Genomic DNA, 72089 nt, shown 5'->3' with positions numbered 1-72089 from the left:
ACATGGATGGAACTGGAGAGTGTGATGCTAAGTGAAATAAGCCATACAGAGAAAGACAGATACCATATGGTTTCCCTCTAGTGTGGATCCTGAGAAACTTAACAGAAACCCATGGGGGAGGGGAAGGAAAAAAAAAAGAGGTTAGAGTAGGAGAGAGCCAAAGCATAAGAGACTCTTAAAAACAGAACAAACTGAGGGTTGATGGGAGGTGGGAGGGAGGGGACGGTGGGTGATGGGTATTGAGGAGTGCATCTTTTGGGATGAGCAGTGGGTGTTGTATGGAAACCAATTTGACAATAAACTTCATATATTGAAAAAAAAATAAAACAGAGGTTATCATTACTCATCCTGCAAACATCAAAAGGATAACAAAAGAATACTATTAACAACCTTATACACATAAATTTGATAAATAAAATTTATCAATTCCTCAAAAAACACAAACTACTACAATTCAGTATAAAATAATTTGAACATCCTTATACTATTAAGTGAATTAAATTCATATTCGAAATATTCTAAGAAAAGAAACTCTCAGACCCAGAAGTCTTCATTTGAGAATTTAATCAAACTTTAAAGAAGAATTAATACCAATCCTACACAATCTCTTACAGAAAATAGAACAGAAATGAACACTTTCCAATCCATTCCATGAAGCCAGTATACCTGTAAGGAAAAACACACTTTGTATATCTCTCCTTTATACTCACACTATTACTACCTGCACACTTTTGATACCAGGTGTGTGGGTTTTCCACACATTATGCAATTCTCTGACACAAGCTGGGTGCCCTCCAATTTAACTAAATTCTGACACTATCTACCTAGAGATAATGTCAGATCATACAGTTTAAGGATTCCATTAAACAAGACACCCACCCCTGCACACACACACACACACACACACACACACACATGTACCATTTCAGATGACAATTGCAAGTCTCAGGTTGTCCCCTGACACTAACTCCCCTAACACCCCTCAACACTAACAGCAAATAACCCACAAACCATGAGATCATGACCTGAAGTCAGATGCTTAACTGACTTACCAGCTAAACATCAGGGTTCCCATCACCCCCTCCTTGAGCTTGATAATTTGAATGGCTCATGGAATTCAGGGCAACACTTTCATTTACTGGTTTATTATACAAAATATGGTAAAGAATGCATATGAACATCAAGATGGAATAGATGAATAGGGAAAGTATGAGGGAAGGGGCACAGAGCATCCATGCCCTTGCCAGGAATGTTACCCACCCAGTACCTTTATGTGTTCAACAACCTAGAAGTTCTTAAACCCTGTACTCTGAGATTGTTATGGAGGCTTCATCATATAAGCATGATTAACTATTAACTCCATTTCTACTTTACAGAGAATGGGTGATGAGACTGAAAATTCCGTTTCTGGTCATGGCTTGGTCTTTCTGGTGACAAGTTCCTGTCTAGGAGCTCACCAAGAGTCACCTCAAGTGAAAAAAGATATTCCTATCAACCAGGAAATTCCAAGGGATCTAAATGCTCTGTTTCAGGAACTGGAATCAAATACCAAATGTTAGAACAAAAGATGCTCCCAGTGCTCTTACCACTTAGAAAATTTTAAGAATTTCAGAAGATCTCTGCTAGGAACTGGAGGCAGAGACCAATAAATCTTTCCTGTTATTAGACAAAGATAGTACAAAAAGAGAAACTCATAGACCAGTATCATTCTTGAATATAGACATGAATATCCTTTAAAAATAGTAGAATTCAGCAATATATAAAAATAACTATATACCATGCCCAAATAGGGTTTATTTCAGATATTCAAGTCTGGTTCAATATTCATAAGTGAATCAATGCAATCCACATTAACAGGTTGAAGGAAAAAATAACCCATATGATTGTATTAATTGATGTAGAAAAAGTATTTGAAAAAATTCAACATCATTTGTGATAAAGTCTCTCAACATGTTAAGAATAGAAGGAGTATCATCAAACTGATAAAGAACCTGTAGCTGACATCGTCCTTAGTGGTGAAAGACTTAGTGGTTCCCCCAAGACTGAAGATAAGGCAAGGATGCTCATTCTCATCTCTGTGATTTAATATAGTCATTGAAGCTCTAGCCATTGCAATAAGGCAACAAAAAGAAATACAAGACACACAAATCAGAAAGGAAGAAGTAAAACTGCCCCTCTTCTCAAATGATATGATTGTCTATGTAGACAATCCCAAGAAATTTACACAGCAAAATCTCCTAAAACTGATAAGTGAATTCAGCAACATGGTAGGTTTCAAGATCTACATACAAAATAAATCACACTTCTATTGTAATGAATACATGGAACTGAAAATTAGTAATAAAATACCACGCACAAATGCTTTAAAGAAAAGATATGCTTAAGTGCAAATCTGACAAAATATATACAGGACTTATATGCTAAAAACTGAAAAAATGCTAATGGGAGAAATCAAAGAAGACCTAAATAGTGGCGAGACATACCCTATTCACAGATTGGAAGACTCAGCATAGTAAAGATGTCAATTTCTATCAAAATCCTAGCAAGGCTTTATTGAGGATATAGATAAATTTATTGTAAAATTTATATGAAAAGTCACAGGCTCTACAATATCTAAAATGCTTCTGAAAAAGAAAAATATAGTGGGTGAAATCACTCTACCTGATTTCAATACTTACATAACTACAGTATTTATGACTGTGTGGTATTGGAGAAGTTAGACACTTAGATCAACACCTAAAATAGAATGGAAGGCCTAAAATGAAAAATGAAAAATTTTAAATCAAAATTTGGAAGACATAGGATGTGGTGAAGAATTGTTAGACTGTACATCAAAAGTATAATCAATAAAAGAAAAATTGATAAATAGTACTGATTAAAAACTTTGATCCATGAGAGACCCTGTTAAAAGGGTAAATAACAAAACATAGACTAGAAGAAAATATTTGCAAACCATTTATTTAACAGAAAATTGGTATCTAGAATATAAAACGACCTCTCAACACTAACAGCAAATAAGTGAAACAATTCAATTAGAAAATGGGAAAAATAGAGGTTTTGAGGGGGGAGTTAAGATGGCAGAACAGCATGGAAACCCTGAGCTTATCTTGTCCCTGAAACACAGATAGATCAGCACCAAAACATTTTGAACACCTAGGAAGTTGATATCAGTATTAATACAACAACCTGAATAACTTGAACCACAGAACCCAACAGGTACAAGGTGTAGAGAGGTGAATCAGAGGACAGAAAAGCTGTGGAGGATAGGGAGTTGTTTTTGCAGAGAGAAGACAGAGAGAGAAAGGGGAGAGTGTGGCAAATCGGGACTGTGCAAGAAAAGCACTGCCCCAAAAGTAGCTGTAGAGAAAGAGAGAGAAAGAGTGAAAACACTCGCAAGGGACTGAATAACAAATCTGTTCCCCAAAACCATTGATGGGAAGAAAGGAGAGGGTTTCTTTCTTTTTCTTTTTTTTAATGTTTATTCATTTTTGAGAGAGACAGAGCGTGAGTGAGGGAGAGGGAGAGAGAGAGAGAGAGAGAGAGATGCAGAATCTGAAGTCGACTCTAGGCTCTGAGCTGTCAGCACAGAGCCCAATGAGGGGCTTGAACCCACAAACCATGAGATCATGACCTGAAGTCAGATGCTTAACTGACTGAGCCACCTGGAGCCCCTGAAAGGAGAGGGTTTCAATACCAACATGATTCTATAAACAGTGGAGTGCAGAGTCTGAAGTTCTGGATCTCAGTGCATGGTGGTGCTCCCATGAGGAAACAGAGAGAATCCTTAGGAGCTGGCAGTGGGGTCTGAGGGGTCCACGTGCCACATGGGGAGAAATGGTTCCCTTGCTTAGAGAGCATTTGGTAGAGTCATATGGCCTCCCCACAGGCAGAGGTCCCAGTGATCCCTGGAGAGCAGCCACATTTGCTGGTATTGGGGCAAAGTACATTGAAACTTGGTGCCAGCTGTGTGTTGTGATTTGCCATAATCTCTGAACCTGTGTTGCTGTGTGATAGCATGAATGTTTTCTGGGGCAAGTGAGCACCCAGCCACTGCTCAGCAAGTCTATCACCCAGAGAGATGGCATGGGTCCAAGCCTCAGAGGTCTCTGAAGAGTGAGGTTTTGAAACACAACCCCATTGGAGATAAAATTCTGGAGGGAGGTACTGCTTGGCAGGTGGACAGTTTGGACACGAACATGGTAGAGACAGGGTATGGATAGAGGCATGAGACAAAGGATGGGTGCTTGATTGCAGGTCAGTGAGAACATGAAATCCTGTACCAGAGACTAAGGAGCTGGGTGAAGCCATTTCAACCACTCCCATGCACACACATGCACATGTGAGCCACAGTGATCCACCCCAATAAGGTAAGCAGCACCAGCTAGTGAAGAACAGAGCCATTACAACAAGCTATGCCCAACTGCACCCTCCAAACACATCCCCTAGAAGACCAGCACAAGGAACTCCATCTGCTTAATGCATGTACTGACTATAGAAGGCTTCATAGTTTCAGATCTAGGGGAAACTGGATGTAACTTCATTCAGGTTTCATTCCGTTTGCTGGCTCATTTATTTCTTCATTTTCTTCATTTATGTTTTTGCTTAATTTTTCTTTTTTTTTTTTCCTTTCTTTCCTTCCTCATTCTTGGATACAGAAAGAAAAAAATTGTTTTTATTTTTTTACTTTATTTTTTATTAAAAAAATTTTTTTCTATTTCATTTTCTTCACTTTATTTTCTTCTACTTTATTATTTAATCTTTCTTAATTTTAAGTTTTTTCTTACCATTTTTTTCTTTTCTTTCCCTTTTTTCTCTATTCTTTCAAACTTCTTTCAGCAGGCAGACCGAGCACACCTAGGATCTACCTTCCTTTATTTGATTATTTGTGCTGTTTTTAATTTTTTAATTTTATTTTTTTATTAAATTTTTTCTTCCTTCTAATGACAAAACAAAGGCATTCACCCCAAAAGACAGAATAGGAAGAAATGAGTGCCAGGGGGTTCATAAACAGATATAAGCAAGATGTCTGAATTAGAATTTAGAACTAAAAAAGCATAGAATCCCCTTCTGTAGAGATTAAAGAAATAAAATCTAGTCAGGATGAAATTTAAAATGCTATAACTCAGAAGCAAACTTGAATGGTGCCACGAGGGCAAGGATGAATGAAGCAGAGCAGCAAATCAGCAATTTAGAATATAAAATTATAGAGAATAATGAAGCAGGAAAAAAAGAGGAAAACAAAGGCAAAAGATCACAACACAAGACTTAGAGAACTCAGTGACTTATTAAAAGGGAATAACATCCAAATCATAGGAGTGCCAGAAGATGAAGAGAGAGAAAAGGGGGCAGAAGATTTATGTGAGCAAATTACAGTGGAAAACTTTTTTTTTAAATTTTTTTTTTTTCAACGTTTATTTATTTTTGAGACAGAGAGAGACAGAGCATGAACGGGGGAGGGGCAGAGAGAGAGGGAGACACAGAATCGGAAACAGGCTCCAGGCTCCGAGCCATCAGCCCAGAGCCTGACGCGGGGCTCGAACTCACGGACCGCGAGATCGTGACCTGGCTGAAGTCGGACGCTTAACCGACTGCGCCACCCAGGCGCCCCGAAAACTTTTTTAATCTGTTGAAGGACACAGACATCAAAATCCATTAGATAAAAAAAAAAAAAAAAACAAAAACAAAAACCTGACCATCACCAAGGCATATCATAAACAAATTCACAAAATGCACAGACAAGGAAATAATTATGAAAGCAGAAAGGGGAAAAAAGTCCTTAACATATCAGGGAAGACAGATCAGGTCGCAGTAGACCTATCCACAAAAATTTGGCAGGCTAGAAAGGAGTGGCAGGATATATTTAATGTGCTGAATTGGAAAAATATGCAGCCAAGAATTCTTTATCCAGCAAGGCTGTCATTCAAAGTAGAAGGAGAGATAGAGTTTCCCAGGAAAATAAAAACTAAAGGAGTTTGTTACTACTAAACCAGCCCTGTAAGAAATTATAAAGGGGACCCTTTGAGTGTAGAAGAGACAAAAGAAAAAAGACCAAAAGCAACAAAGATTAGAAAGGACCAGAAAATATCATCAGAAACACCAACTCAACAGGCAACACAATGGCATTAAATTCATATATTTTAGTATTAATTCTAAATGTTAATGGACTAAATGCTCCAATAAAAAGACATAGGGTATCAGAATGGATGAAAAAACAAGACCCATCTATATGCTGTTTACAAGAGACTTATTTTAGACATAAAGACACATGCAGATTGAAAGTAAGGGGATGGAGAACCATCTATCATGCTAATGTTCATCAAAAGAAAGCTGGAATAGCCATACTTACATCAGACAAACCAAATTTTAAAATAATTACTGTAACAAGAGATAAAGAAAGGTACTATATCAAAATTATCTACCAAGAAGCTCTAACAACCGTAAATATTTATGTCTCCCATGTGGAGGCATCCAAATATATAAATAAATTAATCACAAATATAAAGGAAACTCATTGATAATAATACCATAATAGTAAGGGACATCAATACCTCACTTAAAGGAATGGACAGATCATCTAAGCAGAAAATCAACAAGGAAACGATGGCTTTGAATGACACACTGGGCCAGATGGATTTAACATATATATTCAGAACATTTCATCCCAAAGCAGCAGAATACACATTCTTCTTGAGTGCTCATGGAACATTTTCCAGAATAGATCACATACTGGGTCACAAATCAGTCCTCAATAAGTACCAAAGGATTGAAATCATATCTTGCATATTTTCAGACCACAACTCTATGAAACTTGAAATCAATCACAGAAAAAAATTTGGAAAGACCATGAATACTTGGAGATTAGAGAACATCCTACTTAAGAATGAATTCGTTAACCAAAACATTAAGGAGGAAATTAAAAATTACACGGAAGCCAATCAAAATGAAAACACAACAGCCAAAACCTCTGGATGCAGCAAAGGTTGTCATAAAAGGGAATTATATAGCAATATAGGACTTCCTAAAGAAGGAAGAAAGAACTCAAATGCACAACCTAAACTTACACCGAAAAGAATTGGGGAAAAAAATGGCAAAAAAGTGCAAAACCAGCAGAAGAAGGAAAATAATTAAGCAGAAATAAATGATATAGAATCCAAAAAAAAACCAGTACAACAGATAAATGAAACCAGGAACTGGTTATTTGAAAAAATTAACAAAATTGATAGACCCCTAGCAAGTTTGAACAAAAAGAAAAAGGAAAGGATCCAAATAAATAAAATCACAAATGAAAGAAGAGAGATCCCAACCAATACCACAGGAATAAAAACAATAAAAAAAGAATATTATGAGCAATTATATGCCAACAAATTGGCCAATCTGAAAGAAATGGATAAATTCCTAGAAATATATAAACTACAAAAACTGAAACAGGAAGAAATAGAAAATTTGAACAGACTCCTAACCAGTAAAGAAATTGAAGCAATAATCAAAAATCTCCCAACAAACAAGAATCAAGGGCTGCATGGCTTTCTTTTTTTTTTTTTTTCAATATATGAAATTTATTGTCAAAATGGTTTCCATACAACACCCACTGCTCATCCCAAAAGGTGCCCTCCTCAATACCCATCACCCACCCTCCCTCCCTCCCACCCCCCATCAACCCTCAGTTTGTTCTCAGTTTTTAAGAGTCTCTTATGCTTTGGCTCTCTCCCACTCTAACCTCTTTTTTTTTTTCCTTCCCCTCCCCCATGGGTTTCTGTTAAGTTTCTCAGGATCCACATAAGAGTGAGAACATATGGTATCTGTCTTTCTCTGTATGGCTTATTTCACTTAGCATCACACTCTCCAGTTCCATCCATGTTGCTACAAAGGGCCATATTTCATTCTTTCTCATTGCCACATAGTACTCCATTGTGTATATAAACCACAATTTCTTTATCCATTCATCAGTTGATGGACATTTAGGCTCTTTCCATAATTTGGCTATTGTTGAGAATGCTGCTATAAACATTGGGGTACAAGTGCCCCTATGCATCAGTACTCCTGTATCCCTTGGGTAAATTCCTAGCAGTGCTACTGCTGGGTCATAGGGTAGGTCTATTTTTAATTTTCTGAGGAACCTCCACACTGTTTTCCAGAGTGGCTGCACCAATTTGCATTCCCACCAACAGTGCAAGAGGGTTCCCGTTTCTCCACATCCTCTCCAGCATCTATAGTCTCCTGATTTGTTCATGTTGGCGACTCTCACTGGCGTGAGGTGATATCTGAGTGTGGTTTTGATTTGTATTTCCCCGATGAGGAGCGACGTTGAGCATCTTTTCATGTGCCTGTTGGCCATGCGGATGTCTTCTTTAGAGAAGTGTCTATTCATGTTTTCTGCCCATTTCTTCACTGGGTTATTTGTTTTTCGGGTGTGGAGTTTGGTGAGCTCTTTATAGATTTTGGATACTAGAAGGGCTGCATGGCTTTCTATGGAAACTCTACCAAACATTTAAAGAAGAGTTGACACCTATTTTTTTGAAGGTGTCTAAAAAATACAAATGGAAGGAAAACTTCCAAACTCATTTTATGAGGCCAGCATTACCTTGATTCCAAAACCAAAGACCCCACTAAAAAGAACTACAGACCAATTTCTCTGATGAACATGGATGCAACAATTATCAACAATATACTAGAAAACTGGATCCAATAGTATATTAAAAGAATTATTCACCACGATCAAGTGGGATTTATTCCTGGGATGCAAGGCTTGTTCAATATCAGCAAATCAATCAGTGTGATACATCACATTAATAAAAGAAGGATAAGAACCACATGATCCTCTCAATAGATGCACAAAAGGCATTTGAGAAAATACAGCATCCTTTCTTGATAAAAATCTCAAAATACTAGGGATAGAAGGATCATACCTCACGTCATAAAGGCCACATATAAAAGACCCACCGCTAATATCATCCTCAATGGGGAAAAACTGAGAGCTTTCCCCCTAAGGTCAGGAATACTACAAGGATGTCTACTCTCACCACTGCTCTTCAAGATAGTACTGGAAGTCCTAGCCTCAGCAATCAGGGAACAAAAGAAATAAAAGGCATCCAAATCATCAAGGAAGAAGTCACTCACTCCTTTCAGATGGCATGATACTCTGCGTGAAAAACCCAAAAGACTCTACCAAAAAACTGCCAGAAATGATACATGAATTCAGCAAAGTCACAGGATATAAAATCAAAGTATAGAAATAGGTTTCCTTTATATACACCAATAATGAAGCAGAAGAAAGAGAAATCAAGGAATTGATCCCATTTACAATTGCACCCAAACCCATAGAATACCTAGGAATAAACCTAATGAAAGAGGTGAAAAATCTATACACTGAATACCATAGAAAGCTTATGAAAGAAATTGAAGAAGACACACACAAAAAAATGGAAAAACATTCCATGCTCATGGATTAGAAGAACTAATATTGTTAAAATGTCAGTATTACCCAAAGCAATCTACATATTCAATGCAATCCCTATCAAAATAACACCAGCATTCTTGACAGAGCTAGAATAAACAATCGTAACATTTGTACAAAACCAGAAAAGACCCTGAATGGCCAAAGTAATGTTGAAAAAGAAAACCAAAACCAGACCTTAAACTGTATTACAAAGCTGTAATCATCACAACAGTGTGGTACTGGCACAAAAACAGACACATAGATCAATGGAACAGAATAAAAAGTGTATGGCCAACTAATCTTTTACAAAGAAGGAAAGAATATCTAGTGGAAAAAACAGTCTCTTCAGCAAATGGTGTTGGGAAAAAGTGGACAGCAATATGCAGAAGGAAGAACCTGGACCACTTTCTTACACTATACACAAAAAATAAACTCAAAATTGATGAAATACCTAAATGTAAGACAGGAAGCCACCAAAATCCTAGAGGAGAAAATAGGCAGCAGCCTCTTTAACCTCAGCTGCAGCAACTTCTTATTTGTCATATCTCCAGAGGCAAGGGAAACAAAAGCAAAACTGAACTATTGGGACCTCATGAAGATAAAAACCTTTTGCATGGTGAAGGACAGGAAATCTAAAAGGTAACCAATGGAATGGGAGAAGATGTTTGCAAATGACCTATCAGATAAAGGGATAGTATCTAAAATCTATAAAGAACTTACCAGACTCAACACCTAAAAAACAAATAATCCAGTGAAGAAATGGGCAAAGGACCTGCATAGACACTTTTCCCAAGAAGACATCCAGATGGCTAACAGACACATGAAAAAGGGCTCAACATCACTCATCATCAGGGAAATACAAATCAAAGCCATAATGGGATGTCATCTCATACTTGTCAGAATGGATAACATTAACAACTCAGGCAACAGATGTTGGTGAGGATGCAAAGAAAGGAACTCTTTAGCACTGCTGGTGGGAATGCAAACTGGTGTAGCCACTCTGGAAAACAGTATGGAGGTTCCTCAAAAAATTAAAAATAGAACTAACCTACTACCCAGCAATTTTACTACTAGGAATTTGTCCAAAGGATAAAGCAATGCTGATAGAGGGGACACATGCACCCCAATGTCTACAGCAGCACTATTAACAATAGTTAAAGTATGGAAAGAGCCCAAATGTCCATTTTAAAAAATAAATATGAAAAAAGAAAGACAATGGGCAAAATACATGAAAAACTATTTCTCTGAAGAAAATACTGGGATAGCAAATAAGCCCACGGGAAGATGCTAATCATTAACTATCAGGAAAATGCAAGTTAGGGATGAAGGAAATATCACTGCACACTTATTAGAACATATATAAAAAACAATGACAATGCCAAATGCTGGTAAGGATGTGGAAAAATTGAATCTCTCATATGTCGCTATGGCTAATGTAAAATGGTACACTTTGGAAAGGAATTTGACAATTTCTTTCAAACCTAACTATATAAATCATAGACCCAACCACCAAATTTCTTGGCATTTCCCAGAGAAATAAAAATATTCGTTCACATAAAAACCTGTACATGATTCTTCATAGCAGCTCTATTTTTAATAGAGCTGGAAACAACCAAAATGTCCTCGTCTCCATGAATGGTTAAACAAACCCTGGTCCATTATCAGCAATAAAAAAGGAATAAGTATCGGTATACCTATCAACTTGGGTGGATCTGAATGGCACTATGCTGAGTGGAAAAAATCAGTATCAAAAGGTATAATTTGTGATTCAATTTGCACAATCTTATGTCAAAAGCATAGAGATGGAAAAAAAAAAAGCATAGAGATGGAGAACAGCTTAGTAATTGCCAGGGGTTCAGGGCTGCGGGGGGAGGCGAGGGGGACTTGGTATGACTACAAACATGTAGCAGGAGGGAGATCGTTTTGGTCATAGTTTTGTATCTTGATTTTGGTGATGGTTACGGGAATCTACACTCGGGATAAAGACGGACTTTACACACACACTGTAGCTATGTCAAATTCCTGGTTTTGTATTGTACCTTAATTAACTAAGATGTAATCACGGGAGAAAGTAGATGAAGGATGCTTGGGACCTCTCTGTATTATCCTTGCAATTTTCTGTGTGCTGTAATTATTTTTGAAAATATAGGGAAAAAATTAAAAATCCCATTTTGCCTCCGGTAGCTGTGGCCTACATTATTTAGTCAAAGGAGAAACCGTGAGACGGTACAAACCCCAATTCCGGGTTTTACACAGAAGCATGACCTGGGGCAGAAGAAAGGCTCAGGGCTGCAGAAGGCGGGGAGCCAGAGAGAGGTTTCCCTCTCCCTGAGGGTGTGGGAGGCGGCGTCTGAGCGCCTGAAGCAGGGAGGTGAGTGGCGCACCGCCCAGTCCCAGCCCCACCCTCCGCGGGCTCCTGGAGCCCGTGCGATCCCTGCAGCAGAAGGCCGGGGAGCCAGAGGCGCGAGGACTCTGGAACGACACTCCTGCATTCCCGACACCGCGGCTCCAAACCTTGAGAGGACCAAGAGAACTTTCTTTGAACTGCGAACAGTTTTGGTCAACGGGATAGCCTCCCATGCTTTGGCTTCCCGCCTCTTCATTGTGGTTCTGATCCCTCGCTGCTTTCCTTCTCGAACCTGCTGGGGTGCAATCGGGAGCCCGTCAGCGCGCCAGACGGCTGTCTGGACCTGCGAGGGTGGGAGGCGGCGGCCAGCCCTGTCCCCTCGCAGCCCCCGCCCCGCCGCGCAGCGGTGCTCGCCCGGGGTAGCTGGCTGTGCCTGGCGCTCGGGCAGCGCGCGGCATGCAGTCTCTCAACATCACCCGAGAGCAGTTCTCCAGGCTGCTACGGGACCATAACCTGACGCGCGAGCAGTTCATCGCGCGCTACGGGCTGCGGCCGCTTGTCTACACCCCGGAGCTGCCGGGGCGCGCCAAGCTGGCCTTCGTGCTCACCAGCGTGCTCATATTTGCCCTAGCGCTCTTTGGCAACGCGCTGGTGGTCTATGTGGTGACCCGCAGCAAGGCAATGCGCACCGTCACGAACATCTTCATCTGCTCCTTGGCGCTCAGCGACCTGCTCATCGCCTTCTTCTGCATCCCGGTCACCATGCTACAGAACATCTCTGACACCTGGCTGGGGGGTGAGTCCGCGAGCGCACCTTCTTCTCTAAACCCCAGTCTGCCAAGGGACTCTTCCCGCCCCCTCTATTCCTTACATTTCTGTCTCTACCAAATGAATCCAGTGCTCCTTCTTAGAACTTCCTCACTTGTGCTCACTTGGAGAGAAGTTTTTTGCCACTTTTAATTCAGCCCAACGTTTCTTTTCCTTGTCGCTTAAAGACATAGTTAGGAAAATGCCTAGGAAACGTACAAGGCAGTGAGGTGGAGAGTTGCACCTGTCTCCTGTTATTTCAACTCCTTTTTCCATAATTACCAGGATTTTCCCTATTTCCAATAAAAGTAAGATAAAAATATTTCACATAATAAAAGTCTCGATATCCGTTCTTCCTGCATACCTCTAGGCTCACTCCACAGTTGCCTCTGTGGCTTCCAAAGAGTGTTTTTGTAGATCTAACTCTTATATGAGGATTTAAACTATATATATATATATATATATATATATATATATATATATATATATCTCGTAGGTATTTGTAGATCTAACTCTTATATGAGGATTTAAACTATATATATATATATATATATATATATATATATATATATATCTTGGAATAGTCCTTCTTTTTAAAGATTGTATTAACAGTCAAGCAGGGAGAAAGAACACAGAAAACATAACATACCCCCTGCTGACTGATAATGAAGGAGACACCGATTTGTCCTCCTTCCTTAAAAGGGGAGTGGAAATGGCAGAAAAGCCATTCAGAGTCATTGAACTGGGAGCAGTATGTTGAGGTTGAGAAAAAAATAGACACTTCACTTCCCTAAATGATTCAGTCTTTCCAGAGACACAGCTTTAGAGCATCCTTGTAATCCGTAAGTAATATTGTCTTCTATTGTCACCAGTGTTCTTGGTGTGCCTTGGGGAGGAAGCACAGGTTGTGTTGTACCCCATTGTCATGGATGGGTGCATCCTTGAGGCCTCATCAAAATTCTTAGAAAGTGGTTGGAAATACAGAAAGAATGTGAGAGAAATGGATCATTATGCCTTTAAACCCTGTCATTTCCACTCCTTTGCTACTTCCTTTAAATCTCATTGCGGGTGTTCATTTCATCCTACATTAACAATTTGAGATTTTCTTTCCCTGGCATAGCTTTTTTCCCCCATTAATTTGCATTGGATTTTATCATTAGTGGGTCAAGAGGCTAAAATCTTTGATTCCCACGTCATCTGTAATGTAAATATTCCCAAAACTAAATTAAACATTAGAGAACATAGCATCCACTTGAGGGTGACACAGTGCAGGAATTTGCAAACTGACTTATGGGTTATAGCCTTTCTTATGCACTCTGATGAAATCATCGTCCTTGGGCATTTTAAAGTTGCCTGGTGCAACTAACTCTGCCAAATTAATGGATAAACTTTTGGTCATCATATATAACTTATTTTTTGAGGCAATGGTACAGGAGTTTTCATTTCTGCATGTTTGTGAAGACAGATTTATGAAGCATATATGTATTGCTGGATGATTATAGCTCTGTTTGTAAAGGTAAACATAGTTAAGAAAAGTGGGATGTTATACTGGGAATTCAAAGACCTGGATTACTACTTTGGCTCTGATACATGTTGATTCAACACATCTGAGCCTCAGTTTCTCAATAAAATATTAGGAATTCTGGGAGCTTGGAAGTGGAATAAAGCAGATGTTTAGCCCCTAGCCATCCTAGGAAATCAAGCCTGGGAAAGATTATAGGGTGGATCTTCCTTTCAGAGGACTTAGGTGGGCGCTGCAAAGATTTTTCTTAAACTTTCTGTTTTCCTTGCTTCCCCGTTCGTGAAGGACATTTCACTTTAGCTTCTAAATGCTGAAAAAGAGTAATACATTGGGTATGTATTTTACAGGTTAGTGTGAGGATAAATGTGTTAGTAAAAGTGCTTTGAAGCAATTTATTATTCCATGAAAGTATAAGGTATTAATTCTATTAAGGATTGTTTGATTTTAGGTGGCTTATGTTTATCTGAGACAAGATTTATAGAATAAATATTCTTATAAATCAAGTAAGTAACACCAAAATTGAAGTTCAGGGGAAAGAAGAGAGCTTGCAGAGTTTCTGGAGAAAGTGATGCAAACATATTTAACCTGTCCTTTATGGGATAGGATAATAATTGCAACACTCCTTTGATAAATTAACAGAAGAGCTTTCAAGGGAATGTAATCTAATAGTTCAAAGTTAATTCACAGTCTATTATTCCATAAAGCTATTGAGGATCTTTATGGCAAAGCATTTTACCTTGGTAATACAAAAAATGAACAAAGCTTATCTAATGACTTTTGGGGCCTCAGAGAATATGAAATATCCCAGAATAAGCAAATATAGGATTTAATAGAAGAGGATCCATTCTGCTGCAAGAGCACAGAAGTCAGGAAGGCTTTACCAAGGACTTTTGAGCTAGATATTGAGGAATGATTCAGATTGTTCCTAGCAGAGGAAGAAGGTTGGAGTGTGTTCTAGGAACAGGGGTCAATCCAAAGTTTGGAGGAAAGGAAAAGGTGATGAATTCCAGGAATGCTGTGTAAGCCATTTCAAGAATATAGTTAATATGTGAGCAATGGTGAGAAATGAGACAGAAGAGTAGGCTAGTGCAAATGGGGAAGAAAAGGTATATTATCAGTTATACTACACCTAAAATATGAATACCCCTCAAATTCCTTCAGAAGTGAAATAGGAAACATAAATGGAACAGCAGAGACCACTAGGAGGAAACAGTGGAGAAGGAAGTCTGCTACCTCACCTAAAGCGGGCAGGATCCCTGCAGGCAGGGGTGTCAGATCTTCTTTGGTGGTTGTTGTAGTTACTGCCTTTTTTTTTTTTTTTCAGAGAAGCTGGGAATATGGAATGTTATGATCTTGGCATATAATTCAAATTTAAAAGTAGAATTGTGTAAAAGAAAACCTCTCTGTGGGTTTGGCCACGAATAATTCATGAACCTCCAGTTTGTGACTTTTCTCAAAGCCTCCCTCTCAAACATTTCTGACAAAGGTAGAGCTATAAATGACTGTTTTTTTCTTCTTTAGTCCACTTATCTCCCTTGCTAGGGACCAGTGTTACCTACTGAGTCAAAGCCTGCATTTGGACAAGATCTCCAGGTGATTCATAAGCACATGAAAATTTGAGAAGCACCACTATAAGTAATGATTTTCAGACTTGGCTGCCTAGAGAACCTCCTAAGAGACTTTAAAAATGATCTGTGCAGGCCCCAGTCCAAACTAATTACATCTGACTCTCTGGAGCCAGCTTGCGCTGACTTACAGAGTCCATTGTGTTCATCTTTACTCAGTTCCCCATTCAGGGACATCATATTGTTGGCTTGAAATCAACCATGGTGGAGCTCATGGATGGCTCAGTCGGTTAAGCATCCAACTTCAGCTCAGGTCATGATCTCACCACAGTTCATGGGTTTGAGCCCCATGTTGGGCTCTGTTCTGACAGCACAGAGCCTGGAGCCTGCTTCTGTGGCTTTCTCTCTGCCCCTCCCCTGTTCACGCTCTGTCTCTCTCTCTCAAAAATAAATAAACATTAAAAAAAAAAGAAGTCAGTCATGGTAGGAGTATTTACACTGTGGACATCAGCAGCTGCAGATCAGTTTATTTTTTAAAGAAAAAACCCCAAAACTCAAAACCATACAGTTGTCTTCCAGCATACCACTGAGCAAAACTTTGAGTTTCCATTTGTACAGTGGTGACACCATAAATGACAGGTGCAACAAATTATATCCATAAATATTTAGTTTATTTATATGATTTACACTCAATTTAGAAGATCTTAATTCAGCATCTGAGTTTGCTCAGCATTGAGGAAAGTGTATGTTCAATCCTTCTGTATATCTGGCATTACCATCCGAATGCCAACTCTCTGTGATCAACAGTTGATTTGCTCCCACACTACTCCCCAGAACTTCCAACATGGAGCTGGTAGGAGTAGAGATTCACTTCCCCCAAGAATAGTAAGTAGCATTTGCTTATGATTTTTTTTAATCACTAATGTGAGGATGGGGTTTTATTGTCTTAGCAATTAGGAGTCAGGCCTTGGAAGTTCTGTGTGCATTCTAGTCACCAATCTGTTTGGTTCAACTTCAGCAGTGAACTTGCCTTTTGTGTTCTTGGCACCACAGAATTTACCTATCCTTATCTGCTGGCTGTTTTTCCTCATTTTGTCTCTTTTTTTCATTCTTTAATATATTTCTTCGAAATATCTAAATGTTCCTCCAAATTTACTGACAGTATGGGGAAATTTTTTTCAACTAAATTCAGTACAATAGATTTTGCTTCTGAACAATGCTCCAGAACACTTTTCTCTCTTCTCTAGGTGTCCATAAGCTTCTCTTTTTCCTTCTTACTTTGTTTTCTATATATCAGTCTTTTTCTCTATATTCTTTCCTTCAGTGATTCTCATACTTTCTCTCATTTTTTGAGTGTGTGTCACCTGAAGCCTGGTACGCAATCTCTTTTCTTCCATTGTTCATTTCTGCATAGAGGCTACAATCAGGACTCTCCTTTTGTTGGTGATAATTCTGAAACCAGTATCTAATTATCTAATCATTGTAAGACATAATCTCTCTTATCTGTAAAGTAAGCATTTACACATGGATATCTAATTAGCATCCACCATTCTCTCACCTTACTTTGTCTCTCTGCCCAGGGTCTAAATTATTATTAATAGTACTATGAGTCATTCTTGTATTCAGCATCCTGTGAATATCTGCTGTGTGCACTGGAATATTGTAAGTGTAGAGAAAGCTGTGTCCTTGTGGAACTGCCAGGTTTCAGTTAGAGCAAGAAGGGGAAGGTGCCATTCAAAGAAAACATGGGCGAGGCAGGAGATTTCGTTGATATCAGAGATCCAGAGTGCACTATGGAGAAAGCGGGGGGGGGGGGGGTGTTAGGGAATGGGACCTTGGGTCATAATGGGGATATCAAGAGCCTAGATTGGGTCCAGGGGCAAGGGATGGTCTAGGAGAATAGGACTCATGGTGACTGAGATAAAAGTGAACTTAAAACATGAAGGGATTAATTCTAAAGTCTTTCCAGAAGGAGTTGGAAAATCAGTTCTAATCTTAGCCTCCTTTATGGCTCTCAGCATTAATAAATTGAGATGGGGAGGCCTTGATGGCCTTGCCAGGAGCCCACAGGTCTCTCTGCTGGCTTTCATCCTGCTGGGGGTGTAGTCACAGCCAGGGGAAGTGTGCACCCAGAGCTCTATGTATCTCCCTGCAATCCTGTTGTGGGCACTGAAAAGAATTTTCTAATGATGACTGGCAAATTGACTAAAAGCAATTACAAAAAAGGAGTTCCAAAAATACCCTAAGTAATGGCAGCCTCACTGGGAGAAGTGTACTTTCACATACACTTACTACATTTGAAGACTACTTGCTTAGGTAAAAAAAAAAAAAAAAAAAATGTGAAAATTAATTTTTTCAGTAGCTGATAGGAAAATTCCTATTAGAGCAGTGATTCTCAATCTTGCCAACAGATGGAATCACTTGGGGGAGTTCTTAAAATGATGACTGTTCCTACCCCTTAGAGATTCTGATTTAATTGGGCTGAATGTGATACCTAGGTACTGGATTTTCAGAAGTTCCTGAATCATATAATTTGTAGCCAAGGTTGAGAACCACTGATGTAGGGTAAATGTTGACAGCACCAAGGCTTGGGCTATTGTGAAGGTGAAAAGAAATAATGGATGTAAAGTGCTTAAATAGCACAGTGCCTGCCACCTATGCTGTATAAAAAAAGCAATCGGAATTAGAATGCTTGGAAAATGCAAAAGTAAGCTGCCTAAAATGGAATCCAACATGGAACTCTGAGACAGTTCTCCCATTGTACCCAGCCACGTCTTTACTAAAGCCATACACTTTTTTGGAGTCTTAATGGTGGATTTAGAAAGAAGTCAAAAATGATTAAAATGTTGGGCTGATGTAAGATGAAAGACAAAAAGAATTATTCTCTCACTTGGAGAATGAAACTCTAATTTAACATTTTTAAATTAAAAAATTTTTTTTCAATGTCTATTTTATTTTTTTTTTTTTTTTTTTTTTTTTTTTTTAATTTTTTTTTTTTTTCAACGTTTATTTATTTTTGGGACAGAGAGAGACAGAGCATGAACGGGGGAGGGGCAGAGAGAGAGGGAGACACAGAATCGGAAACAGGCTCCAGGCTCTGAGCCATCAGCCCAGAGCCCGACACGGGGCTCGAACTCACGGACCGCGAGATCGTGACCTGGCTGAAGTCGGACGCTTAACCGACTGCGCCACCCAGGCGCCCCTCAATGTCTATTTTAGAGAGACTGGCCGACTGTGAGCAGGGGAGGGGCAGAGAAAGAGAGGGGGAGAGAGAGAGAAAGAGAGAGAGAGAGAGACATGGAATCTGAAGTAGTCTCCAGGCTCCTCGCTGTCAGCACAGAGCCCAAGGCAGGGCTTGAACTCACAAACTATGAGATCATAATGGGGGCAAAACTCGGACGCTTAACTGACTGAGCCCCCGGGTGCCCCTGAAACTTAGCATACCCCACAGCAAGGTTTTCAGTGCATGTTACCCAGAGCCATGGTGGCTGGTGTCAGTGTGTATGGAACAGGCGGGTTCCCAGGCTTTATCAAAATAGCCCCCTTCTCTCTTGTTAATAAATGGGGTTTTGCATAACATTTCATATTTGTAAAAAAGGATTTTACTGGAAGAAAGAACTGGAAGGAGGGAGGGTGAGAAAAAAACGAACACTCACTGTACACAACACAGAAATTCAGGTGAGTTTTTAGAGATTTCAGCTTGATAAATCGTGAAATAGGTTATTAAAGGAAATTGTTGAACATTATGTGGTGAAAAGATCTTAATTAGGGGGGCCAGCTCAGAGCAGAGGGATTAGACTGGAACTATTTCATTATTTGATTGGTGATTAGAAAACATCACTTACACATGTTATAATAATTTTCTCTTTTCCTATAGCATTTCAGAAACTTCAGAGTTTCGGGGGGAAATTTAAATATGGTGAAACTGATGTAAAATCAACAGTATTATGGGGCTTTTTAAAAACCTTTTAATGGGAATGATGAAAGCTCTTGACGAAGAATAGACTCACTGAAAAAATAAAAGGAAGAAATCAAAGAGAGACCCAATGGTGGTTTGGAACTCAAATGAAAAAATGTGCCAAGGCTAACCTCTGGGTGATCTTCTCTAAAATCAATTATGGGCACACTTTAAGAAGAAAAGATACCATGGTCAAGAAATTCACTAAGTTTTCTTGGAAGGCTGCAGGGTGGTAGTAAAAGCAGTGGGATTTGTATGCGTCTCTACGTAGAGACAACAGCATTTCATGGTTAAAATAAGGACACAGAAGGGATGCCTGGGTGGCCCAGTCGGTTAATCATCTGACTCTTGACTTCAGCTCAGGTCATGATCTTGCAATTTGTGAGATTGAGCCCTGTCGTGGGGCTCTGCGCTGACAGTGCAGATCCTGCTTGGGATTCTCTTTCTCCCTCTCTCTCTGCCCCTCCCCCCATTCACGTGCTCAAAATCAATAAATAAACTTTTTTAAAAAAGGGACACAAAAGGATTTGGCAATGACAAAACTTGGAAAAATTCATTGGGCACTTAAGAGGCATAAAAAAAAATCCCTTTTTCATTTGCTTTTCTAAAATAGAGCTTAGCATGTTCTTTGGCCAGTGGTTGGTTTATTATGAATTCTTGTTTGCAACTAGAGAAGCCCATCTTAAACTAACTTAAGAAAAGGAGCGGGCGGCGGGGGGTGGGGGGGAGGGGGGAGGAGGTATTCTGTCTCATGGAACTGAAAAACTCAGGATTAGGGTTAGCTTCTGGCACAGCTGGATCTAGGTCCTCTGACAGTGACTCCGGAGGCCCCCCCACCCTTCCTCTCTGTGCCCAGCCTCACTTCCTTCTGTTTTGCAGCTTCATTCTTGGACTATCTTTTTCAGGTAGTATGAAAGATGGTCCTGGACCATCTGGCTCACATTTTCTTTAAAACTCCCTATCTCAACTCAAATGTGTATCCACAGATAATTTTGTTGTTTTGATTCCTGCTTTAAAATTAAGTATTGATTTCATTTTTTTTTTAAGTTTATTTATTTTGAGAAAGTGTGAGCGAGGGAGGGGCAGAGAGTAAGGGAGAGAGAGAATCTGAAACAGGCTCTGTGAGCTGTTAGCAAGGAGCGAGAGGGGTCGATCTCATGAAAGGTGAGATCATGACCTGAGCTGAAATCAGGAGTCGGAAACTTAGACGCTTAACCAACTGAGCCGCCTAGGCACCCCTGAAGATTGATTTCTAATTATTAATTTTTAAGTACTCAAGTGTTTATTGTTCTTATCTATCTAGGCAAGACAAAATTTGTTCTTCTTGTGGCTGTTTCTGAGAAATACATCGCGTATAGTACCAGAAAGATTGTAGATTATTAAGGACTAGTGGAATTCTCCTTAAAATGTAATGTGTTCTTATAACACAGGAGAAATAAAAGAGGTAAAAAGACAGTTTGGTTCAGGGGCGCCTAGGTCGCTCAGGTGACCGACTTAGGCTCAGGTCACGATCTCGCGGTTCATATGTTCAAGCCCCGCGTCCCACTCTGTGCTGACAGCTCAGAGCCTGGAGCCTGCTTCGGATCCTGTGTCTCCCTCTCTCTCTTCCCCTGCCCTGCTCATGCTGCCTCTCTCTGTGTGTCAAAAATAAATAAACATTAAAAAATTATAAAAAAATTAATATAAATCAAAATGAGTAGGTCCTTAGTGTGGACAATACTGGGTTTTAATCCTGTCGCATCATTTATGACTCACAAGTTACTGTACTAACTATTAACTACATTTCCTTGCATTCCATCTGCTCCTATTAGGAGATGTTATACGATGTTATAAGCTGAGAAGTTATAAAATAATGTCTGATGTTGCCCCCCAGTGGACAATGTAGCAGCATACATTACATCAAAATGCAAGATTTACATCATACTATATTTTATCAAAAATATTAATGCATATTCAGTTCTTATGGTTTCCCATTGTATTTCAGTATGAAGTATACAATATTTACACATTTCCACCTATAAAACCTTTCACCTATAAAACGTGAAACGAGGTTGAAAGTCTCTTTCAATACATGTATAAAAAATATTTTAAAAAATCTCTTCTTTGCAGAATTGAGATGCATTTAATATCTGCAGTGTTATTTGCAGGTTGACAAACACAGTGTTTCACACTGGGACAATTATTTTATTTCTCCTTGCTGTAGCTTCTTCATCTGTAAATTTGGGAAACGTATGCATACTTTATAGGGCTGCTGTGAGAGTGAATGACCCTGTATGTGAAGGACCCAGCACTTAGTGGGCACCCAAAGAAAGGAAGCTAATTGTGACTTACGGCTGCAAATTATTACTATTTAAATGTTAGGGTGGCACCTGGGTGACTCAATTGGTTAAGCATCTGACCCTTGATTTCGGCTCAGGTCATGATCTCATAGTTGTTGAGGTGGAGCCCTGCATCGGGCTTTGTGCTGATGGTGCGGAGCCCGCTTGGGATTTCTCTCTTCCTCTCTCTCTGCCTACCCCCTGCTTGTGTTCTCTCTCATACTCAAAAAAAAAAATAAACATTAAGATAAAATAAAATAAAATAAAATAAAATGTAAATTTTATTTTAATTTGGTTTATAGACAATAAGGATGATAGAGTTTAAAAAAACTGTAATTACAGAATTAATTTCTCAACAACATATGATATGCACTTATATAAAACAACTATAAATAGTCCCATCCACATATAACTTAGTTTTGTTAATAAAGTCTTGAATAATTACCATAAAAATAATTACTTCTATATTCAATGAAAAGTCAAACTAGTCATTTGTAGTCTAAACACAGAAAAGAGTACTTACTTTCATTCATTTCGGAAGCAATAATATATCCTGAAAAGAGGCTTAAGTGGTAAAAGACTTGGGGCTGATATAGATTTTGTAATTCCTTGCAAGGCCCATGTGTCTTTCCAGGACACTGAAGACCATAGGCACAGTGTTGCCACACTAGTATTAATACAGACACGTCCTGCTATACTGGCATAGGGCACGGTTTCTCTTTCTGCAGCGTGTTGTGCTTCATCACCTGTTTCTGCCCCATTTGTGCACAGTTTTGCCTACATAGTTAGACCTCATATGCTAGTTTCTGGGATCTGGAGGACAAATTTCTGAAATAAAAAGTTGTCCTGGTCTTTTCCTCAGAAACTTTCACGAGAACAGACTCCTGCACATTTACTCTCAGTGGTTCTGCCCACCTGTGTACTAAAGTTTGGGGCCCTAACACACAACACATATTCCCAGAAGTCCATATTGACTCAGCTTTAGAATACTGTCAGGTTATTCTACAGATAGAGCAACATGTGTGGCTTTTTAAAACTTTTCCTCTACTGCAATATCTACAAACAATAAGGGATTTATTTTTTATGAGGAGGAATTTTATTGAGTCAAAATCGAATCCAAGTATCAATATAGACCTAATCCAAGCAGTGATTTCTTCAGTGGATTCTGAGGAAGAACAGTTTTACTTTAAAAAAAAAATCAGAGTGATGGAGCTTTGGTCTAATGCTTAAAATGAATTAAATGAAGACTTAATGACATAAAACATCACTCTGGGCAAGATCCGGTTAAAATTTTATATTACCTATAAATAGAATCATTAGGTGTAAAATATAGACCTTCACACTGTGTTTGCAAGATACAAAAATAGCTGGTCTATTCAATGAACACATTATTCAAATTAGATTTTCAGTGTTGAGGAAATAATACATGTGAATTTTATGACTTTGAAGACACAATCTATTTGCCTGTTTTTGGTCTTCTGCATTAGAAGGTAAGCTCCATAAAGTCAAAGACTTCATCTCTCTTGTTTATCCATCATTTAGTTAATTGCACGGTAATAGTTCTCAGTATCACCTAGTAGCTTCTCAATAAATATTTTTGGATGCATTAAAGTATATCACCTTATTCGTCATTGTACTAATATTTGAGACTTTTAAGGAATCAGTTGTATTTATTTTTGCAACATGCGGAAGAATGAGATTATATTTATCTTTTGTATATATTTTTGCTTTTTTTGGTTGCAAGGAATGAAGATTCAATTTACCTCAAATAATTGGAGTTATGGCAAGCCTATTTTGTAATAAAGAATAGAGGGATCTCCTTTGAATTTAGGGACAGTAGCAGGTAGGTCTCATGAAAACTGAAGTGGGATCCAAAGCAGCAGCTATGTGGAGTTCAGCATGAAGAATTCATGAATCTCCATGAATGTGACTTTGCTCCAGTCCCCCAGTGGACAAAAACTTGCTTATGAAGTCTGATTGCTTTGTACTACCATGGTGAGCAATCGTTTGGTTTGGTCGATCTTTTTACCATTACATATCTTTCCCTTTCTGCTTTCTACTCTTGGAAAGCCGAATAAATCCTAGGGTTCCAGGTGGCTCAGGCTTGGTACAGTGTCACATGCAAAGAGACTTAGTCCAGTGACCAACACTAATGTAAAATAATTTTGATCAAAGAAATTTTCGAAGATTTTAGTTCATTACTCACAAAATTATTTCTTGAAACCCCTCTCTTCCATTTCATTCAGGTCTTTAATATTACACATAGTAGTGCCCCACAAAACTTTTTTCACCTTGCAAAGATTGTGTGTCTTTTCGGAACACCCCAGACTGTACTGCTGCCTCAGTGATATTAATTCAAAAGCTATCACTGACTTGTGCCCTCATCTTGTAATGCAGGATGTCAAGGTCTCTCAACTTCCCTATCCCATCCCAAGGAAGCCTCCCTTGGTTAAGAACATATGCTTCAGTTACCTGTGGGAATTCTTACTACCTACTTCTTTCTATTCATCCTCATCAGTCTTTTCTCAGGTCTCCCTATTTGTATTCCTTCTCTACCCATCTCCCTCCGCTTCCTACCCTCTCCCTCTCTGTCTTTAAATCTCAGTCTTATTTATGCAAATATCCCATCCTGATATGTGACCCCAATTATTACATACAATCTGGTTAATAAAACAGCCCATAGAGAGAACCATCCAGCAGGCATGTCTTTGAGTTAAAGAGAAAAGGGTAGAGGAGAGAAAGAAGCCAGGAGAACTCTTATGCTCATTTTATCCCTGTCATATTTGTTTGTCTTTAGATTTTCTACTTTCTCATAACCCTTGTGGCCCCCACTCTTACTCATGACTTTTCTATATATCTGTCGGCTTCATCTCACAGTCCTTATTCTGTTTCCTATGTCTTAGTCCAAAGAGAAGGAATTTGACTGGCTTAGACTTTGGGCCCAAATGTCAGCAAAGGGCTAGGGGGAATAGGTGGGTTCATGTGACCCATGGGTTCATATGGGGCCACTCCTTCGACAGAGTTGGAGAGAAAAGGCAGTGCATTAGCCTGGCAGGATTGGCCTGAGATAAAATATAGTTTCGGCTCCTTCTTTAGGAAATTCCTAGAGGCTGCAAAATGCACTAGGTTTGCATGGAATCCAGAGAGGTTAACTGACTAATTTATGTCTCTTAAACTATCTGTGAAATTCTCAAATTTTTGGAAGAACAGTTCTCTGTAATATATTTGCAAAGTTATTTCAATAACAATGATGAACATTTCAAGTCAGCTAAGCATGAATCTTGGTTAGTTATTTCAATTGCCTTTGCTTTTTATCCTTGTCAGACTTCATTTTTAAAGGCCTTTCTTGTAGTAAATATGTCAAAGAAAGACTTTTTCTGTTTTTAAAGCAACTCTGTACACTTACACCCATTTCCTCTCTTCCTGGAGAAAGGTATATAGTAAAAAGGAAAAGAAAAAAAACTTTTAAAAAGGAAGAGAATTGGGGAAAAACATCCACATTTTTCTAATATTGTCAGAAAATCTTGACTTATTACTGACAGATGGGAAACTGACTATATGAGAATGGAATTTTATTATCTTCCATTAAAAACTTTAAGGAAATCTCTAACAGAAAAAAAAATTATTCAGAGAGAAGCATACAAGTCAAAATTGTATACTGAGCTATTTGGGTACTGCATGGTTTTCATACATCTTTTCAACATGTTTTCAGCTCTAGGTAGTAGCAATGGTAGAGTATTACAGACAATCGAAGGGTTTTTTTGTTTGTTTGCTTGTTTTTTTTTTTAAGTTCCTGAAATAAAGGGGTAAATAAAAAGTGGCTGCTTCACTGGTAACTAGAAGGAACTTTATTTGGGGGTAAACTGTACTGATTCCTTTAATTTGAAAAGGGAAAAGGAGCTAAGTGTCTGGAAAGAGCCTAAGGAAAGGAGACGCTGGTTCTTTGCTAAAACAGTTCTTCTGCCAGGCGTAAGAGGTCATTAGGTCAAGAGGTGGTAGGACCCACCTCTCATGGCCCAGTTACCTTGGTAACAAAAATGGGCCAGGAAAGAGCATTCCCTAACAGCAAAATAGAAAGTCTTCAATATACTGTGTAACTTTCCTTGCTGTTTAGAATCTGCTCCATGGACCACCAAGAGCAGCAGCACCTGGAACCTTGTTAGAAACTGTCTCAGACCCCATCCTACGACCTGTGTGGTCCATATGCACAAGGGAGTTTGAGGCTGGTTTATAATATACCATTGCTGTGTTCCACTGTTGCTTCTGATGAACATGGGATAGATTCTTTTGACCAAAGGTGAAAGACTATTGAGCACTTTTCATTAGCAAATAGAATGGCTAAATACACCTCTTTGATTACCTATTGTACCATAGAGGCAGTTACTACAGTAACCAGGACTTATGCCATTATTTTCTTCCAAGTCATCGTTATATCTAGAAGGGTACAGAATTTTATATACAATCAACTTTATTTATCTGCTTGATTTGTTGTGACAAAAACCAAGCTGATCCAAATTTAAGGGGTGAAAATTTCCTGAGTAAGTAAGCTTTTACAAAACTGTTTGCTCTGATTTTTCAGAAATTACATTTTTCCTTAATAAACTTATAGGATATTGAGTGCTTTTTCTGCTTTCTGTAGCCTAGGTGTGGATTTTCAGAGTGAAATCGATGGGATTTTGTTGTCAAAAGATATTCTTTAAATAGATTTTGATAGAATTTTTACCATTTATTAATTTATTCATTCATTTACTCATCCAACTAGTGTTTATTGACTGCCTAGTAGATGCCAGCCACAATGTCAAACTTGAGATACAAGGGTGAACAGTACGCCGTGTAGACTGTGTAAAGATTTTGAGAGACATCAGGCTTCCTGGAAAATACAAGTAGCTCCATAGCCCTGGAGTTTAGCATTCAAAGGGGAAGTGGTGAGAGATAAAGCTAGAGAGAAAAGGAAGACAGATCATGGAGAGCCTTCTACTGCTATGTTAAGGAGTTTGAACTTCATTTTGGAGCAGAGGCATCACTGTTCTAAGGCAGTGAATTTCAGAGTATGAGTTGTAACTTATTAATGAGTCATGAAGTCGTTTGGTGAGTCAGGATTAGCAACTGAAGAAAAATACAAATATATTAAATATATTAGAATAGAGAATATCAAAGATCATTTACATAATAAAACTTTTGGTTACATGTGTACACACACACACACACACACACATAAGTAAAAGTATTTCTTACTGTGTGTGTGTGTGTGTGTGTGTATATGTGTGTGTGTGTGTGTGTGTGTGTGTGTAATATAAAGGTATTTCTTATTGAGGTCAGAACCACTGCTGGAAAGGGTTTTTATAAGGAACACAGATAATCAAAAAATCGATTTACCTATGATTGTTAATAAAGTAGTAAGTCTTTTGTATCCATTTTGGAATGTGTGGGTGTAAATGAGACTGACAAAGGCAAATTGTTTAGATTATGCCAAAAGATGTAAGCATTGGCTGAGTAGAAGAATGGCTGTCTTACATATGATTTTTGCCTAGGGCCTCCTAGCTCTCTGTTTGTATTACTGTTACTTATTACTATTTATTAGTAATTTCATTACTATTATTAATAAAAACAGCTTTTATTGAAGAAAAGTATGGCGTACTCTCTGTGGATAATGTATTTTAATTTTTGGACTGTGTTGTTAGATATTAGTAAATTATAGCATAGGAGACCCATCACTCAAATAAAGTTTAGGAAAATATTACCCCAATAAGATTCAAAAAACTAGTGTTTAGAAAAACAGGGTGGGAAAGCAATAAGAAATGTGAAAGGTGTAGAGATGAGATGTGGAAGAGAAAAAATGGAGATAATCAACATCTTCCGAGTCTAAATACACACACGGGTAGCTAATAGAGTTGTATTAATTGGGCAAGTAGTGAAGTAATTTAAAGGAATTTAAAAGAAATAACATTGATGCTTCTAAACCAGTGTGGCACACTGAATACACACTTCTTTTGTAAAGCCTTCACTAATTACTTAAAACCTGTGATCTAGGGGCTATTTTTCATGGTGGCTAAGAGCATAGAGTCTGGAGCCAGACTGCTTGCTCCATCATGTGGAATATTGGAATGACCTTAAGGAATTTGGTTTAGTCCTCATTTCTTTCTACAGCTGGAGATGTTAGCAATTCCTACCTTATAGTGTTGCTATGAGGATTTTATGGAGTTTATGGCTTGAGTTAATGCTTGCTAGAACAATACCTGGCATATGGCAAATGCTCAGTAAATATTACTGGAATGGAAGTTAGTCTTTTAACTTTGAACATCATCACTAGTTTCTCAGCCAAAGACACTGCTGGAAGATATAGGACACTAAACAGTGACATAAGAAGAGAGAGTAGGGGAGATCAGAGGTGGAATTTCATGCTGTTGCAAAATTCTAGAAGTTAATGAGAGCAGTGCAGAGAAAGAGATGAAAGATAACATATTAGTCAGGGTTCTCCAGGGAAACTGAATATGTATATATTGCATATATACACATATATATTATATACCGTGTATATATATACACATATATATGTGTGTATATATACACATACATATACATATACATGTATATACATATATATACATACATACATATATATATACACATACATATACATATATATGTATATATACAGTATATAATATATAGTATGTAATATAGTATATAATATATAATAGTATATAATATATAATATATAGTATATATAGTATAGTATATATACTATAGTATATAGTATATAGTATATATAAAGTATATAGTATATATATAATATAGTATATAATATATAATAGTATATAATAGTATATAGTATATAGTATACAGTATATAGTATATATTATATACTAGTATATAATAGTATAGTATATAATAGTATATAGTATACAGTATATATATAGTATATAATATATAATATATAGTATATATATTTAGCATATAGTATAGTATATAGTATATAATATATATATAGTATATAATATATATGTATATATATAGTATATAATATATATATACTATTATATTTTATTATAATGATTGGCTTACATAGTTATGGAGGTTGAAGAGTCCCACAACATGTTGTTTGCAAGCTGGAGACACAGGAAACCCACTGCTAGTGGTAGTTCAAAGGCCTGAGAGACAGAGAATCAATGTGTAGATTCCAGTCCATGTCTGAAGGCCTGAGAACCAGAGATGTCCAGGGCAGAAGAAGAAAATTGGTTTCTCAGCTCAAGCAGGCAGGCAGAGAGCAAACTCAACCTTCCTCTGCCTTTTTGTTCTATTTAGGCTCTCAACAGATTAAATGATGTCCACTCCTGTTGGGAAGGGCCATCTGCTTTACTCAGTTCACCAGTTCAAATGCTGATCTCTTCTGGAAACAACCTCACAGACACACCTAGAGATACTGCTTAGCCAGATATGTGGGCATTCTATGATCCAGTCAAATTGACATCAAATTAACAAGAATTCATCTATAAAACACAAACCTCCTTTTACAACTAGTCCTTTCAAGAATAGTGATTCAGATAAAACAGAGAAAGAACAGAAAAGAAGAAAACAAAACCAGAAGTCATTAAACATATATTCATTGGCATTATTTTTAGTTATAATTTATTTGAATATTATTATGTATCTGATGGTATGCTAGAGCTAGCTTGCACCAGCTCATGAGAACCACCTGTGTGCATGTCTTTCCAACTCCACATCCACTGATACCACATCCACTGATACCAACTGGAATTGGCCACGGTGAGAGTATTTACAGGAGGGATATTCACAAACACTACAAATCATAATCTTTTTTTCTTTTTAACTTGGAAAGCTGGTTTTTAATAATTACCAGCATATCTTCACTTGTATCCCTTGTAATGTAGATGATAAACAATAGACGGCATTCTAGGTATTACTTGCCACTGTTGGTGTAATGTATATTTTTCTTTTGTCATTTATCAATTAGATTTAGCTCATTTTTAAATGCTTTTTTTAAAATGCTTATTTATTTTGAGAGAGAGAAAGAGCATTAACGGGAAAGGAACAGAAAGAGAGGAAGAGAGAGAATCCCAAGCAGGCTCCAAGCCGTCAGCATAGAGCCCCATGCAGGGCTCCATCCACCAACTGCAAAATCATGACCTGAGCCCAAATCAAGAGTCAGATGCTTAACTGGCTTAGCCACTCAGGCACCCCAACATTTTGCTTTTGATTTTTAAATATTTTGATTCCTTTATCCTTATCTGTATCCAAGCAAAATTATTTGGAATACTACTTTGTAATTAAATGTTTATTTGTGGGGTATTGTTTAATGTCTGTTCTCTTTCCATGAAGAACAGCTAAGAGTGTTTATGTTTTGTCTTAGTCTGAATCCAAAAAGCCTTGGGGCACCTGGGTGGCTCAGTTGGTTAAGCGTCTCTTAGTTTTGGTTCAGGTCATGATCTCAGGGTTAATGAATTCGAGCCCTGCATGTGCATCCAGCTCTGTGCTAACAGCATGGGGCCTACTTAGTATTCTCTCTCTCTCCCTCTCTCTCTCTGCCTCTCCCCATTCATGTGCATGAGCTCTCTCTTTCTCTCTCTCTCTCTCAAAATAAATAAGCTTCAAAAAAAGACTTAAAAAAAAAGCCTTAAACAGTATATGACCCATAGGTGAATGAATGAACAAATGTGTAAATGAGTGAGAAGATAGAATATAGAATGTAAAATCAGTGTGATAGATTGAGAATATCCCTCCAAGCCCTTCCCACCCCACCCCCACGCCCCACAGTTAGAAGCTATGTTGGAAAGGTAGACCTTGAAGTGAAGGCTCACTCTCAAATACATTTCTACCTCAGTGGTTCTCAAATTTCACTACATATTAAAACCACCTGGGAGCTTTTTAAAATCCTAAGGCCTCACTCATATCCCATAAATTAGATTCCCTCAGTGTGAGATTTAGTCATTGATTTCTTTTAAAGATTTCCAGGTAATCCCAACATGTAGCCAAGTTTCAGAACCAGTGCTTCCTAGGGCCTGAAATCTGGGGCTACATCTTAGAATTCCAAGCACACACATATTCCCTGTTTTGGGGAAGGGAGTCTGAATATCTATCTAGAAGTGCCTGCTGACAGTGTAACCAACTGATGGTACTGTTTCTGTCTTCAGATATGTGCTCATTTGCAGTCTATCTGTGTTCATATATTTATCTAATACTTTTATTTACAGCAGATAATTTATCTGTTTAGAGTTCACTTTTGTATATGATGTAGGATAGGCAACTTGGTTTATTTTTCTCCACGTAGAGTTAGTCTTCTTTACACCACCTATAAACAAACAGTTTTATAATTACCCACTGATCTGTGGTGCCCTTTTAATTATAAATCAATTTCCTATCTTCTTCTTAAATTTCTATTTTGGAACATTGTCTAGTTGCCTATGCCCACACCAGTGCTATAGTGTTTGTTGCAAAGGTTATTAGCATATCTACATATTGCATAAGGAAAGTCTCCTACTCCTTTTTCTTTCTTTTTTAAATATTTACTTTTGGGAGAGCTCAAGCAGGGGACAGGCACAGAGAGGGGGACAGAGGATCTGAAGCAGGGTCTGTGCTGACAGGCTGACAGCAGTGAGCCCATTGTGGGGCTGGAACCCACGAACCGCAAGACCATGACAGGAGCTGAAGTCAGACGCTCAACCGACTGAGCCACCCAGGTGCCCCTCACCTCCTTTTTCAGAGTTGATGTAGCTATGTATGGACTTTTATTATTCCATACACATTTAAAAATAAGTTTGTCAGTTTCCTAAAAACTCCCCCTGGAATTTTGATAGGTATTGTATTCAATTTGCATATTGTTTTGGAGATAATTGACATCTTTGCCATGTTAAGTCACTGTATGATATTTTTATGTTAATTTTATGTGGTAAAACAGAACATTAGTCCCTCAAAGATTTCCATATTATAATCTCCACAATCTTCTACTTCTATATTACCTGTATGACAAGAGGGCTTTTACACGGGAAAAGGATCTGGAGATAGGGAAATTATCCTGGATTATCTGGGTGGGCCCAATTAATCACAGGGTACTTATAAAAGGAAGTCGGGAGTGTCAAAGGTAGAGAAGAAATGTGACAAGTGTCAGGGATCAGAGTAATGCAGGGCCATGGGTCAGGGAATGTGGGCAGTCTCTAGACATTGGAAAGGGCAAGGAAACAGATTCCCTTCTAAAGCCTTCAGAAGGAATGTAGCCCTAAAGACCCATTTTAAATATCTGACTTACAGAATTGTAAGATATAAATTTGTGTTCCTTTAAGACACTGAGATTGTGGTTATTTATTATAGCAGCAATAGGAAAATAACACAATCACCCTAGGCATATATAATAACTCTCCATTTGTTGGGTCTTGTTTGATGTTATTCCTTGGTAACCAAAACTTGATACGTTCAGGTATTGGGTGGGCATTTCCTTTCTTTTTTTGGGGGTGGTGGTGGTGTGGGCATGTGCTGTAAGAGAAGGTTAGGACCCCTTCCCAGCTCTAGGAGTTGCATTTGATTAATTTAGACCAATATTTTAAATTTCATTCTCCTTGTCAATAATGAGTTTAAAAATGGGCATGTGGCCCATTTTGGCCATGGGGTCTGAGGTTTTCCTCATTTTTATAAAGGGCTTATAAAAATATATATACTTTTCTTTACTCTCTTGCTTTTTGAAATGGTCTGAGATACTGCAGTCATTTATTTGGACAAAGGGACAATCCTAAGAACAAAAGCAAAAATATGCTGAGGAGGACAAAGTAACCCAATGAAGAAAACCCAATCTGTGGTGAAATCATTCAGCTGTGGAATTTACCACACTGTTATTTCCCTACCTATGGAATGCCTTTTATATGAAATGATACATTTTCCTTATGTTTTCGTTCAGTTGAATTGAATTTTCTTTTTAAAAAAATGTTTATTTATTTTTGAGAGAGAGAGAGAGTGTGAGCAGGGAAGGGGAAGAGAGAGGAAGACACAGAAGAATTTTCTTTTATTTGCAGTCTGAAATATCCTAATTAATTAATATGTAAAACAAATCAATAGAAATAAAATTATTTATTCCAACATCCAGAAATGATTACAGTGATCATTTTAGTGTGTTACATTTTAGTTTTTTCCTATGTATATTTTTGGAAAAATAGAAACATTTTAGTGTTTGGGTATATGTGTGTGCATATGTGTATATTGTTTGTTTACTGCTTGTTTCAGTTTTCTGTTTCATTTTAAAATATGCTTTGAAAAATGATTTAATAATTTAGTAATTTACAACATATTGACATATAATTTATTTCTCAATTTCCCTGTTTTGACATTAGTTTATACTAATTTGAGGTTATTGTATGTTTGGTGAGAAAAAGAGGACATGAGTTACATGAATATTTTGAAAATTTCATTTAGAAATTCTTGGGAAGGACACTTCATAATGTGTTTTGTTGGCCGATAACCTTCATTTTCAAGGATTCTTTTCTGATGCCTAACCTGACCTTCTCCATATCTTTTATCATTTATGAACACAAAAAAATCCTCCTTTATTACTTGACAGTGAGTTATTTTAACATTTTAGCATAAAGAAATCACATTAATTCTTCTTTTTGCTTTATTTCCCTAATGTTTAACCTGGGCTAATTTAATTCTATTATTTGAAAGTCTAATTATTGCCATCAGTGGAGAGGAAAAAGCCAATTCAGTTATTTTGCTAAAATGGTATTTATAGCTATTAGAATAACAAAAATTAGAAGAAAAATACCAGAACATGCATAATTTTACTGTAGTGGACTTGTTTTCTGGCACAAATATACACCCAGAAGATTCTTCTTATAAGGTAATTGAAGGAAGTGCTCTGAGCAGAATTACAATAGTAGTATGAGCTTTGGCTCCACAAGAAAAACCTTAAGGTCTTATAATCCATGAGGCTCCTGGTGTAGGCCTACTCATCCTAAATCAGAGTCTTTCTTGGGGCCACTCCAGCCCATGAATGCACAGAACACCAGTTGTCTGTACATTGCCACATTCTTAAATATGTATAAGGCAACTAAGGATTGTCAGACAGTTTGAAGAAGATGTGCAAAATAAAAGGGAACAAGACAGATAAATGAAACTGGAAGGAATGGATTATTTATAGATTAATTTAGAAATAAACTCTAAGTAGTATTTTTATATTTACAGACATAACCCTGAAAAATGTCTTCTCACCTGATATTTTCCCAGTGGAATTACTATTTGTTTTTAAGTCTCAAACTTCTACAGTAAATGTATCATTCAGCACCACAATTTGCATGCTGATGTTTACATAAGAAAAAATTTATGTCCCTCAAATTAATAAAACATTTTAAGCAAAACGATACATAGAAACATTCTTTAGCTATGTTCCAAATATAGTTGGTAGAACAACATTACAAATAGATGTTTTGAAAAGCATGCCGAGTGTCCACAAAGAGATGCGTGTGTCAAATGTTGCTGACACCAAGAGAAACATCATGTCATTTTATTCATTCTTTGCAATTGAGCCATTCTTTGCAGCTCTTTGTTAACACTTGCAAAGAAGACTGGCTTTGAGAAGAGGTCAATGAGGAAGATGCTGAAGAATTTTTTAAATGTCATGCTGATAAATTAACAAGTACTGAATTTGTTTGGAATATCTGTTGGAAAAACTAATCACAGTGATAAGCTCGAAAACATTCAATTTAACCACTAGACATTGCTTGCTGAAAATAACTTGTGGGCTATACAGATACAACGCTAATCATTACCCTTGAAGTTGGTGGAGATATTATTGCTTAATATTTCTTATAGCGCCACGCAAAGAATTCTATAAACGTGAGCTAGAAGAGAGTAAATAAAGCACTGTTCTGTCTTTTTTCATCCTGAAGTGTCATCTGCCACCCTGAAGATCCGTTTAGTAGCCCCTACCAACACAAGAAGGATAAAGAATCTGTCAGCTTCTGAGTTTGATAGTTTGCCTGAAATTGCACCTTTGCAACCCAGCTTACCCATGACTTTACTTACCACAACCAGTGACAGTGATTATACTTCAACCCTCCTCCTCTTTCAAATGTCCAATCTGTTCCCTTCTTCATAAGTAACAGGACACCCCAGGTATTTGCCCTGTTTTGTTGCAAATTTTACCTTCATTTTTCTAATATATTTTTTAATTTATGTGTGCTATTTGCTATGCCTTGTTTGAAAAGAGATATTAATGATGTGCATGAAAATGCTGCATGCAGAGCAGCATAGGTACAAACCATTTGATAACAACCACTCTGTTTTTCAACCAAGAGCATTATTTTAGACATTTTATACAGTACATGATGGTTTTACTGTGTTTTAGTTACAAGTTACACTTAAGGAAATCTGTTGGGAGTTTAATTTGGCTTTTTAAAAAATGGAAAATGGACTACCAGTCCATATTTCACACAATGTCTCATTTTCATGAATGAGTTACCGATGTTGAGTGAGAGACCTCTGGATTTAAGGAGATACTGACTTCATAAATCTGAGTAAGCTTCTCTGAAAAAAAAAATCAAGAATAAGGAAAAGCTCTTAAAAGTGAAAATGTGATTGATGAATTTATATAAATATTATAAGAAGTGGAAGACAAAGACAAGAAAATCTCCATAATGTGGAGCAAAAGACAAAGAGAATCTATAAAGCAAATATATACATATATATATGTGTATGTATATACATACATATATGTGTATATATATATATATATATAGAAACAAAAGTGGTAACATAGTAAGATCAATCCAGCAATTCCAACACCTGATTAATAGGAGTTCCACAAAAAAAAAAAATGCACAAAGAAAAGCACAGAGATAGTTAGAAATCTCTAATTTCAAAAGGTGCATACAAGGCCAAAGAAAAAGAGTAAAAAATGGTACATGCTCCAACATATCCCTGCAACATTTCAGAATTTTAATTGCAAAGAGATCAATAAAATCTTCCAAATAGTAAACCAGGATACTTGTAAGTGAGGAAAAATCACATGGACAATAAAGATGCTAAAAATCAATAAAGAAAGGTCTTCAATATTCCAAAGAAAGATGATACTGAATTTAAAGTCAAATTATAGCCATTTTCAGATACACAAGAACTTAAAGAGCTTACTTTAAAATCATTATTTTTGAAGAAATTACTTATAAAATATTCACATGAAACACAAGAACCAAGAAGTTGTGAAATTAAAGAAAAAGTGGAGAAGGAATCCATTGAAAATGAATATTATGATAACAGTTATACAGCAGTCTATTAAAAAAAAACCAAAAACTGCAGGCATCAAAATTAGAAGTCAGTAGTCTTCTAGAAGAATCTTAAAATAACAAATATTGATGAAGTCCCAATAGTTTATTTTTGCTTTTGTTTCCCTTGCATCAGGAGAAATATCTAGTAAAAATTTGCTATGGCCTCTGTCTACTGCTTGTGTTCTCCTCTAGGATTTTGATGATTTCCTGTCTCATATTTAGGTCTTTCATCCATTTTGAATTTATTTTTTGTGTATGGTTTAAGAAAGTGGTTCAGTTTCATTCTTTTACATTTTGCTGTCTAGTTTTCTCAACATGTGTGTAATTTATTCTAAGCAGCAAATGTTATGTGAAAAGTTGAGATACAGTATAAAAGTGATAAGAATGGTGATAATGGTGATGATGACAGCAAAAATATAGCTAACATTTATGAATGCACTTTCACACAGTGCCAGGCATGTCCTAAACACATTATTATTATTATTTCATTGAATCCTCTTTTTTTTTTTAATTTTTTTAACGTTTATTCATTTTTTGATAGAGACAGAGCGTGAGTGGGGGAGGGGCAGAGAGAGAAGGAGGCACAGAATCCAAAGCAAGCTCCCGGCTCTGACCTGATAGCACACAGCCCTACGCGGGGCTTGAACTCACAGAGTGTGAGATTATGACCTGGGCTCGAACTCATGGAGTGTGAGATTATAACCTGAGCTGAAGTCAGACGCTTAACCAACTGAGCCACCCAGGCACCCCATTCACTGAATCCTCTTATAGCTATGTGAGACAAGTACTATTATCATCATCTACATTATCTAAAAATAAGAAAACCTGGGGCGCCTGGGTGGCTCAGTCGGTTAAGCAGCCGACTTCGGCTCAGGTCATGATTTCGCGGTCCGTGAGTTCGAGCCCCGCGTCGGGCTCTGTGCTGACAGCTCAGAGCCTGGAGCCTATTTCAGATTCTGTGTCTCCCTCTCTCTCTGACCCTCCCCCGTTCATGCTCTATCTTTCTCTGTCTCAAAAATAAATAAACGTTAAAAAAAATTAAAAAATAAATAAATAAAAATAAGAAAACCCAAGACACAGAGAAGTAAGATAATTTGCTTTAGGTTACACAGTTAAGTAGTAGTAGATCCAGGATCCAAATTCAGGCAGTAATTCCAGACCTCATACTCTAAACCACTAGACTATGTTGAAGAAGGTACATGTTTCTTCTTCCAACTAGAAAAAATACAATAAAAAAATACCTGGAAAAAATAATAAGCAAAAATACTCTAGAAGAAAATTATGGCCCAAATATAAAGCACATTAAAATATGGCACTTTAGAGCATTAAATAAGTTAACAAGGATCATGATTATAAAATCAGAGGAAGAGAAATGTATTTAGAACATATATGTTGGCTTTGCCATTATAAAATATTGAAAATGCTATTTATAGTTTTAATCTTTTATAATTATAATATAGGTCAAGTGAAGAAGATTTAATATGGCTATGAAACAGAATGGAAAGCTATCGTGTTGATAAAGTAAATGCAAACGTGAGCTGATAGAAGTTTGAAGGAAGAAGAAAGGAAGCAAAGGAGGAAGGAGGTGGGGTATCATTATCTTACAAAGTGGGGGACAAGATAAGCTGTTGGAAGTTGATAGGCCAATGAATAGGGGTTTAAGTATATTACTTTATGGGCCTAAGATAGAGAAGACTCCATTCAAGAATTTAGGAAATAATCTCCCAAAACCTTTCCAAAGAAGTTATTGAAGAGAGTGTTATAATTCTAAGAAAATTAAAAGCTGTGGAGAGAAGCAAGAGTGAGAGGTGGTAAAAATGAACCAAAAGCCCATCTATCCTAGAAGAAAGTCAATAGATATCAGTAAAATCAGTAAATGAAGAAAAGGCTATATAAAGCAATTAGTTTAGAGATGTAAAGGTACTTGGTAGAAGAATTAAAAACAAGTAGGTGTTGGGAACTAGAACAGCAGATGAGCAAGGGTGGGCAGAGACCTATTCGTTTTCATTATAGCCCTTCTGACTTTAAACAATTTGCTCATAATTCTGTGATTTAAAAGACATTTTTTATTTTTTATTTTTTTTTCAACGTTTATTTATTTTTGGGACAGAGAGAGACAGAGCATGAACGGGGGAGGGGCAGAGAGAGAGGGAGACACAGAATCGGAAACAGGCTCCAGGCTCTGAGCCATCCGCCCAGAGCCTGACGCGGGGCTCGAACTCACGGACCGCGAGATCGTGACCTGGCTGAAGTCGGACGCTTAACCGACTGCGCCACCCAGGCGCCCCTAAAAGACATTTTTTTAAAAGAAAGAGAAGAAGAAATTTACTTTGCAACTGAAAAATCTCTCCAAAAAAAAATATCCAGGCCCAGATAGCTACACTGGAGAATTCTATGAAACATTTAAATTAACACTAATTTTACACAAATTCTTCCAGAAAATTTAAACAGAAGGAAGAATTACTAATTTATTTCATGAGGTCCTTATTACTCTAATAAACCAAACAAAGACAGTACAATAAAAAGAAAACTGCAGTCTACTATCTTTTAGAAATTTAGATACAAAAATCCTTAATACATTACAGACAGAATACAACAACATATAAAAAAATGATCAAGTGCAATTTATCTAGGTATGTAAGACTGACTCAATATTAAAGTTGATTAAAATAATCCATGTAATCCACCATAGCTAATCAATATAATTAGCTAAAGAAGAAAAACCATACAATCATAGCAATTGGCACAGAAAAAAAAAATTGACAAAATCTAGCACTATTCATGATAAAATTCTCAGCAAGTTAGTAATAAACTTCCTCAACTTAATAAAGACAATGTAAAAAGCCTACAGCTAATAACATACTTAACGGTAAAAGACTGAATAATTTTGTTCTAAAATCAGGAACAGGGCAAGGATGTTTGCTCTCATCATTCTTATGTAACATAGCACTCAAAATTCCAGCCACTGCAGGGAGACAAAGAAAGAAAATAAAAGACATGCAGTTTGGAAAGGAAGAAATAATACTACCTTTATCTGCAAATGACATTATTTTCTACATAGAAAATCTCTAGGAATATACAAAAATCTCCTATAATTGAATTCAGCAAGGTCACAGTATACCAGATCAGTGCACAAAATACAACAGTATTTCTACATATTAACAAGTAACATTCAGAAGCTGAAATGAAAAATATCATGCTCTTTATAATTACTCCAAAGAAAATGAAATACGTACTTAGATATGCTGTGAGCCAAAAACATACAGGTCCTATGTGCTGAAAATTACAAAATGCTGATGAAGTCAGAGAATACATAAGTATATGGAGAGATATACTGTGTTCATGGATTGGAAAACTTTAACATATCAAAGATGCCAGTTCTCCCCAAATTGATCAATAGGTCTAATGTAATTTCTATCAAAATCCCTTCAAGGAGTTTTGAAAACAATATGCTTTGGAAAACTTATTCTAAAATATATATCAATAGACACAGGACCTAGAAGAGCTAAGGTCATCTTGACAAAAAAAAAAAAAAAAAAAAAAAAAGAATGCAGTGGGAGGATTTCCTTTACAGAATATTAAAGCTTCCTATGTAGGTGAAGTAATCAAGACACAGTATTGGCAGAGAGATAGATCTAGATGAATAGAATAGAACAGAGAATTCAAAAATATATGTACACAAATATCTCAACTGTTTTTGACAAAGGTACATTTCAAAGGAGGAAGAACTACCTGTTCAACGATTATTGCTGGGGCAATTGATTTTCATAGTCCAAAAGAAATAAAGCAAACAAAAACTCCTTAGCTTAAAAACCCCACTTTATAAAAAATGTACTCAAAATGGATCACAGACTTAAAGGTAAATGCAAACCTTTAAAACTTATAGAAAAAAACTCATGAGAAAATCTCCAGGACTTCTTAAGAGACACCAAAAGCACAATGTATAATAGGAAAATTTGGGAAACTCGCCTCATCAAAATTAAACGCTTACTCTGTGAAAGCCTATGTGAAGAGATGAGGAGATAAGTTACAGACTGGGAGAAAATTCTTATAAAGCATGTATCATACGTCTGACAAAGGACTAGCATCTATATCATATAAACACTCTTAAAACTCAGCAATAAAAAGATAATTCTAATAGAAAATGGATAGTAAAAGATATGAGGAGACATTTTATCTCAGGGAATATACAGATGGCAAAGAAACATATGAGAAGATGTTCGGCATTATTAGAAATTGGAGAAATAAAAAAAAACCCACAAGATATCACTATACAGCTATCAGAATGATTAAAATTTAAAGAAATGACACTAAATATTAACAAGAATATGAAGAAACTGAGTCATTCATACATTGCCAACAGAAATGTAAAATGATATAGCCACTCTGGAAAATAGTTTGACAGTTTCTTATAAATGTAAACATGCAATTACCACACAACCAGGTAATGACATTCTTGGGCATTTATCCCAGAAAAATGAAGACTTATGTTCACATCAAAGCCTGTACACAAATATTCATAACCGCTGTATTTGTAGTAGTAAAAAACTGAAATAACCGAGATATTTTTCAATGTATGAATGATGAAACAAACTGGGGAATATTGCTAAGCAATACAAAGGAATAAACTATGGATGAATTCCAACAGTTGGAACAATTGGCCAAAACTTATGAATCAGTATATATAAGTTGACATAAATGTAATCATCACAACACCTCTCCTTGCTGGATACAACTCTCACTCTCTTGTAATATAGACAGGGTCCAGCAGTGTTTCATTTCATCTGGTTTCTCTTCAGTTCACTTAGGGGAAGTGCCTCGCTATGGTCTGTGTGTTTGTGCCCACCCCAAGTTTATATGTTGAAATCCTATTGCCCAATGTGATGGTTTTAAAATGTGGAGCTTTTGAGAGGTGCTTAGGTGGAGAGGGTAGAGCCCTCATGAATGGAATTGGTGTTCTTATGAAAGAGCTCCCACAGAGCTCCCTAACCCATTTCACCAAGTAAGGATACAAAAAGTCTATGACCTGGAAGAGGTCCTCACCCACCCATACTGGCACCCTAATCTCATATCTCCAGCCTCCAGACTGTGAGAAATAAATTTCTCTTGTTTATAAGCCACCTAATCTGTGGTATGTTGTCATAGCAGCTCAAGTGGACTGAGACGTGCCTCCTCTCAGAGCCAGTTGGGCAGTTTCTGTCTCCTTCCCTAAGTCGAGCAACAATTCTGGAGAAAAATGGCTCAACTTCTATCTGTTTCCTATGGCAACCTCTCTACCAATTTTTCTCTTGGCACCCGGTAGCTGTAGGGCTCTTCCGTCTTTCCCTCCACTCTGCAAGAGCTAAGGCTCCTTCTGCTTCCTCCTAGGTTTCTCCTTTGCCCCAAACCAAGCTTTCTTTCCCTTGGGCTAAGTTCTATCCTGCTACACAAATGCAGTGTTAGTGGACACTTCATAGGTCTTAAAATAATAACTAGAGTGCTTTGTCATAGTCTCGTGCTAAATAGGAATAAATATCAGAAGGGCCAAGATCCTAGGAGGGATAGGCAACACATTTCTTTTCAGATATTTAGCAACTATTTTCCTCTTCAGTTTGTATGCTTTAAGTAGGCAGAATATTCTAGGGTACTGTATAAGACCACTTAAGGGTTTTATAACTTCTTTAAAATTGCAGATGACTTGTGTGCTGGAACCTCATCAAATTAAACTAGATGCAGTTGGAGCTGCTCCAGATAAGGCAGGGTCAGAGCTTAGAACCTCTTCTCCCTTCCTGCTTTGGACCTGCCTCTCTTCCTTATTGGCAACTGCTTGAGAACCCCTGCAGAAATACAGAGCTCTGTGGGATACTGAATGAGCCTGGCTCATCTCTGGGAGGGCCTTCCATGGTTCTAGTCTTTTGTGGTTATCAGCCACAGCTTGCATAACAATTCTGATTTTGACTATATTTCATTTGTTCCTCACTTTCCTACTATCTGATATGTTTCAGGATTTGGTAAATTTGCTCATTAACAGTTGCTTAAGAAACATATTGGACAAAGCCAGAAACTCACAAGCTATATTGGGACAGAATGTATCAATTGTTTCAATATGCCTTGTTTTGGTACAGAAAATTAAGGTAATTATAATGCCAGATTTTTCCAGATTGTTTTATAATGCGTTAAACCATTGTTTCAAATAGTGGTTATATAAAGTAGCCTTTTTTTTTTGTAATATAAACTGTATATGTCTATTCACATTTTTTATTTGTTTTGTTTTGCTTTTGTTTTACTAAACTTGGAACAGATTCTTCAGAGAATGGCTATCATTAGATACTTTCATGTAATTATGCTTCATTGTACCAGTTTCTAAACTAATAAAAGAATGTTTTAATCTTTTCTACATATAAATACCCTGTTCTTTTTACTCTGCCTTTCCACTTTGGTCATTGTTAAACTCACCATTACACTAGGATGAAAATAAATACTGGCCAAATGTTTTCAATTTCCAAGCACCAGTTTTAGAAATAATGAGGTCTTGTTTCTATTTGAACCACTAAGACCAATATTATGCACGGTGGGAAGTGAGGGCAGGATTGAATAGATAGAGTGGGCACCATTCTGTCAGAACACAAGAATTCTTGTTCTGGAAAATAAAGTTGTATAAATAAGTCAAGGTTGGAAATAGAAGGCAATAAATAGTAAACAAAAACATTTCTTCTTAATCTAGTAGTCAAAGGAGACTTGTAGTTTCTTATGCAGGAGTCGCACATAGTAGAAATAGAAGCAGCAATGGAAAAACCGTAATAGTAGGATCCGACTGTTATTTTAGAGTTAGCAATACACACAGAAAGAACATTGATCAGAGTAGTCTGCATTTTGGGAAATCCATCTTCTAAAGAAATGATAATAAAAATGGAGTATATCAAATAAGTTTACTCAGTTACAAGCAACTGTTGATAGCTAAGTGGCTTAAGAGAAGGGAAGGTACTGGAAGGATGTGGGAGGCTCAAGGATCAGTGTGAAGCTTGAGGAATGGGTCTGTAACAGAGGAACTGAGGGTACTCAGAGGTCAAAAGCGGTAACTAAGCTGTGATCTATTAACACTCAAGATCTGGTGAGCACAGGATTGCACCACCTCGACCCCCCTTTCACCTTCAATGTGTTCTTTCAACATATTAAAAGAATTGAAGCAAATTTGGAACACTGGAAGCTGATAGATTGTGAGAATTCTTTGTCTTCTATAGCAGGACTTCTTACCTAACCTGCCCACATACGGTAGAGTTTATACACTAGAGGATATTGTGTTGCTGTTAGGAAATGCAGGTGGATGGTGGATAATAAAAATATGAGAAATAGGAATTCCAGGCAGGCTTAAACAAACACAATCTGATATTAAAATCAGGTAATCCCATAAAGAAAAAAGGAAGGACATTCCAAGAAAGCAGTGCCCTATATAGGGAATTCTAGGATTATTTCAGTTTCAAATTGCCACTGTTAGGAAGACATGTTGCAAAGGACACATTCTTCCAAAGTAGCTCAGACCTATAAATTTTACACTAGGAAATCTAAAGTGTAGAACAAGCTGACTGAAGAGTCATCAGAGAGAGTACTAGAACAAGGGTAGGAAATTTAATGGACGACAGAAAAAAAAAATCTTCAGTGCCTTTTTTGCTTTAGTCTTCTAGACCTTGAAAAATGATCTCCAAATTTAAAAAGAGCATACCAACGATGTTTAGAATGAAAAATAAAGGTCCAAGATAAGTGAATGGATAGCAAAAGAGCATCTATCTATTTAAAAAAATTTTTTTAATGTTTATTTTTGAAAGAGACAGAGACAGAGCATGAGTGGGAGAGGGGCAGAGAGAGAGAGAGACACAGAATCTTAAGCAGGCTCCAGGCTCTGAGCTGTCAGCACACAGCCTGACGCGGGGCTCGAATTCACAGACCGTGAGATCATGACCTGTGCCCAAGTGAGATGCTCAACTGACTGAGCCACACAGGACACCTGAACATCTACCTACTTTTAAAAGAACTCAAATCTTCAGCCTGGATAAATACCATACCATAACACTGAAGAAACTTGGCAATGTGATCAAGAACACACAGCCAGTAATTTCTTAAAACATTGTTTGAAGAAATGTCAGAAGCAATGAGTTGGGCAAATGCTGTCTGGATGCATTAAAAGGGTAAGATGACAGATTATAGAACTACGACAACCCGGTGCGAGATTCTCAAGTGGATTATTAAACAGATGATTTATGAGACAAGAAAACTGCCACATAACATGGATGTGTTAAGTGAGGATGACATAGTAGAAAGAATTGGAGTCAGACGACCTGAGCACAGGCCCTCATCTGTCAATAGACAGCTGTTTAGACATGAGCAAATCATTTGAGTGTTTTGAGCTGCATATCTTGATTTGGGAAATGTTATAAAACTAGATGCCCTTTGATGGTAGTTTAGAATGTATCCACAAAGAATCTATTAGCTCTAAATGTACCAAATTACCTCAATTCTTTTTGATGATAAAACGGCTTCCATTTATTAAAGAATACATCCTGTGATGGGCATTTATATGATTTTATAATCACATCAGCACACCCATAAGTCCTGTGACAGATGGGTGTTATTAATCCCTTTTTACAAATGATGAAATTGAGACTCAGAGTGGCTAAGTAAAAGATCAGAAGAATCAGGATCAGAGCGTATCCTAAAAACAGGGAATCAGTTGACCAATATCCCATGCTATTATTACAGACACAGTGAATACATTTAGGATGGATAATACTACCATGAGATAAGACTACAGTAAACATTACCATAATAATTCTTACTTTTGGATAGTTACACATAAACTGTGTTGATAATGAATCCATGTTTATCTCATGGAAAGTTTCTTCTGGTGTTTCTTAACCTCAGCCTATCCAACTATTTTTTAATAAACAACTTGGTTGAAAGAGTAGAAGAAATTCTTATCAGATTTTTTAAAAAACAAAAAAGGAGACATTTTCAGATGAATAATTTATTCACATTTACCTTTATTCAAGTATCACATCCAAGATAGGATTAAAGGTGATTTAATTCATTCATAGTATGATCAGTATTCAAACAGTGAAATATATTAGTATGAAAGCAAATTTCTGCACTTAGCATTTAAACAACTCTAATAGACAAGGAAAGGCCTTAACTTTGAACAGGGTTTGGATTTGGGAAACTGGAACAGAAGATAAATGAGTGTGATTGGCTCTTGGATTGAAATTTGGAGCTCCCAAAAAGGATTGGAAAGGAAGTATCTAGAGTGATATCTAAATACGTCTTTTCCCTTAGTTTCAGCAATATTGGATGGACAAAAATATTCTATTAAAAATAATTTTCTGTTAAATGGACCCAGTTGGTTTCAAGTTGATTTCAAGTGCAACAGAAGCCAACCATTTGAAAATCCTAGCACTGAAAGTTGTTGTAAATTCTAGTCACAGTCACAGAACAATGTGAGGGGTATTGGAAAGGAAGCAATATAATCCTTCAGTTTCTGCTTTAGCTAGACCACATCTTGGGATGGTGGGTTTCCTTCAGGACCATGTAGTTACTAAACCAAAGAAAGTCCATGGAAGGCATCCAAGGAATTGAAAGGTTTGAAAACATGTCAAATGAAGAACAATTGGAGAAACTATAAAAGAAAAGACTTAGGAGTGGCATGGCTCTTTCAAAGATACGAAGAGCTGATGTTTGGAAAAGATAGTTGGTTAGTTCTGAAACTCTCAGAAAGCAGAAAGTGAAACTGGAAGAAGTGGGTGGAACTACTGAAAAGCACTTTCTCCAGTGACAGCCTTTCTCCCAAGCTGAATGGAGGCATTTTGAGAGGTTAAAAGCCCTCTGGTTACTCATTATCTTCAATTCAGTGAATTCTGGCTGAGAGCCTCCTTGTGCCATTCTAAATGCTTGAAATGTATCAGGGAAGAAAACAGATAATTCTTGCTCTTGGATTGTTTACATTCTGGTAGACATAGGGAAACTTTTAATGAAAATGAAACCAATCAGTAGATTATGTAGTCTTTAGGAAGGTGAAAAAGTTAAGGAAAAAAAAAGTAGAGTAAGAGAGAGGAGGAGTTCTCTGGGGGAAAAGCATTCCAAGCAGAAAAGGAAAGCCACACATCAGCATGAGATGGGAGTATGCCAGAAAGGAAGCCTCTTCTGCAGATATTTAAGCAGAGCTTGGCAGAGAATCTATGAGAGAAGCTGAAAAGATGATTTTTATTTTTGGTGAGAGCTTGGACTCCATGACCTCTGAGGTCTCTTCCAACTCTTCATATTCCCTGAGTTTCTGATTCTCTGATAATTCAGAGTAACTAATTTGGTAGCAATGAGCAAGATAGAGTCAAGAGCAGAAATGTTAGACCAGGGTTACAAATGAATGGTGAAGGGGCAAGGCAGATAGTGTAAACATTTCAAAATACTGGCAATGCATTCAAGTATTGTAAAAAATATTATGCAAATCATGCAAAGTCTATTTGCACACCAAATCTTGCCCAGGGGCCACCAATTTGAGATCTTTGCACTAGAGAAAGTGAAATCAGTTATGAGTGTAATGATGTAATCCACACATAAGGTCTTGGACAGAAAAGCAAAGGAGAATAAAAAATAAAATAAGAAATCTGAGTCTTTGGTGAGAATTCTTCCTTTGCCGTGATTTGACAAAGAACCAAAAAGAAAGACATAAAGACGACTACCTGTAGTTGAGACACCAGGAGACCACTTCACGCTGACTTTGTTGTTTCTCGATCAAAGCTCACTTTGATTTTTTTTCTGCCTGTTATCAATAACCAGATACTAACTGGTCCTCTCATTGTCCTCTTATACATAATTACCTATAATTAAGGAACTTAAAGATAATATCAGCCAGTTCAATCTTTTTCAATTATTTTGAGTCTATAATGTCACTATAATCATAAAACTTTTGGACAGAGGCTCAGAATTAATCAACTGTAACAATTACAAAAACACAGATAAAACTTTTATCTTGATGTTTAACTGGTCCTGTTTCCTTGCTGCAGGTGCCTTCATTTGCAAGATGCTGCCATTTGTCCAGTCAACTGCTATCGTGACAGAAATTCTTACTATGACCTGCATTGCTGTGGAAAGGCACCAGGGACTTGTGCATCCTTTTAAAATGAAGTGGCAATACACCAACAGAAGGGCTTTCACCATGCTAGGTGAGAGTGTGCCAGTGGCAGTACTCATGCTCTTCTTCAGTACAGAACAAAAGAGTTTCTTCAATGTGAACTATATTGATGAAGCGGACGAGTAGCTTCTTGTCTAGCCTTGTAGGCATCAGGGAGTAATTTCGGAGTTTTAGTCCTCTCCCCATTTTACCTTGACCTCCACTCCTTTTCTTCTTTCAGTCCTAACCTCACACTTCAAATCTCCTTATCTCAGATTCACTTCTTCAGTTTAAGTCTTAAACTTTTAAGCACTACTTTTAGTTGATTTAAGATAACTTTCAATGGCATTACCACATTAACATTTATTAGATTAGTAAACTGTCATCCTGAGGTAAGAGGCGTGTAACCTAAAATGCCCTTCTTAGGGCCAGTAGATTTTGACAGGGGGAAGGAAAGGTGTTTTTAGATGGGTAGAGAACAAGGGTGCTGCTCAGAGGAGGCCCCAGTGCTGAGGACACAATAGCCGTGGGGCTCATGGGGACGCTAGGTGCTTGCTGAGTGCTGGAGGCGCCTGATGAAGACAGATTCCATCCACTTCATAATTTTGCTTCAGACATTCCTGCATCCTCAGCTTGATGTAACCATTTCTGAGTCAGCAAGACATGAGGAGCATGTACCTCTTGATAAGTGGCAAACTGTAAGTGGTGTCCTAAAGCCTAGCACAGTAAGATGGAAGCATTTCTCTATTTGATAATTACAATCGAGCCATTTAAAGTAGAGCCGTAGCATATCTATTACGCTAAATAATGAAAGGTTGAGGAAAAAACTAATGCAATAACCAAAAAGAGCAATTTTTACTAGTATCTCACTTGAGAGGAATAGGTAAACATTTATTTCTGCTTTAGGAGTTTAGCCAGCATGGGACAGTAGAATTACAGAAAGAACTCCTAAGGGTTTTGCCATGCCAAACTCATTTTACATAGTATGAAATGAATAGATAAACCAACGGGGAAAATATTCGTTAGTTTTAGTTAGTTATTTTCAAATTTATGTCACATCCTCCCTACAAAGAATTCAAAGACCTCTTGGCTTTTAATAATTGACATCTTCCCACCTTCAAAACATCTGAAAAGCATGTGTGGGTGTAGAAAGAGGATGAGGAAAGGAATACATGGAGGAGGGAAGTCATTAAAAAAGGAAAGAGAAGTAGAGAGTCTCAGCATCTGAGGGCAAAGTCGATAACAGGCAGTCAAGGCAGTTTCTACTCAAAAAATTCATAGGAGACAGAAAGGATTTTAAATCAAGAAGGCTCAGCATCCCATGGGGCTTTCACACAGTGTTGCCTGATGTCTCTCTCTGGCCAAGTACCTCTTAGCTGAGACTGCTTTGCCTCCAGGCCCCCACCATCAGAGACCTGCTAGACTTATTTGCCCACAAAGGTTCATTTACACCAGTAATATTCATCTAACCTCAACCTTTCTATCCCTGAACAGGCAGTAGACCCAGAAGGATTGGCAAGGAGCTAAGTCAATTAGACTCAGTTAGAATCCAGAATTTCTACTAAAGATTGGAAAAGTGATTGGACATAAGATTACATAGTGAGATAATGATTGGACTAGATTAGAGCAGATGTTTATGGCGATGTGGATAGAGAGAGATTGATTTGTGAGTCTGAGAACTGTCTTGAATCATCGAATAATAATGACTATCTATAGGCAGTGCCAGTTCACGTATTTCTTTATAATAAACCCCTGTTATGGCTTAAGTGAGTCCCAGTTCCTTGAAATCCAAGGCAATATACTGTTTTCTTAATAGTACCTAATACAGATAGAATAAGAAGAATTTGAGCTGGGATATTTCTCTCAGAATTGATGGTGGGTCTCTTGGTTATGGCCTCATCCTAGTCTGTTCTGATTCTCTTTTGTTCCTTGCTAAGGACACATCATTAAAGCAATTCTGTCAACAAAATCATGAAGGACAGGAAATTTGGAAAGAACATTCTGGTTTCTTATCAAATGTTTGCTTTGTAAATAAGAAAATAATACTCATATTATGATGCATAAGATAAATGTACTCAATTTTAAGAAGAAATTGTAGAGGGTGATCAATATCATGTTTAAGTTATTCATCCGTTTGACAACCAAACAGCAGGTGCTTCTGAGGGCCAGGAATTTTCTTTGGGGAAAATTTCCCTTGTTTAGGGAAACAAACAAGTACAAAAATAAATTGCATTGTGTTTGCCCTTAATGAGCTTAGAAGAAGTTGAAAAGAAACAACTAAGGCAACAAAGGTGCCACTCTAGAGGGCAAATGGAACCAACAGGGAATTAGTTCTATCAGGAAATGATGGTGGCCTTCAAAGATTTCCTAGAGACAGTGACTTTTGAGTTAAGTCCTGGGAAATGAAGAACGTGGACAGAAATATAACAGGAGAGAGAGGCAAGTGAGAGAACCTCAGGGATCGTGTTAAGGGTTTAAGTTTTATCTTATAGGTAGTACAACACTATTAAAGATTTTGATTAAACACTTAAAAATGTTTCAGGAAGACTATTCTAGCAACAATTTTGAGGACAGAGAAATAGCATCAGTGGGAACATGTAGCCCACTGCACTGCTCTAGGGCAGAGATGATTGCACATAAGGAGTCTTCATGCTTACAGCATATGCTTTATGCTTAAGTATGCATGTGTTCTGCTTCACTCACTGAATCAGATTCTGATGATTTTAATGTCTTAGCAGGTGTGGTCTGGCTGCTGGCAGTCATCGTAGGATCACCCATGTGGCATGTACAACGCCTTGAGGTAGGTTCGGGGCTGGCTTGATCATCATATTATTGAAATGTTCCCCAGCCTTCTCAATTACAATCATTTTTCTTCCTGCAAGAGCTTTATAGCAAATTCTGGTGACCCCAATTATTTCACTGAAAAATTTTCAAATGGAATAAAATAATTTGTTTTAAGATTTTTTCCTCTGTTTTATCTAGTTCTTCCTTGGTTAAGACTTTAATGCTTAAAAGAAAACTTATCAGAGTCATTTTCTACATTTTCCTGTCAGCCGAACATATTTTCCTAGTGGCCTCCCGTGTCTTATTACGTTTTAAGAGTTCAACGGTTGCTTTAGATTTTTATTTTATTTTTAAAACACATCAAAAAATTGTAATCAATCATCTGCTTATTTGTTGATTGTCCCTCATAAGTCCTTTCTTCTCTGCCTCCCATACATTGACAAATTGAAATTTGAATTGGAATGTGTGACAGGATCATCTTATCTGATCTCTCCCTTTCCCCCACACCTTAAACTGATGGTCTAGCATTGTCTGGCTATTCACAGCAAGGGGATACTGTGTTGTTTTTGGTGACCCAGCCTATCCCATGGGGCATACATACACGTCTTGCATCGGTGATCTAGCCCAGACAGTAGTCTTCAAAGGCAGTAGTGGGTTGATCACTAGATAATTTTTTTTAACTGTATCCTTTTATACCTTTTTAAATTGATATAGACAAAAGTGAAACTTTACTCGATGGCAAATGTCGATTGGCAAGGATAGCAAATGAGCCCTCAGGAAAGGGTACATTTAAAACATGACTTGATTTTTTTTTCTTTCTTTCTTTCTTTCTTTTTTTCTTTCTTTCTTTCTTTCTTCTTTTTTTTTTTTATGTAATTGGCATATTGAATGAGCTGGACTCCACAGGTGAGAGCTGGAAGTAATTTTATTCTATCCCTTGCTACCTATAAAAATGTGACCTGAGAACTTTCCAATACTCTGACAAAATGTTGTGGATGAAGCTCTGAGCAGACCCTGTAATTCTTTCAGCCATTCAGATAGCAACATTCCTATGGTCACTTTTAGTCACAACAACTTGTTAATTCTGTCATTAAAATTCCAGCCCGGTGTCACAATCACATAAGTCCATATTCTCAATCAACACAAAATGTCTCCCAGCTCAGCTTGAACTGTTTTTAGGTCTAGAATCCTACAATATGCAAAGGGGAGGTGATTCCCTTCTTCTCTGCTTCCTTACTGGGCGTTTCTCTTTCTCTCTTCCCATCCAAGAAAATGGCTGCCTTTGGCAACTTGGGAGCTGGTGTTAAGGATGGGGAGAGGAAGGGACAGGTGTACTGGTATCATCGCCCTCTGTGAGTGACTTTGCTGCCCATGATCGATTCCTTATTCATGGGTTTTTCAAAGATAACACCACTGAGGCTTCTGACTGCTGCTCCAGCAGGGTGCTCATGTATCTTCCACACACAACTGTAAGTGGCTGGGTCTTTTCTCTAAGGCTGTCCTTATTCCGGCAGGTATCCCATACTGATGGAGGCGTCACACGTGACCCAACCCAGTAGTCATTTGTGGGGCCCATTTCTGGCCCACAGAACACAAAGAGTTTTGTCTATTTTTTAAAATAAAATTATTTTATCATATGCTCTAAATATGTTTTGAATATGTAACTCATTTCGTTTTTAGGAAATACATATGTAATTGGCAGAGTCGGTCCTCACTATCAGACAGATCAGCTAAATCAGATTTGCTTTCTGTCAGGAAAAAGTGTGATTTCATTTTTCCTATCAAATAAACCTATTAATATGCATCCCATGGCCACCTTCCCACTTCTAAATTCTATTAGAGAGAGTGTGTGTGAGCATGCATAAAGCCTGAATTTCTCACCTGGATGAAATAAAACACCACCAACTTTACCATTTCCACCCACTGATGTTCTCTTTGCTTTGCTGTCAATGGGCTCTCTCTCAGGAGTGATGTATTTGACAATTTTCATGGGATGGAAGCAAAGAGGTGGCTAAATTAAAATTGTCATCATCACTTCTGCCTCTTCACTGTATGAAAAATGTAAATTCACAACATCTCAACATCTGTCAAAATACCTTTCTTCTAAAGCCAGAATAGAAATATGTTTGATATAGGGAAAACACAAAACCCTATCATGGATTTATGGTGTCTTGATTACGGTGGCTTCACTGACATCAGTAGTTCAAACCACCTCCTTTTTTAGTGCCTCATAGTAAGAGTAGGACTGAGTGAGACATCTGACTTATGTAGATGGGGAGAAGAGAGATAGAAGCGAGCTGGGAGTGCAGGGCCAGCACAACACTCAATCTCAGGCTTCCCCTAGGCAGTGGAATTTTAGAGAACTGTATGGTTCCAAAGAGACAATCTGAAATTGATTCCCATAAAACCATGTGCCTGTGCACTCAGAAAGTCTTTGCTTGTTCCCAAGGCAACATGCACCCCCTTGGAGACTATCAGTCTAGCTTTGTGTTTTAAGATGTGCCAATATGTTGCCCCCATGGTCGTCAGCATTTGTGGGCTCTGCCTACATGGGGTCAGCATGAATTTCACCTTAATATCCCATTCCCAGGGAGTTTGGATCTTGAAATTATTATTCAGTAAGTGTTTTCATCCCTTGTTGCATTTGTAAATAACACCTAGATCAGAACTTGAATTTTCTTGCCTTTGATAAGTATACCAGAAAGCTTTTTCCCCCCATTCAATTGACTAAAGATTGGCAATAAAAATTGCAGGAATGGAGGCAGAAATATGTCTAGGACCTAGGGATGCTTCATCTGGAAATCTCTGAAGTGACTAAAATGGCAATAGTTTTGATAAATTTTCTTTTATTCTTATTATCCAGATAAATGACTTTGCTTAGTTTGTCCCTTCTTAGCGTTTGCTACTGTTATTAATATTGTTTTTAATAATATTTTGAACCCAACCATCTGTCAGAAATAGTATTAACAAAGAGACATTGCATTTCTGTAAAATATCTACCTCAAAGGCTGATAGCTGAGTCTGAATATTTGTAGATAGACAATAGTTTGAATCCCAATTTCTTATTCATCTCAAATCTTAAAGCTATCAGCTGTCTTTCTAAAATCTTTGCAAGCAACCTGATCACTGCAATCTGAAATAGCAGTAACAAAATGCAAGCTTTCAGTACTGTGAACTGAAAGATAGCTGATACTTTGCCAAAATCTGTCTCTTCAACAATTGAGGAAGCAAAATAATGGAACATTAAACTAGCTGGCGTGCAATTACAAGATGTTTTCTTTTTTTCATATGTACCTTGATTGATGTAGTGTATTCTTCCTCTGAAAAGTAATAATCCTCATCTGGACAGTATGCATACATACTTTGGTCAAAGAGTATAGCTCTTTCATAGAATTGAAAAAATTCTGACTACAGTGTAAAAAAAGTTGAGAAACATTAAAAAAATAGCCTATTGACCTCAATTCCATTTAAAATAGAAAAGAAAGTATAGAACTGTTAAGAATGTAAGAAATGATGTGGAGAAAATGACACCTTACAACAAACGAACAATCAAACTCGTATCTAATTTGCAATATGGATCCACAGTAAATACAGGAGGGTTTGAAAACTGCAGCATTATAGTAGTACGTGGCTGTTTTCTGTTCTTTTGATGCTGACTCTGCCTCCTCTAACTGATTTGTTTTTATGTTAAAGATTAAGTATGACTTCTTGTATGAAAAGGAGCATGTCTGCTGTCTGGAAGAGTGGGCCAGCCCTGCGCACCAGAAAATCTATACCACGTTCATCCTTGTCATCCTGTTCCTCCTGCCTCTTATGCTGATGCTTATCCTGTACACTAAAATCGGTTATGAACTTTGGATAAAGAAAAGAGTGGGGGACTGCTCAGTGTTTCGAACTATTCACGGAAAAGAAATGTCAAAAATAGCCAGGTCTGTTTAATGAAGCAGTCGCCTCCGTTTAAAATACTTTTAATTAGTCGTGCTTGAGGGGGAAGTTGCTAGAGCTCTCCCGATTCTTGGGAACGTTAGCCCAAGTGCCATTTGTAATTCATGTTCAGAGAATGGGCTGACGTTCAACTTTGGAGATTTTAGGAATAGCAGGTATTTAGACAATTTGGAAAACTGTTGAATTTTCATCTATATGTCAAGATGACATGCTAGGAAGAGCTGTGGTGTTCTCCTCTCTACCACTCGGCAGTCACATGGTGCAGATAAGTATCCTTACGCCTAAGGCTTCCGCTTTCCTCATGTGTGACAGGGGGCATGATAAATATCCATCCTCAGATGATGCTGAAATACATGAAATCTGTATGAAAACTCTTTGGTGACCAGAGTATGCTATTTACTTTATTATTATCTATACTATCGTAATAAGGGCTTTCTTTTCTGATTATATTCATTAATAAAAATTTTAAAACACAATTTACTGATATAGTACTTGTATTCCATATCATTTATTTTATAATCTACATGGAACAGCTATTAAAAACAAAAACAAAAATCTTAGAAGTTTAATGGTTAGATGAAATTCTATCATTCCTTCAAGTGTGCAGCGACCTCTAGCGTCCAGTTTGTATGAAGAAATCCTCCCTGTCAGTGTCCAGGGCTGGATCTTCAGCTCTTTGGGACTCATTGCTGATTTCACTCTCCACTTCACTTCCTCAGAAGAGTGTTCTTCAACATAAAAATAAATAAGAGCTTAAACACTTGACTTTAGCTGCCTAACTTTAAGTTCAAACTAGCCCTTACAGTTTAAATCCCTTATTAGTCATCTGACTTTGCAAGTTACTCAACCTTCTCTGTGCCTCAGTTTCTGCATCTGTCAAATGGCTTACTGAGAAGATTAATGACATAACCCATGCCAAGCATCTAGCAGAGTGTTAGATCTATAATGAGCATCCTTCATAATTGTGTTTATAAAATGAGAGATTTGGGAATGAGGGCAATAGCAATGGGAAGAGATGATAAACAGCCCACAATTAACCTATCATGAACTTTATTAATATTTGAAAAGTTATGGTTGAGAGACTTAGGCTCAAACTTTATTTAATAGCTTTGATATCAATTTGACAAATTTGCCACGGAGAAGTTAACTAATGCGATGTGTCCTTGTGGGTCCAGGAAGAAGAAGCGAGCTGTCATTATGATGGTGACAGTGGTGGCTCTCTTTGCTCTATGCTGGGCACCTTTCCACATCGTGCACATGATGAGTGAATACAGTGAGTGCTTTTCATTCTCATTTGTTAGAAGTTCTAGTTCATTTCTTGCTAGACTAGACCATGAATCGTTGAAAAATTTGTTGCTATTCCCTTGGGTAATCAAATATCAAACATTTAATGGGTTTCTCTCATATTTTCAAGATTACCAGATCATTACATGGTGGGTTAATTATGTACAATTTTGAACAAACCTTTAATAATCGCAGAAGGGACAGAAACATTTTTGAGAGTCTTTTTTCATGCTCTGTCCCCTGTTCTCCCTAAACCATTCAAACATGGAGGAGGTGTGACGGCCTATGAGCATTCTCTGTTTAGATCTAGAATCCTGACTTGAACCACATGAATTTGATAACACCTAGGATTTCAGCCAGACCCCCGGTGTATTACCTGTGATAATCTGAGACTTAACATGATTCTCAGATACAGAATGTATTTCTATAACACAAGTGAACATTTGAATGGTAACTGCTGCTTCCCAGTTTACATGACATTTGGAATAAAGACAAAATGCAGTAAGTTCCTTAATATGAGCTGGGCACCAGGCTAAGCTTGTAAGCCAAGATTCTCTAAGAATGGGAACTCATCACAGAGCTCATTTTTCTTCAGACATCAGATGGCTCTTCCCAAAATTGCCTTGAGTATTTTTCACACCTTTAACCACTTGTACAAGTGTAAGTGTTTGGTAAAGATATATGATAAACAGAAATTTTATTTTATGCTCGTGAAGACATAATACATTGTAGACTATTACTTTTTATTTCAGGCAATTTTGAAAAGGAATATGATGATGTCACAATCAAGATGATTTTTGCTATCGTGCAAATAATTGGATTTTCCAATTCCATCTGTAACCCCATTGTTTATGCATTTATGAATGAGAACTTCAAAAAAAATTTTTTGTCTGCAGTTTGTTATTGCATAGTAAAAGAAACCTTATCTCCAGCACGAAGGCATGGAAATTCAGGAATTACAATGATGCAGAAGAAAGCAGTGTTTTCCCAGAGAGAGAACCCAGTGGAGGAGACAAAAGGAGAAGCATTCAGTGATGGCAACATTGAAGTCAAATTGTGTGAACAATCAGAGGAGAAAAAAATACATCAAATAACATCTTGCCCTGTTCAATTCTGAACTTTCTGAAAATTCTGCTTTAGGTGGTGGCCGCTAATTATAACAATGTCTGCATAATTAGGACTGTTTGTAGCTTAATTGGAAGAGAAAATTATTTTGAGCAAATGTGGAAGACTTTTTTTTTTTTATTCTCAGAATGAGGAAAAGAAGGAAAGAAATCATTTTCTTCATAAAAATATAACATTATATATGAAAACACAATTTTGAAAAATTAGTAAACTATCCTTGTAGATTATTAAAAAAAAACTTGTATAGAAATAAATGTTTTTGGCTGGTAATTTTTCCCCTAATGCAGTCAATGTAATGTGACTTTCTATGTATTGCTAAATGAGCTGAGGAAATAACTTAAAAATTATGCCTTCTTTTTTGAGTAAGTTAATGGTTGAACACAGTAATGTAATTTTCAGTGCTGTTGAAGCTTGGTAATACAGTCTCTTACAAATGAGGTCTGTCCAATAATCATCAAGTCAAAGAAGATGGCGAAGCCGCAAAATGACCAATGAATGTGATTCAGAGGCAGGTGCCCGGGTGTGAGCTTCTTCTAGCCCTACCAGCTACCACTGCTGTGATGACTGGCAAGCCACTGAACCTCTTTAAGCCTCTGTTTCTTCCTGTGTATACTGGTGAGGTACCTCTTCTTCACAGGGTCACTGCCAGAAGAAAACGAGATGTGAGCAGGAAAGCCCTTTGTACTGTACAGCACCCTCAGGTTCTGAAGCATCATGGCAGCCCCCATGTTCCAGGCCTCCCCTTTCTGCTCCCTTTTGCTTCCTGAGAGTTGCCCTCAACCCTGCCAGCTTTCCACCCATGCCTGTTTTGTAGCTGTTTTCTCTAATCAAAAGAAGGATGTTTCTGGGATCCTCATTTATAGGCTGGCTGTAATATATGTAAGCCAGTCTAACTATCTCAAATATTTTTATTTTTAAATCCCTTACTTTAGTAGTGGGATGAATGACTGGTTGTTATATAAAAGGACTTTTAGATGTAGCTAGCAGATGAGAGCATTAACTCCAAGCCCATGATTTTACTGTGCCCAAGACTGACCCCCGAGAGAGCAAGGCTAGGAAGGATGGAGTTCCCCACTCATATTCCTTACCTTACCTCAATCTCCCTTAAACATAACCTCTCTTCTTTCCAATCTTCTCCTCTTACCCTCAAATATCATGGAACCAGTGACCACATCCCAGTGCCCTGTCACTTCCCCTTTAACAACTGTGATTCCCAAAGTCCATTCACAGCCTCTTGCCTAAAGTGTTTCTTTTGCCTCCAGTTTTGCAGCACTTATTCTTTCTGCCAGGAAATAGAGAAAGGAAGAGAAGCTCAAGAATTATCAGGGTATTATTTCACTTGTAAAGCTTTAAGGTTTGGCAACCAGAGAACTCAGGCTATTCGGATCTTTCAAAATGTAGACATTTAACTTTTTAGGTGTGTCAGGATAAAATGGATACAGCAACACAACTGAAACAGTGTGTGGTATTAAGAAAAAAATCGCAATATGACACAGAAACTTAACAAAGTCAAGAGAAGACAACTGATGATTTGGTTTGTGTTGAAATGGACTTACTATGGATTATGTGTGTGTGCCATTCTCCTGTTATGACTAGCTATCTTGTAGCAAAACAGTAATTATCATTAAATCATTAAACCATTAAAAATGAATCATATTCACTGATTTTGGTTATCCTTATTTAATCAGCAGATATCCATATGACTCTTCCTAAATTTGTTGTACATATGTTCCCAATATAACTTACTGAAGATGGGATCAATCAACACTATTACTGACCATTTAATTATTAAGGTTAGAGATTTTTAAAATTCCTAAACATTGCAGAGATTGATCAAAAAACATCTGGCTGCACCTGGGTGGCTCCATCTGTTAAGCATCCAACTCCTGGTTTCGGCTCAGGTCATGGTATCTCAGTTTGTGAGTTCTAGCTCTGGGTCGGGCTTTGCGCTGGAGCCTGCTTAGGATTTCCTCTCTCCCTCTCTCTCTCTCTCTCTGCCCCTCCCCTGCTCTCTCTGTCTCTCCAAATAAATAAGTAAACCTTAAAAAAATAAAAAATAAAAACATATAGATATTAAACAATTTAAATAATTACTGTAAAATGTCCAGACATCCGTGAAAGATTTTTTACCCCTCACATTACATTCATGCCATTTCAGAAATAAAAAATAGAGCAGTTTTGTTTTTGGTCCTTTAAGCATGTAATCTTTTTATTCTGTTATAAGAGTTTGGAAGAGAAAACTGGTTCAATCCATTATTGGGAAACTATTATAATTAGTCAAAGAAGCTCCAGTCTGGACACTGAGCGCTGACGATAGTGTAACACAGCTTATGAGCCCATACAGAGTTCACCTTGGATTTGCAAAAGGAGCCCTGGTTCTGAGCTTTCTTCTGGTTTCCTCTGACTTCCCTGCCCCCTGAGTCTCTTAGGCCTTTTGTCCTCCACCCAGGCACCTGCTTTCTCCCCTTTTTTTTTCTTTGCCCTAGGCTGTCACTCATTTTATTCCATCTGATTTCCCCTGAATTTGTGCTTGAAGTGAGAATTGACAAAGTCTCTTTGGATCCAGAAGGGAGGGTTGTGGAGGGGTACAGAAGGCTAGTCATTAAAATCATTCATTAGCATTTGGGTAAAATGTCTATGAAATCAGTGAAAAGATATGCATCACTGCTTAGACCTCTAAGCCTTTTATTTCATTAGGGATCATTGTGCCAAAAAGAGCTGTGTCTTTTCTTGTACTCTACAAACAAAACACAACAAGAAAAACTAAAACCAAAACAAAACAAAAAATACACATCTCTCTTTTCTTAGTTTCTTATGGATCAGGACATCAGCATTTTGCATACTCGTTTGACTAATTTCTAAGCCTGAAAATGTTTTAAAAAATTTAATGTTTTTATTTATTTTTGAGAGAGAGACAGAGCTAGTGGGAGAGGGGCAGAGAGAGAGGGGGGGAGATACAGAATCTGAAGCAGGCTCCAGGCTCTGAGCTGTCAGCACAGAGCCCAATGCAGGGCTCAAACTCACAGACTGTAAGATCATGACCTGAGCCAAAGTCAGGAGCTCAACTGACTGAGCCACCCACATGCCCCAAGTCCAAAAATGTTTCAAAAAGAAGAACCAAGTTGCAGGGCTTATACTACCTTATCCGCAGACCTATTATAAATTGCAATAATCAAAAATTACAAAAATCAAAATTATAATAATCAAAAGAGTGTGGCACTGGCACTGCAAAAGAACAGTTACCCGAAGTAGATGCACAAGTATATGGTCAACTTATTTTGACAAAAGTGTTAACATAATTCAATGGGTAAAGGAAAACCTTTCAAACAAATGGTTCTGAAACAATTGGATGTCCATATACCGAAAATGGGAACTTAGGCCTTATACTACATACAAAAATTAACTTAAAATGCATCATATTCTTAAATATAAGAATAAGAATAAGAATATTCTATAAAACTTCTAGAATAAAACTCAGAATAAAATCTTTGTAGCCTGGATTAGGCAAGGCAAAGATTTTGTGGACAGGGCACTGAAAGCAAAGCAGGAAGCCTAAAAGAAAGAATTGATAAAATAAACTTCAACAAAAAAAAAAAAAAAAAAAAAGAAGAAGAAAGAAAGAAAAGAAAAAAGAAAAGACCTATACATGAATGTTCATAGCAGCTTAATTCAAAATAACCAAAAATTGCAAATAACCCAAACATTTAGCAACCAATGAATAAATAAGCAAATTTTGTTGAGGCCATCTAATTGAATATGACTCTGCAATAAAAGGAATTAACTACTGATACATGCAACAAGGATCCATTTCAAAAGTATTATGCTAAGTAAGAGAAGCAAAACAGAAAAGACTATATACTCTATGACTTAATTTACCTGAGTTGTAGAAAAGACAAAACTCTAGGAATAGCAAACAGGCAAGTGGTACTAGAGGCTAGCTAAATTTAGGCAACTGAATGTAGAGGGCATGAGAGACATCTTTGGATGATAGAAATGTTCTATATCTTGATTCTGGTCGTGGTTATGTGACTTTATACATACATATATTTTATTTATTGCCATGTTTATTGCCATGTGTGTCAGGTGAGGTTATGGTAATAAAATGTGAAAATCACACATTCAAGAATTTTCTTCTAATACTCAACCTGACTGTCTCCATTCCACATATGGTCTGTAAAAATACAATTCCTTTCTTCATCACTCCATAAAGAGTTGTTTTTACATTCTCAGTTCATCAAAGTAGCCTTAACATGATTTTCTGCTTTATAGCTACCAAATCAACCAGGAGCCATTTAATTCCATTATCTTTCAGACTAGCAGGCTCTTAAATACAATCTTGAGAAGTTAATTGCTATGAGCAGAGAGTCAAAAAGCAGTTCAACTACATTTCAAATGGAGTAGCTGTAGGTTTTATGGGCCATGCAGGAGCTCTTGAAATGTTGAAACAAAACCAGACCCAACTCATGAAAAAGTGTAGATTGGCTGCACTTTTTAGATGTTGTTCTCATTCAACAATATTCAACAATATATTTGGAGTTCCTACTATGTGTAAAACCTAGACACCCTGTTTTCATTTCAGGATCAAGAAAATCCTAAAAAAAAAAAAAAAAAAAAAAAAAAGAAAAAAGAAAAAAGAAAGAAGAAGGAGAAGGAGAAAAATCCTTTTTACTCTGAACCAGATAAGGCTAAAGAGGGTTGGTTGGCAAATGAGAGAATAGGGGAAAGTCATAAAATCAGGTGAATCTGTATATATATATATATATATATATATATATATATATATATTTTAATTTTTTTAAAGTTAATTTATTTTTGAGACAGAGAGAGACAGAGCATGAACGAGGGAGGGTCAGAGAGAGAGGGAGACACAGAATCTGAAGCAGGCTCCAGGCTCTGAGCTATCAGCACAGCATCTGACGCGGGGCTCAAACTCATGGAGATCATGACCTGAGCTGAAGTCGGTCGCTTAACCAACTGAGCCACCCAGGCGCCCCGAATCTGTATATTTTAAAACCATACATAAATTTACTGGCTTATATCTCAGGCCCTATGTTTTCTTGTTCACTCAAAGTTTTGTTTTCTAGAACGGAGATTATGATCCAGCTATGAAAGAAGAAATCAGAAAGAAATGAGATAAAATGACATAAAAATGCTCCAATTTATATCTTTAGAATCCTGAGAAGACAGGAGTAAATGAAATATAGGTCCAACTCTACAGGTTTCTTTTTTTTTTAATGTTTATTTATTTTTGAGAGAGAGAGAGAGTGTGTGTATCTGAGTAGGGGAGGTGCAGAGAGAGAGGGAGACAGAGGTTACAAAAGAAAAACAAAACCGGAGGCATCACAATTTCAGACTTTAAGCTGGATTACAAAGCTGTAATCATCAAGATAGTATGGTATTGGCACAAAAACAGACACATAGATCAATGGAATAGAATAGAAATCCCAGAAATGGACCCACAGCTGTATGGCCAATTCATCTTCAACAAAGCAGGAAAGAGTATCCAATGGAAAAAAGAATCTTTTCAGAAAATGGTGCTGGGAAAACTGGAGCGACATATAGAAGAATGAAATTGGAACATTCCTACACCATAGACAAAAACAAATTGAAAATGGATGAAAGACCTAAATACCTAAATGTGAGACAGGAAAAGAGGATAAAGATCCTAGAGGATAAAACAGGCAGCAACCTCTTTGACCTTGGCTGCAGCAACTTCTTACCTGACACGTCTCCGGAAGCAAGGGAAATAAAAGCAAAAATGAACTATTGGGATCTCATTAAGATAAAAGCTTCTGCACAGAAAAGGAAACAATCATTTCTGCCTTCTTAAAGTCTTGTTAGACATTTTAGAACATCCTACAAAATGAAGGAATAAGACTATGATAGAGATAGAAAACTGAGTCTAGAATAACGAAATAATTCAAGATAATAAAAAAGGGCTGAGAAATAAATTTAATTAGTACTATTCTCAAGGAGATTTAAGAAAACTGTTTTTATAAAAACATAAATAAAGCATGCTACAAAATGGGGAAAAACGGGTTAATGAAACTCTGAGAAATTAAAAATACGTTGCTGAAATTAAAAATAGACTGTGTACTCATCTTTATCCCCCATATATTTAAGAAAAGCCCCAACATTTTCCTTCAAAAGCATTTCCTAAAGTATGTTTGTATAGCAAACCTCTTGAGGCTATGTTTATTATCTGGAGTGTTGTCTGGAGACAGATGGCACATTCAAACGGAGTAATTTGAGGTGTAATTAATAAAGGGACGATTTACAAAGGAGTGAGCAGGGTACAGAAAAGCAGAAGGGTTAGTGCAGTATCAGCTGTTCATTATAGCAAGGCACAGTTCCCATCCCTAGGCCTGAAGGGGAGCCAAGAAGATGGAGGAAGATGAACAGGAGGAAGACGAAGAAGAGCAGGAGGAGAAAAGGAAGAAACTGAGGGAGAGAGACAGTGAAAGATCTGTGTGTAAGGGGCTACCTATTGGAGCTGTGACTGTGGATGGAGGCATGATGAGCCAGCCCATGCTACTCCTCGTGGTGGATGCCATGGGCACTAATGCACTGACCTGACCCCTAGCTCCCTCTAATCTGCAAATGGTCTCCATTCCCCAGACACAGCCTAGCAGCAAGGGAGCCCTTTGATCCAGGGACAGAGCACAGTGATGCAGGGTGCATGGTTCTGGGTGGACAAACAGAAAATATCCAGTACATGTATGCATGAACACCTTTAGTCCTGCATTCATACTTAATGATGGATTAGCTAGATATTAAAGTCTAAGTTCTAAATTCATTTCATTCATTACATCTAAATCTGTGAAGTTTTGTTTGATATCAATGTGGCTCTTTTTTGTCTGTTTGTTTTTAATATAATTTATTGACAAATTGGTTTCCACACAACACCCAGTGCTCAACGTAGCTCTTTAGAATTCTGATGTCAGTCTGAGATATCCCCTTTCTCTTTGATACCTTTTAAAACTTGTTCTTTGAATTAGAGCCTATAAAATTTTACCACCTTGTGTTTAGATGTGTATTTTTTTTCTTTGATACTCTGAGTACTTTTAGTCTGAGGTTTCTAATCTTTATTTTTGAAAATCTCTGGTTATTATTTCTTCAAATATTTCCTTCCCTCTCTTTATTTTTTCTTCTGGAATTTCTTTTCTGTAGATTTTATATATCCACTTCCACTCCCCATTTCACTCAATTTTTCATTAATGATTTTTTTTCATCCCTTTAAACTTCCTTGATGTCTTCTGGGAGAGTTTCTTAATTTGATATTCTTGCTCAACAATTTGTTTGTTTTCTCTACTCTGCCTTTTGATCCTGACTTACAATATTTTTATTTCAAATTTTATATTTTCATACTGAATATATCCATTTGATTTTTCATTGTAACTGTTAGTTTTTTTCTCATATCACTGGAATCCTCCTTAATATTAAAAAAAAAAAATTGAGTGTGCCTGGGTGGCTCAGTAAGTTAAGCAGCTGACTCTTGGTCTCAGCTCAGTTCATGATCTCCTGGTTGTAAGACTGAACTCCACATTGAGCTCCCCACTGAGCATAAAGCCTGCTTGGGATTCTCTCTCTCTCTCTCTCTCTCTCTCTCTCTCTCTCTCTCTTTCTCTCTCTCTCTCTCTGCCTCCCCACTTATCCTCCCCTCCCAAATAAATAAATAACATTTAAAAAAATAATTGAAGTATAGTTGAGCTCCTTAACATTTCTATCTTTTTAAGTTTGTTTATTTAAGGAGAGAGAATGCAATCAGGGAAGAGTCAGAGAGAGAGGGAGAGAGAGAATCCCAAGCAGGCTTTCTGCTGTTAGCACAGAGCCTCACATGAGCTCAGTCTCACAAATTGTGAGATCATGACCTGATTCAAAATCAGGAGTTGGATGCTTAACTGACTGAACCACCCAGACACCTCTTAACATTTCTTGAAGGATATTTATTATGCTTATTTTGAGTTCTTGATCTCCTCATTCCACTTATTTTGCATGGCTACATAGATTATTTATTCTATCACTGTCCTTTAATATCAGTTATGCTTTTCAGATGTCTCCTTAATTTACTCTGTGAGTTCATATTTCTCTTAAAAAATAGAGATCTTGGCTTACTATATAAAGGGGACTTAAAGAAAGAGAGGCTACATCCAGATGCTGCCCTTTTAGTGAGTTTACAGAAAGAGAGGATGTCCCTCAGGATGCAGAGTTGCCAGCACCCCAATTTAGACTACTATCATCGTTTACTCCTATCTCCCTCAGGTAATCCTGGTCATTTTATTATGATGTCAACTGAATTCCTTTTTCCAATGAAGATGAAGTCATCACATTTTTATTCTAGCCATTTATCTATCCATCTAATATATATTTGTTGAGTGACTTCTATATGCCAACCTTGCATTTGCAAGATAGTTAGCTCTAGTTATTAGTTATTAGTCCATTGAATAGGCTGTATCTTTGGAGAAAACTAACTGATCACCTTGAAAACAGGTATATACATATCACTTTACTAATAACCATTTTCCAAACCTTTAAGTATGTGGTAAAGCAAAAATTTTTTAAATGTGCAACAACTAAAATATTTATACCTGTAAAAGAATTATTTATACTTACAAATGCAGCCTTCTTAAAGTGCAAATTCTGAGACACTATAATAGGGGTTATCTTATGATTTCTGTGTTGATGTTTATTGTTACTCAAGAAGGCAGAATATGCATATGAAAAGACAGCAGTAGACAACAAAACTGTGTCAAATGAGATTCAAATATTACTGTGGAAATTTAGAGAAGGTCCTGGAATAGTCAAGGAGACAGTGAGGCAGCAATAGCTGCAATTTGAAGTGTTTGGACAAGTTGTGAGGTTAAAATAGTCTGGGGAAGAAAGGATGTTCTAGATAAGAGAAGTAGCGCAAATATTCATAGAGGTGCTGAGGGAGAATTCTGTTGAAAATGTAATAAGATTTGTTTTAAAGCAAAGACATCTCCTATGAGTAGGGAATAGTGGTTGGAGTGTTAGATTGTATGGAAATGGTCCAGAATAGTCAACTATGGGAAATGTGTCAGTAAGGGAGGATTGAAAGGATTTCTGAGTTAGCAGGTGGACCAGATAAAAGTTAGGTTTCACAAGTTATTGGTCAATCAAAGCAGCATGGTCTTATAAAATTTTCTAATAATGCCAAAGAATAAATGGGGTTGTCTGGGAAATTCAGATCAGCGAATAAGGTGATCACAAAAAGAACACTAAAATAAAGGGTATTTTCTTGAAAATATAACAGCTGTTCTATTTTTAATAACAGAAAAAAAATGATTAAGAAAGCAAAAGAAAACAGTAAGGAGGAAGAGAACTGATTTTGACAGGAATGAGTAGATATGAAAGGTCTTCTCTCTGTCATCAGACACAGATAATAGGAGTAGATACAGAAGGAAGGTGGGAAATGTGCAGTGTGGCACAGAAAACACTGGTAGGTGGACTTCTGTGAGTAGATGAGATTTCAGACTGTCTGATATCATTACTCTGGTTGAAAATTTGATGTGAGGGGCGCCTGGGTGGCTCAGTCGGTTAGGCGTCCCACTTCAGCTCAGGTCACAATCTCGCAGTCCGTGAGTTCGAGCCCCGCGTCGGGCTCTGGGCTGATGGCTCAGAGCCTGGAGCCTGCTTCCGATTCTGTGTCTCCCTCTCTCTCTGCCCCTCCCCCGTTCATGCTCTGTCTCTCTCTGTCTCAAAAATAAATAAAAAAGTTAAAAAAAATTGAAAATTTGATGTTAGTGAACATCTGTATACCACCTCTCCCTCATCACCTCCCTGGGTGGGAAAAGAGGAGGGTGTTTTTCTCTTTTGAGGCTCTGACCTCACTAGTAATAAGGTCCTCTGAGAATGGAATCTCACTGAGGCTTTCAACATTCTGTAGGAGACATGGAAGCTCTTTAATATTGCCCAAGAACTGATTGAAGCTTTGTGTTTCCGTGGTTTTAGATGACATCCTTATCCTTAGCTGGTCTTTCATCAAAACATGCCTATGTCATAAGACGGATAAGATAAAAACATATAGTTAAAATACATCCAAGAAGTTACTACTTACTGGGGGGAGAGAAGCAACTAAAAGCACATATTTTTGTTTCCTGTGTCATCTTCCTATGGGGAGGACAAAACGTTTTTTTCTGTAGGTCTCCCTGAAGAGTTTGGCCTAATCAATTTGTTTCCCAACTCTTAAGGCACTTCTTGCCTGTGACACATGTCTCTGACAGTCAGTCCTGTACTGCCTTTTGTTGTCTTAGATCTTGTTTTGGGGTCCTCATGTAACACAAATATATACAGACAGATTTCTATAAAAGTGAGGGATGAGTGAACTGTTCACTGTTTTTGCCCATTCTGGGGACCAGAATCTGAATATATGTTGGCAGTATTTTTCAGCAAATCACCAAATTTTCAGTAAGACAACAGTAACTCTGTCCAGGGTGGATAAAGAAACACATTCTGTGCTGTACTATGTTGCTCTGGCCTCCTAGTCTCATCCACTGAGGCTTCCTCATCTTGTTGGGGGCCCAAACTTATAGGTTTGAGGCTTTGTTTTATCTTACTTGTTCTAAATATTGAGTTCTATATTTTAATAAACCTGCCACCTTCACCATTGAAAAAATGTGGTGTATGCTATAGTTCTTTCTCTCTCGCTCTACAAGCTTTCTGTAGATACCAGTATTTTTCTGCCCTGGTAGCAACAATAATCAAAAAGTGTAAAGGTCTTGTAGTGGGAATCCGTTGGTTTGTTGTTTTTGCTGGACTGAAAACATTCATCCTTTTTATGGTAAAAAATTCCTTTGGGGAATCACCCCTTTCTCATATTAGACTACAGTGTTGGACTGGAATTATCTCTACTTGCAACTCCAGAATGTTCCATGATTAGTATAGGCCACGGTGATTGGTTTAAGGATGAGCACATGGCCCAATTTTAGCCAACAAGAATCAGGCCTAAGACATTTTTGCCAATTTTGAAATAGAAACACTTTTACTTTCTTGTTGGATTCAAGACAAGTGCTGCTGCACCCATCTTTTGAATAATGCCAAATAGTGACTTAATAACAAGGCTTCCACTGAGGAGGTGAGGCACAAAATGGAAAGTAGAAACCAGGCCTTGGATCAAGCTTCACTAAGGGAAATCAGCTCCTGGGATGCTGAAATTTGTGTTCATAAATTCAATTTTGATGAAGCCTCTTGGAATTTCTTTTTGTTACTTATAACTGAAAAGATATAAGGCATTGAATGAATAAAGCCTCTTTAAACATCTGTGTGCAGGTTTTTGTGCGGACATAAGTGTTCAAAAACAACTGAATGAATATGTTACTGACTGCTTGGAGTTCAAAATGAAAATGCATCCTGATTTGCTAATACCTTGATATTTTCTCTGTGTTTATTCATTCATTTATCCGACACATTTATTGAGACATATTCTGTATCATTTCTGTATCAGAAATTTTGTTAGATTCTGAGAATAAAGTGGTAAGCTAAATGAGATATGGTTTCTGAGCAGTGGAGGGTAATGATATCTACTGGGAAAGCTGGATATTATTAAGAGACACACATCAAAATCAGGATGGGAAGAATTAAAGAGATTGAAGAGATACTTCATAGGTGAAATAGACAGGATTTGCTAGTGCATGGGCTTTGGGGAGTGGGTAGAGGGAGAGATCTCAGGTTCCCATGTAATGTAAGGTTAGATGGTCATATCATTTACTTAAATTCATATTTAATTATTTCATGCTCAATATTTTATGAATTACATTTATGTTTTATCTTGCCAGCTCCCAGGAGCTGAATTGGTTCAGGTAAGTTCTAATCTTTCTGAATCTCACCTTTCTTATTTATAGGACAAGGTAAGGATATAAAGATTCAATGAGATTGTGGTCGTTGAAACTTTAAACCTAAAATTCAGAAATGTAAAGAATACCTTATTACTTTATTAAAAATTAATAGCATTATTCTAACCATAGTCTATATTTTACTGTGTTGGTTGGAAATCTGGTTGAAGAATTGAGTCACTGGTTCTAACCTCCTTCTGCAAATATTACATTTATTTATATTTTGCTGTTACAGAAATGTGTACCTTACTGTGTAGGTTTAATTTAAATGCCTACACAAGTAGAACTAAGTTTTTCTAAGAACATGATTTCTAAAACAAATTTAAAAAACTAGACACATAATTAAATGAAAATAAAAGAGGCATACTATAAGCTTTCTTTTGGTAGAAAGAAAAGAGAATTGGACTTCATAGTAAAAATAAAGCAATTTAGGTAAATGGCTAATTTAAATTGGAATAATCCAAGCCAATTTTTATCTCCAATAGCTGTTTTGGGTTATTTATCTGGTGATTACCTTACTTTTACAGATCATTGAGAATATAAAACTCAAGACCTAAAAGGAAACTAATTATTCTTATTTTGCTCACTAAAATTGAAGTATTACTTGTCTCATGATATCAATCTATATTGTCTTACATCTGGAAAAAATACAATGGTACAGATAGCAAATGGATAAAGCCATTTATATTTGGCATTAGAATGCAAGTATATTAAAATTACAATTGTACTCCATCTTGGAATTTTTATCCCTCTACCAAAACTGTGCAGTTGTCTTTTATATATACTCATTAATTTATTATGTATTATTAAATACCTGTAGTGGCTAATACACTGGGCATGCAACACAATAAATGCTCACTCTGGGGGCTTACAGTCTGTATTAGTGTAGGAAAGGGAGAAAAAGATTCAAGTAAAATGGACAAGTTGAAAAAAACAAAACTCTACTGAGAAATCAGCTGTTTTGAAATCAGAGGAGGGGGGGTATGCTACAGATGGTGGTGAAAAGGAATCAGGAATAAGCCATGATAGAACTGACCATAAATTGAAAGGAGAAAAAGGCCTTAAATCACCCAACATCTTTTCTGAAAGTATTTAATGATTTTAATCAGAAGCTGATTTATGGGATATTGAGTTTTATGCCCTGAACATTTTTCTAGATGTGTTGTGTTTGTGTGTGTGTGTGTTATTATTGTTGTTTTTTTATCTTCTAGAAATTTCAATTATATTTTTTAATTCTATTCAAGATTTTTCTGAAGTATTTTCCCCTTATGTTTTATACATGATTGTTTGATCTTCAAATTAAAATGTACACTTATCCAATTGGGATTTCTTGGATCACTTCTTTCCTGCTCACATCTTAGTATGTAGCCTTTCTTGTATTTTCTGTAATTCTAGTAAAATGTAATGAATAAGTATATGTAAGTAATTATAATATATAATTATAATAATATAATACATAAATAAATATAAGTAATAAAACAGTATATCATGCTGTTGTGAGGATTAAGAAAACATCTATGTAAATGCACCAACACTGCGATGCATATGAAAACATTTATTCATTCCACTTATAGTAGTTTCCTTCCTTTCTCATCCTACCTCTGAGATTTTTTTGAGAACTCACTTATTCCAAGATATTGATTCTGGGAACTGAAAAATTTGAAATACTTAACTTCTTTCTGTCGGAGAAGGGGAAGAAACTCATTAAAGAAGCATGTAGAGAATTAGATTTGGTTCATTTTCATTAAAAAAAAAGATTATTTTAGCAAAATAAAAATTGCCTTTGCTCTTAAGACACGTAGATTTTTTTTTTTGCAATGCATCTGACATAGCATAAAATTTACTACTTAAAAGTATGAAACTCAGGAGTTTCCAGTGTATTCACAAATTTGTGCAACTATCACCACTGTCTAATTTCAGAATATTTCCATTACAACAAATCAAAACCTTATATTCATTAGCAGTCACTCTCTACTATTCCCTTCTCTGGAAGCCACCAATCTACTTTCTGTCCCTATGGGTTTCCCTATTCTGGCACCTACTTACGTATTCTGCCTATTCTTAACAAAATAGAATAATTATAACAATATACTGCAATAAAGGCTAAATGAAAGTGGCTTCTCTCAAAATATCTTATTGTACTATACTCAGCCTACTTTTGATGATGTGATGTGATGAAATGCCTCTGGGATAAGATGAAATGAGGTGAATGACATAGGCATTGTGACATAGTGTTAGGCTACTACTGACCTTTTGAAGGAAAATCGTATGCTTCCAGGCCCCTGTTGACCCCAGGTAACTGCAACCAAGCAAAACAAAACTGTAGATAAGGGGGAGGGACTACTGTAATGTTTATTATGTTGTCATATGTACCAATAGTGCATTCCTTTTTATGGATAAACAATATCCCATTGAATGGACCTACCACTTCTTATGAATTCATCAGTTGATGAACATTTTTTTCTACATTTTGTCTATTATGAATAATGCTGCTATGAAGATTCATGTGTAAGTTTTTGTCTGACAATATATTTTTAACTCTACTGTATATATACCTAGGATGGAATTGCTGGATCATAAGGTAACTCTATGCTTAACTTTTTGAGGAACTGTCAAAATGTTTTTCACAGGAAGTATACATTTTACCCTCCCCAAATCAATGTTCAAGAGTTCAAATTTCTCCACAATCTCTCCACACTTGTTATGCTCCAATTTTTTGATCATAGAAATCTCAGTGAATGTGACATGATATTTTATTGTGGTCTTGATTTGCACATCACTAATGATGTGGTTCTTTTCATGTGTTTGTTGTCCATTTTTATATCACTATTGGAGAAATGTTGATTCAAATCATTTTTCCATTTTTTAATTGGATTATTTAGGCTTTTAGTTGAAAGAGCTCTTTATATATTTGGATACTAGCTCCTTAACAGATTTATCATTTGAAAATATTTCCACCAATTCTATGGGTTATCTTTTCACTTTCTTAATAGTGTCCTTTGATATATAAAAAATTTAAAATTTAATGAAGTCCAACTTACCTATATTTTCTTCACTTGCTTGTGTTTCATGTCATGTCTGAGAAAAACATACCTAATCCAAGGTAACAAAGATTTAGATGCATATTTTCTTCTAAGAGTTTTATTTTCTCTTTAGATGCAATATCTATCTCCAGTGATATCTTTTCAAAGGTGTTCTTTGTTCCTTTCAGCTTTTATATATTTTTAGAACCTTTTTTTTTAAAATCTGGTTATTTTTGAGAGAGAGAGAGAGAGAGAAAGAGAGAGAAAACATGAGTGGGGGAGGGACAGAGAGAGAGGAAGACAGAGGATCCCAAGCAGCAGGCTCCCCGCTGACAGCAGAGAGCCCCATGTGGGGCTGGAACTCAGGAACTGTGAGATCATGACCTGAGCCCAAGTTAAAACTTAACAGACTGAGCCACCCAGGTGCCCCTATTTTTAGAACCTTTCTATTGTACTCTTCTTCACATAATTCACGTTTGCATAACTGCTAGTATTGGCATTTTTGTTCTCTGAGTTAAAGTTTATTTTAATTTCCTCTCTACACCACCATTACACATTTCTGAGATAAAAAGTACTTATATTTTCCAAGTATTTGAAAGAAGAACACCTACATTTAAAATGTCTGGAACTATAATGATATAGTGCTATAGCAACAAACATTTACTTGAAGCCATAAGGAGAAGAAACAATTTATATGACATGAGAGGAAGCCATAATTTAAAAAA

General features: G+C 37.0%; 1 protein-coding gene across 1 annotated transcript; it reads left to right on the top strand.

The window, feature by feature from the left end:
* Positions 1 to 12239: 12239 nt before the first annotated feature.
* On the top strand, positions 12240 to 56481 carry QRFPR (pyroglutamylated RFamide peptide receptor). Its single transcript, XM_047090680.1, has 6 exons — positions 12240 to 12579; positions 47245 to 47403; positions 50090 to 50151; positions 53829 to 54064; positions 55256 to 55353; positions 56117 to 56481. The coding sequence occupies exons 1-6, from the start codon at positions 12240 to 12242 to the stop codon at positions 56479 to 56481; spliced, it is 1260 nt and encodes a 419-aa protein (XP_046946636.1).
* Positions 56482 to 72089: the final 15608 nt, after the last annotated feature.

This window comes from Lynx rufus, unplaced genomic scaffold, assembly GCF_022079265.1.
Source record: "Lynx rufus isolate CCGP_SWC_20201006 ecotype Redwood Valley unplaced genomic scaffold, mLynRuf1.p SCAF_3, whole genome shotgun sequence".
Lineage (NCBI taxonomy): Eukaryota > Metazoa > Chordata > Mammalia > Carnivora > Felidae > Lynx > Lynx rufus.
The sequence above is the reverse complement of the archived record's forward strand: the minus strand, read 5'-3'. Positions and strand labels throughout refer to the sequence as shown.

Coding starts and splice junctions, on each gene's coding strand:
- QRFPR (XM_047090680.1), top strand. CDS start 12,240: ATGCAGTCTCTCAACATCACCCGAGAGCAGTTCTCCAGGCTGCTACGG. Junction 50,152..53,828: donor GGCATGTACAACGCCTTGAG/GTAGGTTCGGGG, acceptor TTTATGTTAAAG/ATTAAGTATGACTTCTTGTA. Junction 54,065..55,255: donor GAAATGTCAAAAATAGCCAG/GTCTGTTTAATG, acceptor TTGTGGGTCCAG/GAAGAAGAAGCGAGCTGTCA.